The sequence below is a fragment of the Fulmarus glacialis genome, unplaced genomic scaffold (assembly GCF_000690835.1).
Source record: "Fulmarus glacialis isolate BGI_N327 unplaced genomic scaffold, ASM69083v1 scaffold6193, whole genome shotgun sequence".
Taxonomy (NCBI): Eukaryota; Metazoa; Chordata; class Aves; order Procellariiformes; family Procellariidae; genus Fulmarus; species Fulmarus glacialis.
Window position 1 is genome coordinate 1 of NW_009200923.1, and position 56640 is coordinate 56640.

Sequence of the window (56640 nt, forward strand, 5' to 3'; positions counted from 1 at the left end):
CGGGCGCGGGCTGGGGAGCCTGCTCAGGGGAGTGCCGCCGTTCAGAAGGAGAGCGTTAAAGCCTCGCTCGCGAGCCTGGAGCAAGTAGGACTGCAGAGCGAGCGGGGCTCGGGTCGGACCGGGGGAACTCAAGTTGCGTTGCTTCTAAAGGTAACTGGCAAGCGCGGTGGTTGAGTTGATTTTGACCCGTTTGAAATACGGAGTAGACCAGGGAGGACTGAGCATAGCTCATGGCCTAGGAGAGAGTCTGTGAAAACCCACTAAATTGTCCGAGGCCGTATTTCACAGCTTCAGCTGGGCGTGGGGGTTCAGAAGCGTCTGACGTGGCTCCCAGACAGCATCAGTTGCTGCTGGAAAGGGTCAATGAAAATCAGCCACGGCCTGGTGCTGGTCTGGAATGGCAGTAGGGCTTGTATTCTAACTTCTTATCTGTTCTCAACAGCAGAAGTCAAGTGTGTCATAACTGGATCCTGTAAAGTATGCTGTCCTTAAAAAAGTGTGAAGAGCCGAAGAGCACTGTATATATTCCCTGAACAGTACAGGATGCCTTTGCATAGCTAGAAGGAGGGAAAAACCCCCTTGCTGGCTTGGAAAGCAGTGCTGTTGTGCTCTTCCCTAATCCTGTTGAGGGTTGCAGAGAAACACGAAAACCATTTCTCAGGGAAAAAATTTGATGCCAGCCTAGAAGCAAATAAGCAGCCCGTGCGTAGGAGTTTAAGTTCTTGTGTGTTCCCTCACTAAAGCAACTTGTCAGGGCAGATTTGGGCTTTGGTTTCTGCAGCTGGTAGTTTGGCCAAGCAGAATTCATCGTCCCGCTGTACTCCTGCAGACATGGCCCTGCTCCCTTGCGTACTGGCTTTTCGCTCGGCCTCACGGTGTAGGCCTCAGTAGCCCACTTTCCTTAGCTGGGGTTATCAAGTCTTGCAAAGTTTTCTGTTCCTTCTTCAATCTGCCAGAGAAGCTTACATTAGTTTCTGTTGATTATTGGCAGGAATCATAATTGCCTACACCGAGTTGCACTGCAAAACATGTAACGGGTCAATCGCAGGCGCTAAGCTTCAGAGTTTAAGCTTGCTGTACTCTCTGTTAATTTTTAAGAGATTAATGCATCCTTGTTTGAACATTTGTACAGGTCTGTATGCTTTGCTCAGTAGGATATCATCTTTTCTGTTGTCACCGCTCAGAGAAGACCAGCCGACGATGGATGGCATTAGATTATGCGGGAATTTCCATTGGTATCCTGGGCTGCTATGTGTCAGGCGTGTTTTATGCATTTTATTGTAATAACGTAAGTTTGAAGCGCTTGTTCATGTAACGTTTAGTTCCTGGGGTCTCATTGTTGTAGTTTCCAGGCCGTAGGAAGGGGGTTCATTGCAGGTGTCCAAATAGAACATCAGCCAGGAGACAGAGGTGGAAACTGAAACGAGTTCCTTCTGGCACCAGCAGAACTTAGCTTGCTGAAGTGATAGGCAAATTGAGGCTTTCCTTTCAAGTTGTCAACCACACAAACCTCAAGAAAATACTTGAATTTATACGAAGGCAGGGTAAACTTTACAGGTCCTACCTTTATCAAATGCATGAGGCTGATGATGGGATGTGTCCCCGTCACGAGTAACTCAAACATCATTTCCCACTAGGTAACTTACACGGGGCAGAAACAAGCTTATTTTCTCTTCATCTAATAGAGAACAAGTAAAAATAGTTCCCTTCAAAGGCCTAGATTCCATCCATGGCTGCAGCAGATGCAGTGATCGGGTAGTTGAACAAGTCTGCTTAGGCGGAGGTATATTTAAAACGTTTTGGTGAAGGCACTGCTTGGAATAAGTGATGTTCTACCGGGTGTGCCCAAGCAATAGAGACCCTTCTGCTTACTGTCCGTTGATAAATACAAGTCTATTCATTCAAGCCCCGTCATTTGCGCTCGCAGCAGTGATATCTCATTACATTTAGTAATGTAAACTTTCTACCCAGAGTTTACTTTTACACATGATGAGAACACCCACAAACTTGCGTTTGTTTCTTTTTTTCTCAGTACTGGCGTCAGGTATATTTGATCACTGTGCTGGCAATGATCTTGGCAGTATTTTTTGCTCAGATTCATCCCAGTTACCTCACGCAACAGTGGCACAGGCTGCGCTCCATCATCTTTTGCTCAGTGTCTGGATATGGAATTATTCCCACCGTCCACTGGGTTTGGCTCAACGGCGGTATCGGTGCATCTATTGTACAGGTAAAAAAAAAGAAAGAAATAAGATTCCCTTTTGCTTTTCACTTGCCCTCTTCCTTCAGTCCTCGTACACTTCAGGAAATGAGGGGGAAGCAGCCTTAATGAAAATTTCTTGAAGCACAGAATTCTTTCGGACGATACGATCCAAGTGCAAACACTTAGAAATTTATTGAGAAGCAGTAAACAGGTTGAGTAGATTAAATCTGCCTTACTGATTTAAAACTGCACCACGAGAAGGAAGACTGGATGCAAATGTGACCGAGCGTATCTGCCCGAGGGACAGAGCCGGCTGTGTAAGTGGGCCGCGCCCTCGCTCACCCCAGGGCGAGGGACAGGAGCGAAGAGGTGAGTCGGCTGTGGAGTGGGAAGCAGCCTGTCAGGCTGCACGAGCGCTCGGGGCTGTCCGCCTCCACAGCCCGAGAGCAGAGAGGGGAACCAGAAGACACTGATGGGATGATTATTTGCTTCCTCTTCGGTTCCCTGGGTTGGCACCAAAAATCAGTTTTTGCCTACTCAGCCCTCTGTCTCTTACGCAACCCTCATTTAACATCACTGTGAAGTTACTGAACCATTTTCCTGTTCCTGTTTTACCACTTAGAGTTATGCTCTGAAAAACAAGCAGCACAGTACAGCTAAAGAGAGTAAAGGATGCCCCAATATGAAAACCCCAGAAATCATTGCAGTTACCCAGCGACCTAATCGTGCTGAAGAAAACGTTGCCTTTTCATAGTAAACAGTAACTGTGCTCATTCTTAGACTGGCCCTGCTGGGGGCCTGTCACCCGGGGTGATAGCTTAGCCCAGTCCAGAGCTGCTGTTGAATGTGGAAGAGCAACATTTATGAACATATGTAGTCTTTAGACAGGAGACTTAATACTGGCCTTCTAAAAATCAGATAAAGAGTAGTTGTCCCCCTACTTCTTCCCTCATTTAGTTTCTCCTGGTGTAGCAGAATGGTAGGTACGGTACGCATTTTGTTTCCATGCTTCAGAAAAATGTTCCACTTCTGGTAACAAAACTTTCTGTTAAGGAAAACAAAAAGCAACTCGTGAATGGGTTGCGTGATTATTTAGCATCCCGTATGTAGTAGTCCTGTGGCCTTTGGTTCTAGCGACTGCAGTCCCAATCAGTAAATGAAATTTTGCACCGAAGTCATCCTTCTCACTTATCCTGGCCCTTCTGCATAAGATCAGTGTATTGGAAGACGTCCGCTTACCGACAAATTTCATGTCTGCTGCAGGCTGCATGGAAACACTAAGTAGCTTCTGTATTGAAGCAGAGAGGTCATGATAAAACAAGTTTCTTCCCATTCAGATTTTCCCAAACTTTGGCGTTTGCTTCCCTGTTGGACTTTGTCCATAGATAACATAGGCAGTGAAGTAAGATTCAGTTTCGTCATGTCCTTTATTTATCTTGAGGGACTTTTTTTTTTTTTTTTCTATTTTTACCTTCTCACAGAATAGGAGAGCTTCCTTTTCTTTTGCAGGAGTTTGCTCCGCGTGTAGTTGTCATGTACTTCATCGCTGCTGTAGCTTTTCTCTTCTATATTTCCAAAGTTCCAGAAAGATACTTCCCAGGTAGGAAATTCTCTTCTGGGTGTTTTTTCTGCAGTTCAGCTTCCTGCAGTGTCACAGTCCTTGCTGTGAGTCCTGAACTTCCTGTGAGAGAACAGGTTGACCATGTTCTACGTGAAGTGTTCTCACGTAGTGAGAAGTAGTGAGAAGTAAAATGTTGTGTGTATTTGCATGAAAAGAAGGCAGACAACTTCTGATCACGTTCGTTAAAGAACTTTCACTGCCTCCCAGCAAGTGGAGTATACGGTTGAGCTTTGGAGGAGACTGATTGCTAATTGCATTGCATGAGTTACTGCTGAATTCAACAACTTAACCGCTTGCCCTTTTTCTTCCCCACAGGACAGTTGAACTACCTCGGCTCGAGTCACCAAGTATGGCATATCCTTGCAGTGGTGATGCTGTATTGGTGGCATCAGTCCACAGTGTACATCATGCAATATCGACACAGCAAGCCCTGTCCTGAGTATAGCACGGACTTGTGAGTGAAGGTATAGCCGTTTTCATACTCGTGGGAATAGGATCTTCTAACGACTGCTAGGGTTAACTAATCCCGGTTTTAACTTGTCACAAGTTTCAGTCAAAATCCGTAAAGAAAATGCTGATTGGTGTAATGCTTGCTCGTAAATAAAAAAAGTAGTGATCTTGATGCCAGGCGCTCTGCCCATCTGTACTGCTGGATGGCACGTGGCTCCACGAGACTGCAGTGCCCTTGTGCAGTTTTAGAACAGGCTGGACAAAGGTTCTGTTCCCTTTCAGCTCCATTTGACAAATTTAATAGCCTCAAGCAGTCAGTAGTATTTGTTTCTAAGTCGCCTTTTCTTCAGGCTTTTGTCAGGTTGTCAGCCTACTAAGCATTGGTCTGGATTTTTTGGAAATCAGGTAAGAGTTGATAATTTCATATGCACAGTAAATGACTAAACTTGATTCCTCACTGTATTTCAGAGGTACTGCGATGAAATTTCTGACTTTGAGGGTCTGCACCTTACCTAACGAGCTAAGCTATGAAGTTAAGCACTGAGGCTGTTCGTTTTCTGACTTCTGGACCGTTAGCCGCTTGCTGGGACAGTATATTATTAGGAGTTTTGAGAAAAACCAACAGCATTTCCTAGGATCTGACATTCATTTCCTGTTCTGCAATCAAATACATAACAGGTCGTCCTGGAGTGGGACAACGGAAAGGTGGGCTGTAGAACTCAGCATTCGGATCACAGCAGGATTTTTTTGCTTGGTAAACACAAACAACAGAAGAAATTGCCCTTGCTGAGCTAACAGGTCCATATACCAGGTTTTCAGGTTTTGTTCAAGTGCATAATTAAGAAACCGCCCCTGACAGCGTGGTAACTGTGGGACCTGGCCTTGGATCTAAATCACAGTGGTATGCTGCGTTGCATCCTTCGGAGTCTTTGAATGACGTGCTTACGCTTCAGCATCGCAACAGTAACGTATAAAATTCAATTCAGGGGACTCTTGTACTTTTCTGGACAAGCTCTTTTCCTTTTTCTGGAAGAGAAGATCACATGTCATCCACCATAGGTGTATCTTCATTTCAGATCTTAAAAATTGCCTCCCCCCATATGGGTAGTGCCATTACTTCAAAAAATTTCTCTAGATCCCTTCGGTAATTTGGAATTAATATTCTAAAATATGTCAGGAGTAGCACTAAGCCTGTGTGTTCATGTTTGGTACTATCTTGCAATCAGTAGAGTTGCTAAGATTTTTTTTCAGTTACCTTTGTTTAGCAGGGTGAAGTAACACGCCCTGAGTAGTGCACCTGCTGTGGATTCAAATCACTGAACTTTGGCCTTTTAATTGTGATGTATTATACTGTACTTGCAGACTTTGTTACCGAAAATGACTGATCACCATAAACTTTCCACAGTTAAGAGGTTGCCTTGGGTTTTAGAATCTGTCTTGATACCGTCTCTTACAAACTCTAACACTGGGGAGACACGAAATACGCAGGTTATGAGCTAGCTGTAGCTCAGCATGATTCAGCTCAATGGGTGCCGGTTTTTCAAACAGGAGTGGAATGATTTGGATTTTTGGGTGAGAACATTTTTAAGTGGCTTCTGTATAGCAGCTGTGCTTGTGTTTACAATTCAGTTGAGCAGTGGTAGTAAATGCTGCTGCTTCACACGATGGAGCGTTAGTCAGCGTCAGCCACGTGGAGATAAGTCTGTGCGCCTCAGAGGCTGTTATGACTTAATCCCCAGTGGTTACCGTTTGAGACCAGAGGTGTTGAAGGACGCGATTGCACCGGCACGGCTAGAAAGCGCGAGATACCCTCACTGTTTCTGCTTTGACTACAGGCAGAGAAGTTCTGCTCTGCGATTATAAACTGTCTTAGCTGAACTCGCTACAACTCCCCTTGTGACCTGCAGCGTGGCCTTCGATACTGTCCCAGCATCTTCTCTCATATCTTATGATCGTCTGACAGCAGCCAGCTTAATACACACTGATAGAGGCCTTGTAAGGTTTCAAACCAGTGGTCTTACACCCGAGGCCGAGGAAAGAACAGCACTGCCACGCAGCGGGCTGGGAAAGCCTTAGGCAACCACCTTAAGAGCTGCCTGGCACACGCCAAGCCCTTAATGAACTATCGGCCTTGTCAATGCTGTGCTACTGCCTCTTTCTTTGCGGGGAGGGTTTTCCCTTGATGGGATTTAGCTCCCTCAGAGCGGGGAGAGGCTGGCTTCTTGCAGCGCCCTCCTCGGGGCGGGCGGGCTGCTGTCAGGTCCCTCCAAAGCTGCCTCCTCCCCGGGCTAAACACGCCCAGCTCCCTCAGCCTTTCTCGTCAGCGGTGTGCCAAGGAGATAGGGAATAGCGATGGAAACGTACTGTCAGGCATCTGAACACATCGGGGATGGAGCAGGCAGGATACTACCTTCTTTACAGCGATGCTGGAGAGTAATGCTAACTGTCCGTTAAGTCCAAGGGGGTGGTTTTTGGGTTTTTTCCCAACTCCAGAAACAAGTAGTGGCAAGAACTGACTTAGCAATTAAGATTCAACTCCCAGACCTTTAAGCCTTGCAGTGTAAGCACTGATTTTTTTAATTTTTCTTTTTTTAAATTTGACAGCCAAGCAAGTTTCAAGTGCACTGATTACTACTACTGAAGCCTGACAAGGAACCTGCAAGTATAAAAGCTTGTTGCCAGTGTTACGTGAATGATAATATTTAAAGAATGTGTGTTTGTGTTCTGAAAGCATACTGACTTTATAGTTTGCTAATGGTATTTTTTTTATGTAAACTCTAACTACTGTAGCAGTTTTCACTGGAGAAGGAAACTGACTGCAAAGCTGTACATTTTTATTACCCTGACAAAATTTATCAAGCTGCATGATGGTCTTTCATGTACATACCGACCCTGTAAATAAATTTCAGTTCATTGGCTGTTTACTTGGAGTAACACCATTCTTGCATCTGCCATAGGGAACCGACAGATGTGAATTGCTCAGCCACGCAACTTCTGTCACCTCCCCCGGGGTTTTAAACGTACAGGGAGACGGTCTGTTGCATTATCAAGGCACAGCACCGACGGGCAGGGCAGGTGTTCGAAGTGCGCGATTCCAGTATTGCGTGCACTATATGCTACTAGCGTTTTTGGAGGAGCATCTCCAGATGCATCCGCTGATGAAGTCAGCTTTGCAACCTACTGCCTTTAGATCTAGATAGTTTCCAAGCAGGGCCTCCTTCGTATCTTAAGAGCTCCGGCGATTGCTGTGGCTGTGTCCTCATCAAAAGAGGGAGAGGTTCACCCTGACTCTGCTTCAGCTGAAACCACAGTACTCCTTCCCACCTCCACTTCGTAAACGAGCTTTTGCCCTAACGGAAGTAGTTCAACTGCATGCAAAAACCAGCGATGAGTAATCAAGTGCTGGCAGTTACGCTGCAAAAACAGAACAGAAAACTCCAGCCAGAACTTTTTCTAACTGCAGGGGCTGAAAACAAACCAACCCTCTATCAGAAATGACACGGGCAGAACAGCTCCCACCATAGGAGGCTATCTGCCTACGCACACAGCCTGCAGCAGGCAGCTGCGCCAGCCAGGGGGGACGACTCTGCGCCCGCCGTTGCCAGCGCCCGTTCTCACCCTGTCCTGCAGCACAGGGCTAGCGCTCCCACAACAGTTATTACCAGTAACCCTCAGGATTTCCCCAAGCCCTCTGCCTCTCGCCCTCTGCCAAGCCTTTAAACCATGGGCAGCGTGCAGACTGGAAAGACCTCATTCTCCCTGAAAAACTAACTTTAAAGCAAGAATTTAACAGCCACGGTTGTTCATTTTCGTTTAAGCTGAAGCCTCCAGTTAAACTGTATTTGCTTGTAGCAAAATGAGACTGAAATGGGCAACGGGCATAAGACAGAAGAGCCAGGACATGAGCTACTACTCTTTAGTAGCTGAGACCCGCTGCCGCACCATCTTTTCTTGACCGTTTTCATTCTTACTTCAGCTTACCTAAGCGTAACACCAGTACAAGCAGCATCCAAAAAAACTGCTGTGGTAAACCATTGGTAGGAGAGGGTCAAGTCACATTAAAATTACGTCTAAACGATTAGGTGCAGAACTAAGTCCACGGAGACAGCATCGGGAACTGTACTTAACGTTTTGGGTATAGAAAAGGGACCAAGCTTTGGTTACCGCCTAGGAATCGGCACGCATCCTTTCAGTACTGTTCTGCAGGAAGGCTTTAGAGAGTAACACTGAACCTAAGGAATTAAAAATAGTATATGATCAACACGTTTTTAATAAGCTGGACAAAGAAAGATGATTGGGCAGCAAATACAAGTATTTTGAAACATCTTTGAAAGAGTGACAGCAGCCTACAGCCACAAAAAGCCATCAGCAGAAGCACCATCGCTTACAGTGAATAAATTAAAGCCTAAATGTGAATACTTAATAATGCAAGGTTTAAGGAGATCTGCAAAGTCACTGTAATCACGTTTGTTTGTTTATTTAACAACTGCAAGTATTTTATGACGTACATCAGTTTCACAAAAAAGTTAAAGTTCTCTGTTTAGTGGTACACAAAAAAGCTTTAGAAACTTGAAATCTAACAAGAAATGGAAGTGTAGTTCAGGAAAGTGCACTTAAAAGCTGAATGCCAGCAATTTTAAAATCGTTTTTATGCTCTTTAATATTAGGTGATGCCTTAGTCACGAATTTCGCTATACACACAATTTCCTCGCTTTTCCTTTCGAATTAAGCACTACACCAAAGTAACACAGCAGCCACCCTTTGCACTTGTTTTTCCTTTGCAGCTTTCACTCATATTCACTCCCTCAAGTCACACAAAAGTGATTGTGGCTGCCGTGTTACGAAAAACACAGCAACTCCAAGAGATACGTGATGTGTGCGAGCATGTGTATATTTTATATATACTTTTCATATATAAAAATACACCATATAGTATAAAAAACTCCAGATAAACTCTTATTCTCACAGTAGCAAATATATTCACAGTACTTGGTTTTACTCACTGGGACACCCAGAATGATTAAAAGTTATTTCCTCCAAAGCTGGTTTTCACGGTTCCCACATTACGCAGGTCAGCCAAAGCAACTGCGCACATCTCAAGGCCGTTTGGGAGTCTGCAGGTAAACACGACTACCTTATTCTTCTTTCAGTGACCGCAACCAGTAAGGGCTTCTTAGTACCTTTGGACAGAATCTCTCTCTCAAGCAGCTGATGCTAAAAGGCCTGTGGGTCAGTCATTCAACATGCCGAAAGAAAAGCTGTAAGAATCAATCGGTATTTTCTGTTGGAAGGGAAGTGTCAGTTCCTTACCTTGCCATTATTGTCTTCACAGACAGAACGGTACACGTCTAGTGCAGCAAGGTCTCTCCCGTATGTCAGGTAAGGTCACGATACGCTCCATGGCAAGCACACACACGAGCACGCACACACACCGAATAAAGGCAAAAGGATGTCACGTTCCCCGACAGTACCTCATTTTGTCTCTGTGGAATAGTGGATCTTAGCTGAAATTAAACCCAAACTTGGGTTTAGTTGTGTATAAACAATATATACCACGCAAAGTCAACTTAGCGAGGCCTACTAATCTCTCTTCAGTCACAAGGATAAAATAATTTTAACTCTAGCAACAAAAAAGTTACATTTATGCAAAAACCTGTTTCATAACTAGAATACAAAGAACAAGGTTTATTAAGGCCATTAGAAAGCAAGTATCATCGGCCATAACTCATAAGCAGCCGGAGGCATTATGCTAGTTTTAGAGTAACTTGGGTTTACAGTTAGCTTTCATCTCGTCTCTTGGTTTCTGTGTACAATCTCACTTCAGCTTCCCTGTACTGCAATATAACCACTTACAGACCCTCTGCCAAAAAACAAACCAACCCGCCACACAAGGAAAACGTGCGGCGCTCCTCAGCCTGAAGTCTCAGGATAAACAGACAAAACCCACACACGCTTCCTTCTATTCTTCATTTACCTGAATATTTAGGCCCGCACTAAGTCTGCCGATGCACAGCCTTCTCCCTCTGCGTCCAACAGCGAACCACCTCTCCTTTCAGGCAGCGGAGCTAAGGCCCAGTCCCATGCGCGTTGTTATCCCTCTCCTCTGGCACCAAAGGGCCGAGGAAGCCCTGAAGTTGCTTTTCCACCAGGGAAAGCAGCGGCTGCGTGGCTTCGGCGAGGACTAGCCGCATTTAAGACCGTGGGTCAGTTGCCTGTTGTTTTATTCTCCTTTTGTTTCCACCCACCTGCCCCATTTGTAATAACATTCTGTTCCAACAGGTCTTTAGGCAGGTCAGTAACAGCTCGGAAGGAAAGCGCAGGAAGGCAGCTCATAAGCACGCGCAGAGAGAAAGGAAAAAAAAAAAAAAACCCACACAAAACACAAAACAGTTAACCTGAGTATCAGAAAATGCTACAAACCTTGGCATGCGCTTCTTACAGCCTTTGGCACAAAAAACCCAGGTGAGAACAGTAGTAATAAAGCCTAAGAAACTCCTGTGCAAATAGAGTTGAAATATTTCTACTCATAACCTCTTAAGAGCTTAATTTCTAAGCCTGAAAAAGGCATACTTAACCAAGCACTGCTGTAATATTTCACTTTCACCCTGTGAGAAAAATGAGAACGAGGAAGATAAATGTAATGAAAAGGTACAGATATGTATGAGCTACTTTCAAATTCCAGGACAAGGGGAAGCAATCTCACATATATCCGAGGGAGCGTTTTATCACACCAACCCCAAAAGGAGTCAAGTGACTTGTTTTTAATGTTTTCAACAAATATTTTAAGGGATCCACCCCTCACCCTCACAGATCTCAGGACGACTGTATAACCAGCAGGAGACTTTGAACAAAAATGCACAACCCTAAATATTTCACTTGACCTCCTGTGAAAGGGGGGGACACAGGCACACACAACCATGAATGCTTATGTCCTCCATACATAAACGTCCAATTATCTACTCATCAGCATTCAGCAGAGCAGGATATAAAGTTGAGACACGCAGAGGAACTACCTCCTTCGACTTCCTCTTTAGGACTGCCATGGAAAAAAGGCAGACAAATTGGACCGTCCCGAGTCGTACTCGCTCTGCAGAGGGTCTACTTGGCTTGGCACAAGTTGCGAGGCAGCAGAGAAGCCGTCCCGCCTACACGCAGCACGTACTTCTACAACACGGTAACGCAATCTTGTCCTCGACGAGTCTGTTCGCATCGCCTTCCCATCACCTACTGGCACCGCACGCTCCCAAGCTCTAGCCACGTCTCGTGCACCTAGTGTCTCAGAGGTACTGTGCAGCAGGACGGGAGTCCTGCCGGTAAGGCTTCGTGGTGTGAAATGCAGCTTACTGGTACAGTTGCGATCAGCTTCTGCAAGCTACCTGCTGCTTACTGCTTCTATTCTGAAACAAATCCAGGTTCAGAAAAGTTTCTTCAAAGCTCAGTGCATTTAGCAAAACTTTCTTATAAAATACACTTAAGTACAATAATAGATTCACGACAACTTAAACGAACATTAGGTTACAGTCATTTCATAAAAGTATTACTGTTTAAAAAAACAACAGGTTTGAAAGAATACACGTTTTCTTTGCAATAAAAATCCAAGAGGAAAAGAAAAGGTATTTTCAGACACAAATCCCAATTTGTCATCTAATAAATCTGAAGGTTGCATCTCACGGTCAACTGTACAAGTCATCTGAAATACTCCATATGTGCCAAATGATTTCCTCGTGTAAACCAGCCCGTCCTCCCAGCGTACTGAGTAGTCTTCAAAGTGCTGCAAACACTGGCTGCATCCCTGCTGGTTTACTCCCCTACATTCAGGCTTTTCATCTCGCAAACCATTATGTTCTCTGTATCTTTAGTTTTAACTCTAAACTTCCAGTTTGCTATTTTACATTAATGGCACTTACTGTAAAAACAAAACAAAAAAAAATTTGAACGCTTAGGCACACAAAAAAATAATCCGCCTTTCAACTCTGCAGCTGCATAGATGTCTACCAGGTCCCAAGCCATAGCCGTGCTCTGGAATTCTGGGCCGCAGCCCCTCGAGGACTTGGCTTCTTTATGATTGATAAAGGTAGTTTTCACCCAGGAAGCAAAGACTCAACTATTTTCAGCAGATCAACCTGGATATTAGTATATTTTCGTTCTTAGGTCTATTGCAACTGAGACGCGACGGACCACCACAGTTCCATTGGCCTACCTGTATGTATGGAAAATGTTTTTCATGTGATCTCTGCCCGTGCCCCTCCCTCCATCTCAGCACATCGCAGACGACTGAAGAGGCAACGCAAAAGTGCAGAATGACAATACGTCCCAAGGCCCAAAGTCAGTGACAGACAACGATTCATATTTGATTTCTCTTTTCATTCTGGCAGCCATCAACAAAATGATGCTCCTGGTCTGTTTTTTCTATTTTTCTCCCCCCCTCCCCCCCCTCCAATAATTTGCCATCATTCTAAATTTCATCGTGCAAGTTGGCCACGCCTTCTTGAACTTGAACAAACTGTACAACCCATGTCCCTGTCAATTCAACCAGATAAATTACTCCACTAATTAAAACCTCTATGAAGTAACTTGTAGAGGTGGAGGGGGGAAACCCATTGGAAGCGTTTACTGTTTGGAAGGAAACGGAGCTGCTCCAAAGGGATCTAACTCCAGCGCCTGTTGCTGCTGGCTCTGCGCACTCTGCACAACCAGTTCCGTAAAGGGTACTGCACCAAAGTCATCTGTTTTCAGGCCGTCATTGCCGTGAATGGCTCCGTGCAAGGAGCTCTGCCTAGGTCTACCCGCCACTACTACCGTGCCGTGATCCCCGCGGTTGTCACCAAACCCTTGATGCTGGGGATGCCGCATCAAGTCCGGTGGGTGGAAGGGTTTAGCTCCGAAAGGATCCAGCAGACTCTCGTCTGTCTGCAGAGGATTGGTTCGATCTTTGCTGTCAGTCAGCGCAACGCTTATGTTCTCTTTGGAGTCCGAGATAGTCAGGAACTCGTTGCTGCTCTGCGAGTCCCTGCGGCCTGCTTTCTTGTGCCTGCGGGCTCTCTCAGGGGTGCGGTAGCTCGGTTTCAACGCCTTCTTCGTGGTGGTTGGGGTGCCGTGGTGGCGCTTCCCGTTGTTCTTCGAGACCTCCTGTTTCATGCGCCTTTGGCGGGAGGAAAGCTTCTGCAGGTTACGCTGCTGCTTCACCTTCTGCTGCTGCTGTTGACTCCCCGTGATCTCTTCAAAAGGCACCAGCCCAAACAGGTCCTCTTTACTCCCACCAGTCTTGGGGAGAAGGGAAGGCTGAAATGGGGTGCAGCCAAAAATATCGACGCTCCGTGGAGAGGTGGGGGAGAGCAGAGGCTCAGTTCCTGCCACCTGGCCATCTTGCTGAGACACCTTTTTGCTGAAGGGGGCTTTTGTGAAAACATCAAAGTCATCCTGCTCTTGGTTCAGGCCGGAAAAAGCCATCTGAGAAGAGGCATCTTTGTTCATCTTCTCTCTTGCTTGAGGCTGCAGAGTGAAGAAGGGCACTGCCCCGAACACGTCAAATTCTTGGCCAGGATTCACCTTGATTACAGTACTTGGCACCTCAGACAAGGACGTATGCATTGAACTGGGTTCTTTGATTTCACCGCTGCCCACACCATCCCTGAACCTACTGCTCAGAAGCCCTTCCACAGATTTTTGCTTGGTACGATCAGAATCGGAGTCAGAACTTTGCTTCTCTTCCTCCTCTTCCTCCACCTCTTCCTCAGAGTCCATGAGGAGAGGTCGGTGGCCTAAATTCTCTGGTTCTGTATCATTGTCGTCATTGAAGTCTCCATTCTCTCCTTGCAGGACTTCTTCATCCTCCTGTTCTTCTTCTTCTTCACTGCTCTTGGGAGAAGGAGGATCAGATTCAAAATCACTCTCTGACTCATCACCACCTTTTGTCACTTGTCCCTCTGCAGTTTTCCTTCCTGGCCGGGGATCTCTAAAAGCATGGCTCAGTTTTCCAGCCTTGGTTGGGGTCCCTAAGTTATTTCCTTGGTTGTTGGCTGAGTTATCTGCTTGTTTTCCAGGAGAACCTGCAGGTCCGAAGAAAAATGCAAAAAAAAAAAAAAAACCTTGAAATACACTCTTAAAGTCAACACTTATTCCACACATGCCATAGCCACACATACCAAGAATCGATGCAAACCTATGTTCTGTACCTACTGAGGAAAAAGAGGTAAAATCAGATCTAGTATTTCAAACCACACTCAAAATCGATCAATAGTCCGACCTTGTAGCCTTACTCCTCAAGCACAAGATGTCTAGAAATACAATACTAGTATTTTCTGGGCAAGGAGGAGTGACCAACCGACACAGGTGATCTCTAGAACCAGCTTTGTAAACACAGTCGTTAGGCAGCCGCTCCTCTCCAGGGAAACAGAAGCTAGTGTGCTTGAAAGATTTTAAGTTGGTTTCCCCCCGCCCAAAACAGACTACCTATTTCTTGAAGTGCTTCTGCTTTGATAGTCTGTTCTGACAAACTAACTGCTCTAGGCATGAAAACAGTCAGCATAGGCAAAAGAAAAATATTTAGCGATTTCAGATAATTAACTTCAGATCTTGGGTACCATTTTACAGCAACGACAGACCTCAGGCGGCTCTGCTCTGCTGGCCTAGCAACCAGTCCGCTGTGCAGTTTCTGTATACCAGAAAGCAGATGCACCTTGTTGACAAACAGATCCCTTAAGGTTGCCTTCTGAAAAGGTTCTCCAAGACCGACCCACCACACTAAAGTTTTTACCACGCAGTCAGATATGTGTGACAACACTGACACATTCAGCGTAGTTTCTAAGGGAAACGAGGGCATGACACCCTGTCAGTCCCCAGTCTTTCCCCTCCCAAGCTTTCATAGCATGAGACAATCCTACACAACATCTCCAAGACAATTAGGTTCCTCTAAGGTCTATGAAAATTAGGGACTGGGCAAGAGAGAAATCGTTTGTTCGTGTCCAAGCTGCAGGAAAGATTACACGAGGTCACGATCTCTCTGTCCCGACCTCGAGGGCACCAACTCCTCACACGAGCTGAACAAGTGGGACTTGCAGCCTACCAGCAGCCTCAGCAAAGATGGGGGGGGGGGGTTTGCCTCACTAGTGCGTTTTGAGGCATACAAAGGGAAAAAGGGACAAGACAACCATCCCTATGGGGAGATCGCAACGTAATCGGCTAATATAACTATATGGAAATGGAGTTGCAGGGACAAGGGTATTTTGCAACATGTGTCTTGAAATACTCCCTCCCTCCCTCCCCCCAGTCAAGACCAAAACTGTAATTTGGACTCAGAAATCCCACCAAGAGTTAAGCTTGATGGTCACTGCCATTTGGGCATTTGAAAAGGTCTCTCCAAGTGCTCCCCCGTAGTTACAGCACGAACAGCCTCTCTCCATCAGGGCCTTCCCCACGAATAATGCCAAGAAAGCACACGCTGCGATGGCGACACGGGAGAGCTTTTACTTTCTTTTTTTTTTGCTTTGAAAGCAAGCCTATGCTTACAAAATGTCTTTTTCTCTAGTGACACTGAAGCTCCACATTCAGCCCCTTGTAACTTCTCGTGTAGGAATTCAGGCAAAAAAAAGCTATTGCTTTAATTTAAGTTTGAGAGAAGTGTTTTCTTGTTTGTTTCTAAATAGGATCTGTCAGCTCAGTTTCTCTATGGGAAGACAATTATCTATTCACTTTACTCCAACACCTTCATCCCCGCTATTTACTATCTGACAACTAGAGCTAAGAGAACAATTCACCGATGACTCTTTCGTGGGGTGGTTGCCTTAGAAATACCGGGAGCAGTCAAAACTTTGCATCAGTAAACAAAACAGATGGCAAGAGCACGCAGACCAGATCAGCCTGCATAGTGCCATTGGTACGGCACTCATCTGACTCATGCAAAACAAGTTAGTCCCTATGTCGGGGCCCCGCTGCTGCGCAGAGATGTTTTCAGAAGCATAACTGACTGTTGAATTTCTATTTGAAGAGAACGAGTAGGACAAAAAATGAAACACTCCATCTCAGCTGGGGAAAGCCTGTTTGCTCTTGAGATGTCCTTTTCTCTAGGACACAGAACACGCGGCAGCCACGCTGCTTTAAGAATGTATAATTGAACACGTAATGCTAACAACAGCAATGATAATTCACCTCTTTGCAGACACAGAGCAACAATGTGTGCAATACTCAGAAGTGAGGCTATATTACAGTCACTCCAGGCTGAATATTATGTGGGTACCCATCTTTAGATGGGGACCAGAAAAACGGTTTCTGCTTGTGCCAGCGAGGACTTGGACTGACAATCAGTTTATCCTTACCTAATAGCCACGCCGAGTTCACTTTTACCCGTCCAGGAACATCCACGTAGCCCGCTTCACAGCCTTCACTAGCGACACACTGTGCAAACAACACAGTACAGCCTGGCTGCTGGGTACAAATTTCTTCTGCCTCTAGTATTTGACCTGCGGACAGGGGCTGGTCCTCACTGAGCGGTTACTAACAAGCTCTATTCACAGCACTGCGCTAGATTGCTGACCCTCTCACCTAACCAAAATTAACGCCTTCCATTTATGGCTTTGTTAGACAATTACTGAAATTTAATCAACTTAATGCGTTCACGCGATTAAAAAAGCTGGTGATGGATGTGCACACCAGTTATTTCTCTGAAAAAAATCTTCAGCCAGAATCCAGTTCGTGACTTTCTTGTTCTTGTAATATACAAAACCATTTCTCCGGTAATTTCTTCTTTCACAAGGAAACTAGCATGGAGCTTCCAGGCCAAGTCAGATTTTTTCTTTCTACGCTCCAGTTTAGACCAGAAAATTAAGTTTTACAACAACAACTTCTTCCTTTTTTAAAAGGAATTAATAGCAGATTTGTTCATCCGGTAGCCTTTTTGCTCTTCTGCAATTACACTTTAAGTAACAATAAAAATGCTGCAGCAATCTATTTTATGTATGGGTTTAAAAACAAAATGACCAGAATGACTAAAACCATCAGGTGATTAGGGCTTTGAGCTGTTTCTTCTTTGCTTCTGGTGTTAGATTGCTTCTTATCTACTGTAATTTTAAATACTACATATTTGCTTTACGCACTAAATTAGAATCTGGATTATTTGGCTGCTTACTTTAGATTTCCCAAAGGTACAGCCTTCACATTGCACTATATAACCCCCCATCTTCCAAATCCTGTTGTTTCCAATATTTACTGAAGCACTAATGTGAACATAAATGCAATTAGATTTAAAAGGAGAAGAAAAAGGAAATATTTCTAGGTTAAATGTTAACGCCACTTACGCAACAAAAAACCCAAACCTTTCATGTATGTCAATATCCACTTACACTCCCAAGAAATGATTATGCCTTTGTACGTAATTTCTGTTGTAGGAAACAATTTATAACGTAATTTTCTTGTAAGACAAGAACTGAACCACAGTATATCTAATATACCTGACTTCCCAAAAAGCCTCAATATTATTTGTTAATTGCTGCCACAGCCACACTCACTGGAAAACAAACAGCGAAGGACACGGACAAGACAAAAAACCCCAACCTCTACCAACAGCTGCTGACTTGCCGAACAAGTAATTTAAGCCACGCGATGTTTAGCTCTCAGTAGCAGAGCTCTCTGGACATAACATACATCAAACAGGACTCGACAACACACGGCAAAACACTAAAAGCAGTTTCCCAAGCCATACTCAATGTATTAGTACTGGCACAGAAGCCATTCCAACATCTCTTAATAGACCCACCTATAACTGTTATCCTTGCTGACAATACGCAGCAAATGATTTTGGGAATCGGTCATCCAGACAACCTAGTTTTTAAGGAATCTATATTAGCGTCCTAAATTTCCTTTCTCGAGTCTAACGTCAGGAACAATTCACTGAGCAATCCCATTTGCTGGAGATTCGTGTTCTATTCTAAATACACAGACTGCGTGCTCGCTATGCATGAAGCTACGTGTTTTGTTCACATACTTGGAGCTCTGAACCACTCTTCAAGGAAATGCTGAGCACATTACTCAGTGACAGAGGCAGAGATATGGAAGGTGCTTTAATAGCTAGCAAGAGTATTGAAAATTTGAAGTACTTGCTCATTTTTACAATACTTTTCACACAGTAGTCTGTCTTGGCACTAGTCAGTTTTGTGGCCTCTTGTTCTGCTAAGGGCAACGGGGCTAAGCCATCGCACACTGAACATAGCATACAACACCCTTTTTCATAGCAAGAATGAAGCAGCACACAGGGAACGTAAGCTTAAGCCTGTGTATTTGTAGGTGTCTGTCGCTGCATGCAAGAAAACATTTTCTGAAAGATCTCCATTCTGAGGCCAGGCAAAGATACCGCAAGCATATTTATTTTTCCAGCCGTAACATCATCACAGCACCAGGCAATTAACTGCCTATTAGCTCATCAGCCTCAAACCCCTCATTTCACTACAAATGATTTCTGAACAGGGCTTCTGAATTTCTAGCTCTTTAGCACTGACATCTACCATTGCCAGAGTTATGAATATTACTTCTTTATCACAGCAGGAAATTTATGCCACTGTATTGGGTACAGACTCAGAATTATCTAAGATAACGAATTTTGCAATAAGGAGAAACTCACAATCTACACTAACAGGTCAGTATTATTAACATTTGAGAACTAGCATGTATGACCCTACATGCACAACTTGAACAGGAAAGCAAGCGGCACACGTCAGGTGACGGTGGGAGCAGCAACTGCTCCTGCTACATAGTTTTGAGGAAAGCACTTTTATTTCTGAAGTGTTTCGAGAGAGATGACCTGACTGCTCCCACCTTTGTATCTTCCAGGAAAGAGCAAGTATCTTGCTTTATTCTTCAGTTTGTGTTGTGGTGTTGTAAACAAACAGAGCCATCTCCTCCAACCAGACGTTAGTCTAAGATACTAGTCTTAAACACTTTATAGTCTAACATAGCCAAACCTCATGGAAGAGTCCGAGTCCGCATGCACCTTCTCACCTGCAGTATCTTTGGTTTAGTCCCAATAACAGGGAGAAAATTGCAGCAGACTGGTGTCAAAACGAAACCAAAGGAATAAAAAGATCCTCCATAAAGCCATCAGTTTTAAACCCATGACAGGAATATTTTGTTTTGGTTTTCTACACTACAGTTGCCCCTCTTTCACTCTTGAAAAAGTCAGCAAACTAAATAAATACAAAGAGCACTACAAATAGAAACGTCGTCCCAAAAGGGAAAATTCCCCCGTTAATGACAACATAATGCTCTGGCCAAATAGATTTCAAAAATTAAGCGTTCTGTCATGTTGATTTCATGCAATCTTCTCAACCTTAACTGCTGCAGAGACTGTTCAGATACATATTTATGAAAAAATGCTGCAAAATGTGGAGTAACATCTGTTTGTAATGTACTGTTCAGATTACTACACTTCTAATCAGGTTTGCATCTTCTAGGAGACAATTGTTCTTCGCTCAAATGCAAGCCAGGCGGAACATCTTTAATCATATAAGATGATCCAAATCTTCAAGGAAATTTTCTGTTTTGATGTTCTTTTTCGAGACATCCGATTATAAGAGGATGAATTCCCTCTAACAACCGCAGTAATTACATGCCTTCTGCTGGTTCATCATTTTAGGGTATTGCGGGGGTGGCGAAAGAGTGGGGCATAAGGGCCTTAAGCTTTCTTTGAATTGGTAACATACTGCCACCATCATTTCAGAACAATTTGCCACATGTCAGGCCCAAGGATTACCGGCATGCTGCAACTAAAGCTGCACTATTTCTTTGACAAAAGCCAGGGCAGCAGCTGCTGAATATTGTAATGGATTTACACTGCTTACCACCTTTATTTTCAAGAACACAAGTGGGAGAACAAAACACTTCTGTCTGGCATCGATTGCTTGATATCGAGACCCACCTATAACTGTTATCCTTGCTGACAATACGCAGCAAATGATTTTGGGAATCGGTCATCCAGACAACCTAGTTTTTAAGGAATCTATATTAGCTCTAAGATTTGGGGGAAAAAAAAAAAAAAATCACTGAATCATTTTGGAGAGAAAAAGCACAGCACTGGCACAGCCCACACTTACCATGTATTGTTGTGATGTGTGAGTAAGTTCAGGTTACTTTGGAAGTGTTATCTAGAAAAGCTAAAGTCTAAAGATTATCTTGACACAGGGAAAGATCCTGGACCTGGTTTAAGCAAGTAGTATAAATACCTGAAACCACCGCCAAGGAGAGGTTATTACGAAACATAAGCAGTATTTTCAGTGAGTACAAATGTTGATATGAACTTATTTTAATTGTCAAGTTACCTAAGTCTGGAACATCGCGCAACAGGCGTATCAAGTTGCGGGTCTGGGCATCTTTCAACAAACAATTCAAAAACATCAATTGCCGAAGAAACGTGAACGGATGACATGAGCTGTTTTAATGTTGTAAAGGAAGTCGGCTCAAGTCTTTTTGTTTCTCCTGTTCTCATGTTTGTAATTTCTTGCTAAATTATAGTGAGTTGTGTTTCATTTCAAACTCCAGACTGCACAGTAGGCCGAGGGCTCCAAAGCGGTGATACAGAAACTTGCAGTCATTGGAAAACTTCTTAGAAGCAGTATACCAAAAAGTAACCAAACGAATAGTCGTCACCCACATGTCTTCAGGCGTGAAGAACACACTTTTCTGCTCTAACACAGTGAATGCTAATCAGCTATTGCAGCAGAGTCCTTTGAGGGACGTAGTGCGTCCAAGTCTCCAGATGATTTCCTTTGCACTGCTATCTGGCACGCAGCTGGCTGGTTTTCTGCCAGATCCACACAGCTGTTACTAGCAAGTTACATACAACACCACAAAATTGCTCTTATTCCAAGGCAGACACCCGTAATGATCATTTAAAGGCACCAGCAAGCCTTCGAGTGCAGGAAGTCTGGAAGTCAAAAGGAAGTCACTACAGAACTAAACTCGCTTTTATCCGCAGTCTCCGCCCAGTGAACATGCATGCGCTGACTGGGAAGGGGTTACCTATGTACGTTAGAATAAACAGCAGTGACTTGATAGAGAAGCACCGTATCTACAGTACAGAAGACGAGTTTTACAAACCTTGAGTTGAACAGTTAAATAGATGACCTGAACTAGAGCCTTATCCCAATAAGACAAGCCAGAGATTCTCCACAGGAGCAAAACACCTAACCGACAGCTTCAGGTCAGCACTCGCGAAGAAATTCCAGTCAAGGTTTCCCAGTGTCTCCGCTTCTCACACAATCCATCTGCATCATTTTGACAGTTACCCCAAATCTTTTATTACTTCCCGGAATTCCAGTATTAAGCTGAGGGAAGCAAAAGGCAATCTAGCTCAGTATAATCCCAGAAAGAGTTAGTGTAAACAAACTTAAGATAGCAAAAGGCCACTGTCTACAACTCAACAGCAAACTGTACTATATTGATGACATTTCCTTCTTGTATTTTGAAGAGAACAGAAAACGTATCTCTTCTCAGTTTCTGAAACACTCAACAATGTTAACAAAGGATGTTACAACACAAGCTGCTTAACACGCACTTGAATCAAAAGCTTCCATTCCAAAATGCTGACTGCAGGAGCCAATTTTTTCCACTGTCACCATCCAGTATTCCAGGCATTCAAGAAGCAGAATCTGTTTTCCACATGTTAGGTGCCTGTCCCAAATGCCCCATTACTGGCTATTCAACTGTGTTTTCTTCTCTCTTTTTCATGAACAGTTTGCAATGTTAGTTTTATTTCAGATTGAGCCTTGGAATTCTTTCTCAAGCCAATTTCCTATTCCGGTCGTCTCAAGTTGTAAGCCATTACTATTTTCCACAAACATTTACGATAAAATAGCGTGTATAGCAATTTTCCATGTAGTACTTGTGGAAACCCTTTTAATAGGAGATACACCAAGTGTGAGTAACACAAAGTGCTTCTAAACTGTTTTCCGATCAACTATAATAAGAGGAACCCGATAATACGTTAGTTCATTTCACAGAGCTATTTGCCCTCTGCATAGCATGTCCAGTGACATACATGTTGTTGCTGGCTCTCCATGCCCACCCGAAAAGAATAAGCACGGAAGCTCTGTCGGATAAGCAGCCTTAGCCGATCCAGTTCCAGGCTCTCCTTCCCGGTGATCCTTGCAGCAGCAGCGGCCTGAAATGCACTCAGCTCCACAGGGAAATTCCAAGGGGTCACAACTGTCAGCAACCCATGGTCCTTTCAAGCGGTGATACAAGGTTTCCAATTTCAACCTCTGCATCTCCCTTGCCCTTGCATCACGTTCCCGGAGAAATGTAAACGTACCTGATAGCACTTATTTTGCTGGACTACCAGCACCTTACATTAAGGTTGTTAAGTCAAGAGATGATACATGATCTTCAGCTTCTTGCCGCTATCTCACATCAGATGATAGAAATTAGTTAAGTATTTAGTCTAGTGCTACTTTCAGCACAGAACCCTTAAGCCTCCGAAACAAAAGAAATACTCTGCGTGACTCTACTCAGCTATAGTCCATATACAACAACATTTACAAAATGGAGACCTATGTCACACATCAAAAAAAAACAAAGCAGAAAAGGACCACGGTTCGAACTCAGAGGTTGTTAATACAGTAGAAAACATCTTCAATAGGAACTATCACTTCATAATAAAGTTAAATTTTCTGTATTTATTTTAAATAGTCTGTATTGGTAACATCAACATGTCATCTCATCATAGTTCAAGAAGTCAAAATTCAGTAGTCAGAAACCTGGGTGAAGAGTGATAACACACTCCATACTTGCACTGCAGACATGTTATAATAAGGAAGTGAAACTTCTGCTATAACTAGTTAAAGACAGTCTTTCACCCAAACGCTGGAATTGCACTCAAGGTATTAAACCTTTGTTCCACTTGCTATTGAGTCATCTTCCCTTTGATGCCCTGAGTAAGGTACGCACGTGGTTCACTTCTCAGTTATATCTTTTACAATCACAAGGAACAAACCAGAAAGAACATATTATACAGAAATGTTAAGTACAAGAGGAAATCCAAATATTGGGGACATTTATCCAGTTTGTCCTAGAAAGCCCTCAGCTAGGAATAAAATAAAGTAAGTCACCACGATTCTCCCTTGCTTAGTTGTCTTACAACACCTCACTTCAAGACATTTCAAGAACAATTCTGGGGGGAAAACAAACCAGCTTTTAAAAGACTTATCTTCAGATTTAAAGATTTATCCTATCAGATTTCTTTGCTAAGTGTAATTCCCTGTTAACACAGAATTAAAAATACCTTCCTTGAAATCAAACCAGTATTTACACTTATTAAAATTCCAGTTATGAGTCAGTAGAAGAAAGACTATTTCAAGACATACGATTTTTTTTCCAATGAAACAGGTAACAGTTCACAACCAACTAAACGTTTCTCAAGCAACCTGTTTTTTCGGCATGACTGAACTTGATGTTTTTTTTTTTTCCTTAAGAGATAGCATCTCCCCTTGTTTTTTTACTATGTCAAGAATTAAAGCTTGGATTCAAAGTAATAAAAATAAAACCTATGACATAACGCAGCGAGGCCATTCGCTTCAATCTAAGCTATATTACAACGATCTGAAAAACAGCAGCGAGCTGTTTTTAAGACCTAAGGTGAGCAAAGAAAAAACCAAAATCCCTAGACACACAGGTATGAATACTCAAGACAGGAGACTAAGCACCTGTAGTCAGATCAAGTATTAACTATTCTGTTCATGTTGCATGTGAATTAAGGCTCACCTATAAAACAAAGCAACCTCTTTAATGAAGACTAGGCTAAATCCTTCCAAATTGCCACCTATAGACTGCACCTTTAGAGCAAACATTTCTCCACTTCAGAATTGCTTTCACATTCTATTGAACTACTGAATATTAACAGCATGACAGAAGGTAAACTCGTCCTTTCTGAAGGAGCAGAACAAAAAGAGAAACTAAGAACAGAGTAATAGAACAAGCAGAATTAATTCAAGTCTTACTAACAACAGGAGAGGATACGGATGCAGAGGTATTTTTACAAATTGCCTTGCAGAATACAGCATTACCCTGTTCACTACGTATAGCAGAAGAGCACTTGTGAGCATTAAGCAGCCCAAGGAGACGATCTGCAGAAATGCAAGATGAAAGCGAAAGGAAACACGGATGCTAACTTAGGTTGATGCCAAGTGATTTATTTTAAGGCATGTTATCTGAGCTTTTGAACTTCTGCAAGAATAGTTTTTAAAAAGTTATATTAAGGCACCTTTATCACACAAGCACTCTCAACAAAACTTAGGTAGGCGCCTAAGTGGCTCCGTAAGTAATGGAAGCTCTTTTTACCACTTAACTGTCATGTAGGCTTTACTTTGCCACAGGCACCGAAAAAATTATTAAAGTGCTGATCAAGCAAAAGTTAAAACTGGCGATTAAGTTGCAAGATGATGCAGTTTCACAATCACAGTCAATGTTCACATACAACGTTATTTTTACTTCCATCCAAGGTAAAAATAGCCAAACCTGAAGTGAAACACAATAACGAATCCCCTCCTCCCCTCCAAATGTGCGGACAACATAAGGTATTTTGTTTGGTTTGACTCAAGTTGCACCAAAACTATGCATTAAATGCAGCAGAAGCTGACGTCTTAACTTGGCTGGAGAACTGAACTAAAGAAACAGCATGACTTGCAAGCAGACTACAGGTAAATAGCAAAATTTGGTCTTCGCAAGTAATTTGCCTTTAGCAAAAGCACTTCTGGCTCTACTCAAGTCATTCACACTGCACTGGTCCAATGTAATTGCACTGCGAAGACTACATAGTCTGTACGCCATACAAGTACCCCAAATTGGATGCAGAAGTTCTTTTTAATTGGAGGTAGCCAACACCTTAAAAATTTCTCTTCAACCCATTTACTGTCATGAGGCAGCCATTCATTCTTTGGTCATTTAACCGGATGTACGTACTTCAACAGAGACATACACATATATATATATATATATATATGTAGGTATGTATACATATATATATGAGGTAGTGATGTTACAGGTGTAACTTGCCTGGGTGAGAAATGAAAGGAACAGAACCAAAGGGATCTTCAGGAGGATTTTTCTGTGGAGCAGAATGTGGCTCCACATTCTTATCTGAAGATGCTCTCCTGTCCACCAGCCTGTCTGTAAAAAACAAAATGACACAGAACAAAAAATAAAATAAAATAAAAATGGCAGGTCTTATGCCTACGCAAAGCTTTCTACTGTACGGGGTGAGGGAGGAATATACTCTCTATTAGGGGTTTTTTTATGTTTTAATTATATCCTTCATCTTGAATTCACACTTCTTGATCATTCAAGAAAATTCACCTGCACAAACCTACTGTTAATCCCCCCGTTCCGCCGAGAGCAGCACGTATTTGGTGATGGAATGCTTTACGAGCAGCACATATTTGGTGATGGAATGCTTTAAATGAGGATATCTATTTCATGTTATATGCAGCCTATGCGCTCTGTAATAGAAACTACTAGTCCTCTGGTGCTCTTGAGGTTTTGAAGTCAGAATCGGTATGCTTATCTAAAATACAAAATCATTCATTTTGTCCAAGTTTTGGCCAGCGTTTGCCACAAAAAGAGAAAAGTTGACTATCACAGGAAAATAGCTGAGAATACTTTTTATTAAACATGTAACATATGTTAGTAATTAAAAACAATTTGAGTATCACATATAGAGAAATGTAGAGTCTGTTTTATATGGTCTTCAACCCTCAGGAGACGGGTTTGGTTTGGTTTTGTAATAATTTTTTTTTTTTCTTTTTAAGAGAGACATACAAAATATTTTTAACACAGTCAAAAATTCAAAGCACTAGGAATGGTAAACAGAAGTTTTTCTGTCTAATCTCTTATTCTAACATTTCTGCCTACTTAAGATCCAGGCCATCCAGGCCGACCTCCACATTGCAACTCAGGAGGGTCCAACAAGGCCCATCAGCCAGTTAACAATACCACTGTGACAAGGTGTTCCACCTTCAGCTAACACCCTACATCCTCTGTGCAGAAGACACAGTATTTTGCTTTCCCCCTTTTTCACAGCAAGCAGCTGCTCTTCCAAACAATGGGCAGCACGACCTCCTTGACAATTTGCCACTGCAGAGATGCAGCTGAACAGCGCCCTCATTACCTATCAAGCTACCTGCACATTTTCTATTCAGTCCTTCAATACCGCAACCAGGAGGCTTTACTAAGACAACCACCAGGGACTAGACTAGCTAATCTACTTCAGACAGATGTATTTAACCCTGTGTACAAAGCCCAAGAGTTTTGAAATCACACGCCAGTTTTCACACACAAGTGTTCTGTTCCTATTCAAGTGTCCATATTGAGCATTGTCTTACTCTTACCTACCGTTAGACTCTCCAAGGAAATACAAGTGGGAGTTGTTCCACTACAGGCAACCCCTACTTAAAATATAATCCCAGATGAGGACTCCTAGTGCCAAGTAGTTGCTCTCACCCCAACATACACATATTGAAATAGGCAGAGACTAACCGATCCGAACAAAACTATCCTACAGTGACACAGCCATGCAGAAGACAATACTAACAGAGGTGCACGAAAGAAAAAATTAACAGAGGTGCACGAAAGCCTAGCCGATGTATGTTCTATACCATTGGCTTTGAGCCTTGAAGACAGACAACTGCCAAGCATCACATCCAACAGCAGTACTTATTCTGGATCCTGAACAGTCATACTCACATTGCTTCCTCTGCTCAGGGAGGAAGGGTTTGGGTTTTTTGGTGGTTTGCGTTGTTTTTTTTTTGTTGTTGGTTTCGGGTTTGGGGGGGGGGGGCGGGTGGGGAAAGGGTAGCCTTTTGTTTTGTTGGGGTTTTTTTGTTTGGGGTTTTTTTGAGTTTTGTTTTAGAAGAAACACATGTGACCTTGAACTTGCATCTTTATAAATGCAGACTGACTGAGGGATACTTTCGTTCTTTTATCCCTAGTGTCTCGCCTCCAGAGAAAAACCAGTTGACCGCTGCACAGTTTACAAGCAACCAAACTCTAGAGTAACTTTCAAGGATGCAACAACGTGAACTACCCTTTGGAGTGTCCCTGCAAATGCTGGCATGCAAGACGATGCAAGTTCAAGCCCCCAGATGATGATCAGATCTCCCAACTTCAGCAGCAGGGCTAGGGGACTAGGGAAAGCAGAAAACAAAATGGATTGGTATGCTAAGCACGCAAGAAAAATTAGGTAAAGTGAGTAAATACAAGGTTTCAACTCCTCCGTGGCACCTAGGCACATACGTATAGATTCAGAGGGACTGTCAGTATTAGACTTTATTGTGCTTCAGACGCAGCTTCCTTAAAGATGCAAGTTTTCTTCCCCTCAGTGAATAATCAAACAAATGCAGCCCGGACTGCTGCCAGAGACACGATCATGTGCCACGTGGCAGGGCGGACTCTTCCATAGTCAAGTGCAGTTATTTAAAACCACAAACAAGGAATCCAGCTGTTTCCATTTAAGTGACAGGTCCAAGATTCCTCGGGAGACAGCGCTCTTGGGACTTTCTGAAGTACGAGAAGCACTCGTGCACAAGGAAAGCCTGGTAAGAACCACAGCTCTATCCTGCACAGATGGCCGAGGTAGTTCTTTGATATTGTACGTACTGCAAAGGAGATGGGCACAGAGCTTTGTAGGCTTTGCACCCACAGTTGTGTCTGTTAAAGCACCAAGACGATTCTGGGCCTAAGAAGAATCTTTGTGCAATTCAATGTGAAGGCTGCACCGGTATTTTTTCCCAGTGAGAAAGACGACTCATTTTCCCGGCTCCCAGTTCTGCACAGGTTATTAAGTGGTTACAGGAGCTCTTTGTAAGAAATCAATTTCTTCACAATGTTGTCAGAATCTTAGCATCACGTGTTGCTTCTGGACCATCATTAATACAGGTAACAACAGAGAAACAACAGTGTACGCAAGAACCAGAAACTCCACCCTGTAACGCCATACCAAAGTTCTCCACAAAGGTTCTCAGCTCAGAGATCTTCATTCAATTGCACATTACGTTTTACTGCAACTGTGATCTTTTCACTAAGAAAACTTTCACCAAGTTTAAGCAAGGTATTCTGTTGTATGAGTTAACTCCCGTTTTTAAGGAAATGTGATTAATCATATAGCAATATCCATCACTACATGCACTATGACATCAAGCTACTAAATGCATGAAATCGTACAGTAATGTTAGCCTGACAAATTATGGTGACATCTTGATCCTCTTACAAAGGCCGTGTATATTTAATTACTCGTGTATTACTGTCATGAACACAACAGCTTTAAAAATATTTCACAATTGTAAAAATATTTTTAATGTATGTATAAAACATCAGCTCAACAATACAAATCAGGCTTTTGGAAGTGGAAAGAAAGGATTTATATTTTGAATGCTACTCAGCACCAGGTAACATTGCAAAACGACAAACTTACGTAACACTGTACATGAGCTCTAAAGCACAGGACAGCAACTGGGTTTACCAACAGAAAATGTAACGATTCATCAAACCTATATCTTCCATTATCCTTCCTCTAGATGGCAAAATGATTCACGGTAAACTCAAATTGAGCAAAAAAATTGCTTAGTAGTAAACAGCAGGTTTCTCTCATAAAAGATAACCTACATCTAAAGAGAATTAAGCCTTGATCCTTAAGATGTATCTGATGAAATTCCAGGAATTATTATACAGTTGAAGACAACTTTATAGGTATAACCCTTAATTGTATAATAAATCTCCCAATTTCTCATTAATCCACTTAAGTTTGAGCAAGTAGCAGTAGACAAAATGAGGTATAAATCCTTCTGCTTTGACTGCAGTAAAGGCATTAACACTGCAAGGTTAAGTTTATACAATCTTTGGCACAACATTCTTAATATCAAAAAAACCAAGTTAAAAGGTCTTTGAAGTCCTTGATGTGTGTATCTACATGTACACACAAACACACATACGCCGAGATTAAAACTAGCAATGCTCCCCACTCCACTGGACCTCAAACAGAACTCAAGCCAAAAGGCCTAAGAAAAGCTGTAACTGCATCTCATGTTACATATAAACAAGCCTGCCATCCAGTGTACTACTGGTCAAGCGAGTATTTTTTTTTTTATTTTTATGTTTTCTGTATTCACGTGACTCAAAAACCCTAATGCTGGTTATTACTAAGCAAAATACACTGTTATGTTTACTTTTCTGATGCAGCATACGAAGTTTATTATCACATCCAGCTCTTCTGTGCATTGAATTATCTTTACTAAGAGGTGAGCCAAAAACATGCCTAAGTAGATTTAGTCGTTAAAAGCTTCAGACTATTTTCATGCATGTAGTACAAAAAATGGATAATGGAATTATAGTAGTAGTTAACTGTTTTTTCTGCCAGAGATTTAGAGACAGCAGTTAGCGGCATTTAGCTCCAAGTTATTCTAGCCTTTACTAAGTCTAACTGTTGGCACACAGTTCAGCATTTTCACCGTAAGGGTTGTCAAGCATTGGAACAGGCTGCCCAGGGCAGCGGTTGAGTCACCATCCCTGGCGGTATTTAAGACGTGTAGACGTGGCGCTTAGGGACATAGTTCAGCGGTGGACTTGGTAGTGATAGGTTAACGGTTGGACTTGATCATCTTAAGGGTCTTCTCCAACCTAAATGATTCCATTATTTTCTATTTCCCCAGCTTACTATAACCAGCCTATTAAACTACTCCAGGCAAGCGTATTTCTTGTATAGCATTTACCAGCTTTAGTGTAAAGCCACTGGAAATACGTCCTTGTTTAGTTATCTTCTTCTGCTCTACTTACATTTGTTCAAAACACGTGGCTTAATCAAGTCAAGCTCATAAAACTTACCGTAACTACAGTCAGCATTCCAACAGTCAGTTAAAGATTCTGGAAACGGGTAATGTTGTGCTGACCTTTTGGTTCAACCTAACCTTCTCCAGATTCAAGAGTGTCTTACTTCCAAAGGCTTCCAAGGCTTCATTTGGAAGCAGCACACCTGAAGATACTCAACTCTACTACTAAATAATTTCAAATACTAAACTTGGTTTCAGAAAGAATGCCTATTTTTCAGCTGGTACATTATCCATTTTCCGCAGCTAGCAGTAAGTCATTTTACTGTAAAATGTGTGCAGGCTACCCCACAACTCGGAAATAGGAGTCTTATTTGATCAACACAGGATACAAGTGAAAACAATCAACTAGAGTTTCACAAAAAAAACCCAAACCAGTCACTTTCTTTAAGGATTAACAGGTAATGCACACATCTTGTTCAGCTACATTTAAGGACACAGAAATCCAAGAAGAAAGAGTCAACTGAAGGCATAGGGGTTTTTTCACTTACTTGAAATTCAAATTTACTGCATTTTTAATTCCAAGGAACTTGCTGATACTCAGACAAGTATATACAATCTGTTTATTGACACTGTCACATCTTACAAGTCTCACTAATAGATCTGGTCTCCACAAAACCAGTTTTAGGAAGAGCACCTAATGAGCATGCGTTAAGCAATTAAGAAGAGGACATAATTGCAAGTAAAAACCATTGAGATAACTGACTTGAAGAGAAAAAAGTTTATTCAACTATTGCCATATCAGAACAATAAAGCAGCCCTTACATGTAGCCACTCATCAAAAAGGACATTACAAAACATTAACATAATGTAATAGATTCATTTTCTTTCAGGCATTTTCAAAGGACGTATCAGACCCACAGAATCTTCTGCTCTGGTGTGCAAGAAAAAAGCTGGAAAGGAATAAAGCAAGCAGCCCAACTTACTTCCTATCTGACAACATACCTCTGCTCTTCAGAGCTTCTTGACAATCAAGGTGACACAAACAGCATTTAAGAGCTAAGATACTACCATTTCTGCAGTATTTCAGCCAGTAACTACCAATTTTATACAGTGAGTTCCTATTGCACACATTTTCAAAACTGAAAGCAAAGAAAAGAAGACAGGCCCAACTCTGCCCTCAAATGCTCAGAAAGAATTTTCCATACACAGACTGCATGGCCCTTCTACAAGACAGGCGTTGGAACTGCTGAGCAGCTACAGAACCCTTAGTTACTGTGAAGCAAAATAAGCCTTCAAGCGTCCCTTACTTGATCTTAGCAGGTCAAATTCTCTGTCCAGGAGCTCCTCCTCTGTCAACTTGGAAAAATTGTCCTCTCCAAATGGGTTCCAGCCCGACATATCAGGTGGGTTATTGATGCTCTGCTTTGGGTAACTGGCAATTGCTTCAGCATCAGGAACACCTGACCTGTAAAGTCAGTTCAAGGAAGCAAATAAAGAGAAACATTATGGGATGGTTTATCAGGGTGAAAATCTATGACATGCTTCCTTATGCCAAAATACTACACAGAACTAACACACATGCATTAGCAGCTTATCCTAAAAGCATCTGAAAGGTAATTTAAGGGTAAACAAGTCACTTGAAATACGTGGTTTGATCGCATCATTTCTGTACGCAATCCTTGGACTTTTATTTTTAATTTATTAATTGTAGCCAAAGCACAGAATCCTTCATCAAGGTGACATGCAAGGGCATAAACTCCATTTCACCTGCGGTCATTTCTATATTGCCATAAGAGACTGCCTTGTTTTCCTCAAAAAAAGCCTACTACATATGTTTGAAGTTTGCATTGGTTCTCTTTATTTTCAAATTATTCTTTCTTAGGCAACACATTAAGTGTCTTTGAATCCTACATACATCCAACTGATAAAATTAACTCAACCAGTTGACATCACAGCTTCTGCTTGTCTTATTCTTATCTACACAGATAAGGAAATCTTTCACCAGATGTGTCTTTCCTTTCATGCACATTTTAGTTAATTATGCCTACTGCTTCCCTGTTTGAAGCGGACTAGAAAGGCAGCAATCAGCAAGTTACTGCATGCTATGTGGTTTTCTCTCTACGCCTAGCTGGGCTCCGCAGGCCACACCCGCAGCCCAGCTCCACGTGGAACCATCTCTTCAAGACAAGAGAAGTGGGAAGGGGCTCTTTCCCGTCAGCTTGGGTGCTGCCATCCCACAAGACTACTGGCTATCTCTACTCAGAGAAGGACAACATGCGATACGATGCAGTGCATTTAGCATGTCAAGGGAAAATAAACTCATCACCCCTTCCTTTTATACAAGAACTCTTTTTTTTTTTTTTTTAAAACCAAAATCAATCTTACACAGTGCAAACCACTGCTAACTCACAGTCATTGACCTGAAGCTAAACAGCAGGATCAAAATCTTCAGCCCAACACACACAGAAGAGTAACTGGAAATTTTTTATTTACTTCCAGACTGGAATGATTCCTTTCAGAAATTATTTGTAACAGAAATACTCTGGCAACAGACCCGACCGAAGTACAGCTGTTAAGTCTCAGATACGGGCACAAAAGTGCAGGACAACACTCTCTGCTAAGGATTAGAACACTTAACCAGCAAGATGAAGCCAAACTGGTCACAGTTATATATGGTATTATATCAATCCAGCCTGCGGCAGGAAATATTTTGCCTTTTACTCTTTCAACACACTGTAACCTAGTAGAGACTAAGAATGACTGCAGCACCTGAAACATGTAAGCCACACTATTAACTGAAAGCCTGCATCAAGACTGACTGCACCGAAGACTGCAGCGTTCCTGCAATTGCAAAGGACTTCCCTTTCTATATTGTATAGTAAAAACTTATATAAATATATAACCTAGTTCATAACATAAGTTAAACTGAACGAATCTGCGATTTTTTAATTTTTAAACCAGAAAAGGAAGGTTTTTTATTCCATACACTTTTTCGTAAGAAATCATGGGAAAGCCATTATTTATTATACTTTATTAAGCAAGGGCAAGTCCATAGGCCCCCGCAAAGGGGGTGTACTGATGAGGTGTAATCCATCATATACCATACTTAAGTCAGACCTCTGATCAATAGACACAAGACTTAAAAGCCCTACCAAGTAAATGCCAACTATAAAGCCCCTCTCAAAAGAGTGTTTGAGATGACTTCTACATGCCCATAACTTCAGTCAACATAGGCTACTGACCATCCTAAGCAAAGTGGTTAGGTTAGCAGTCAGTTCCTGGAATAACAACATGAAAAAAGTGTAAAGACAGCTTCTTTAAGAAGTTGTACCAGGCTCATCTGTTAAGAAGTTAAGCGTCATTCCACTTTTCTCCCAAAATATCCTTTACCACTAAACAGCAACTGTTCAACTGCTTAAAGTAATATCTTACTATTGAAGCAAGTAATTTCTGAGGAAAGGATTCAGCAGTGCTCTTCACAATTAGGAATATAAGCAAAAAGTAACCCTTGGGTACATCTATGTCAGAATACTTGCCTGCTTGCCGGGTAGGGAGAATCTGCCACTGTTCCAGCATGCGCTGGAAGTGACCCAGGGTAGGAGATTAAGGCTGGTGAGAAGTCTTGTGGCGAAGTGATATATTCAGGAGATTGCGCCTGTTGCGACCGCTGTTGCTGCTGAGCAAGCATCTGCTGCTGTAGGAGAGCCTGCTGATATTGCTGCACCTAAGTAAGATAATGATCACGTTACTAAAATTCACACAGGCCGGCGTGAATCTCTTCTGCTAAGTAACAATACTGGCCTTGCAGACAAATGCACTAACAACCACCACACTCCAGAAAAGCTTGGTAGCTTCAGCAGAACCAGGAAGCCAGACCTGTCCGTTATACGGATGAAAAAAACCTGCCCTAACAGGTCAGTGATACCCTTCTTCTCTTCCAACATATTACCACTTAGCTTTTTGTAATTACTGCAGCCTAAGTATACGCTACTGCAGCACAAAGAAGTTAGTTTTCATCATACCCTATTCTTAAACATTAATAATCAAAATTTCACGGCAATTCTCCTGACTTTTGAAAAACAGATTATGCCAGTTAGCTCGCTTGCTTTTGAAGTAGGAATTTGATGCCACCATGCCTTCTATCACTTAGTAGCATAACATACATTTGTTGCTGTGGTCACTACTGGACACCTTAAGCACCAAGTACGTTTCAAATTAGTATATACCTACTTAATGAAGTTTAGGATATATTGCATCCGATTAATAGAGCAGTGCAACTCCAGATAAGCTTTCGCAACCAAGTTTGGGTTAACTCTTTTTTTTTTTCCCCAACTGATTATCATTTTAGATGCTGAACTTCACGCTATTTACCACGTCCACAGCTCATTACAACTACTCAGAAACTTCTCTTACTGCATCTTCACAATAGACTTACAAACACAGCATGTATTTTAAGATTTTACCATCTACGTTCCATTCTTGACATACCATAGCAGGATACTGAGATTGGGAAGGTTGCTGCTGGTACACAGACTGCATCAACAGCTGCTGTTGGACCATCTGCTGGTGCATTGCTTGTTGATACTATAGTTGAAAAGAAGAAAATGGCTTTAAGAAGTCATGATCCCCCCCTTTAGAAATATCCAGGTATCTAGAAGCAGCATCAATTTAAATAGCACTTCTGTGACTCAACAGCATTTTTCAGTTAAGACATCACATGACCAGGAATCAGCTTGAAATTCAGTCACTGCATTTTAATGCTCTGTGTTTGGAAGCTTTTCCATTTTTTTTCCCCCAATTAATACCAGCCTGTTTAACAAAAAATTAGACTACATATTCAGCACTGCCTTTTATAATGCAGGCCAATTGACATCTTAACCTTTGCAATTTTCATCAGCACTGAGCACCTCTGGAAAATACATCAGCTGTGTTTTTAAGAATAACATGTCTCAACAGGGGGAAAAGAAGATGAATAACAGTAGGTGTCTTGGACAGGACCTGAGAGTTCTTGTCTGACCTCGCTGCTCTTCTGTTACGTTTACCATTCTTTATGCTACGCAACTTAAGCAATTATAGTTGACGGTATGCAAGCTGAACAGTGATAGAATACGTGGTGTCCATGAAAAATCTGGGCAGACAGAACAACTACAAAAATAAAGCTCTTCACTGACCAAGACAAATTTAAGAAAGCAAAAACCGCAAAAATCCTCCTCAGATGGTGTACGTACAACCATCTACTGCAAGCATAGCATCATCACCTAGATAATTCCCAACATTCATCTCAAGCACATTTAGACATACACAAAACCTTTATTTGGGCCACACGGTGGTGGTAAGAAGCTAGCTGGGTTTCAGGGTCAAACTACAAAAACGAGACACCACAACGAAAGCAACTTTCCACGACAAGCATTAGAGCGCCTATGAAGAGACAAATCAAAGGTAAAAACAAGCGGCAGGAGCCATGATCCCTTTCTCTCCCTCCTAGCAGGAAAAAAACCAGGCAGCAACAGCAGAAGTGTTTAAGTAGCACATGATTTCACGTGTTACTAAGAAGCATAACATGTGTCTCTTAGAAACTTGTCTAACAGATTTGACTTGTACCTGCTGAATATAAGCATCCTGCATCGTAGGCTGCTGCTGCTGGTGATGTAAATGGTGTAGCTGCTGTAGTCTCCAGTCCCCCTGCTGCAGCTGCTGAAGAACCCTGTTCTGCTGCGGGGGGTGCTGGTTGGTCCCTTGGGACTGTAAGATTTCTTGTCCATTCCCTGGTCTCGTGGTTCCTGTGATATTCAGACAACACTATTGACATACTGATCTCTAAAGTTTAGCTGGAGAGCTCCCTGGCAGTTAACCTCTTCACCTAACACTTCAAGGTGAAACAGTTTATAAACTTCCCTTCCCAGTTGGACAACTAGTGCAGCTGACAGATAGTAAGTTCGCTTCTCCCAAAATACGATGTCTACTTAGAAAATGCAAGAAGCTTCCTTTGGTCTCAGGACAGAGCAAGCTGGGTTGAAGAATTCTGCTTTCCTAACACTTAAGTTGCACCCTCTAGTATTCTCAAACCCTAACCCTCAAAGCATACAATTTTGTATGCATACACCGCATAAAACTTGCTTGTTTTTTTTTTTTAAAGGGAACTACAGGCTCACTTGTCAAATTCTGTTGAACAGAACACCTGAATAATTTCGCCATTCCATTGTTTTTGCAGCCTTTTAAGCAAGCAGTTACTAACGTAAGTCAATCTCTCCTGCGTGCTGTATTTATATTCTGAAGTGCCCACGAATGATCCGTTTCTTGTCATAACAGGAAATGCTTTCCAAGTTGGATGTTACTGGGATCCTGTCTAGTAAAAGTTGTTTACACCTGGAACACAAACATTCTAGCTGGCCTTTTGATTGAAGGCTTTCCCAATACCGTCCCTGAAGCTACTCTTCCCCTAGTGTAACAGACACACATCATCACAAATTACTCCTCTGTTACCCCTCAATTACTCCTCTGTTGCCCTGCTATTGCGCCCACAGTGCAATGTGAAATGCATCAGTCAATCATTAGAGGAATGACATTTTTTACATGGTTCCAGCCTACAAATAACACCAACATACCATTGATATCTCATGACTTATTGAGGCACGAGGAAAAACATTTTTCCTACTACAGTGAATGCAGTTTGTTATGTAAGAGCTCAGTACTTTTAGCGAATTACTTGTAAGTCAAAACTGAACATGAACTTCTCCCACAGTCCACAGTAGTCTAGTCCAAAATCAGTGTTAAGCACAATGAAAAAAATGCCTTCACTTCTCAACAATTTGCATTTAGTTTTTGTGGCACCTGGACAAACTTCTTACTTGCACATTTAGAGTCTTTCAGAAAGGACGAAGATTTGGTTTTTGGCATATAAAAAAATCACAGATGAATATGAGTTTTAAATGATATCGCTACCAGAGCAAGAAGGAAAAGAAATACAAAATTCATTCTTCATTTATTTTGGCCCATCCTTAGAGTTTGTTAAGTTACCTTTTTGCCCACGATTACCTAATTCACCAGGAACTTGTACTTTGACTGGAGTTGCTGAGCTCTGGATCGTCAGCACACTAGAAGTGGCAGTGCTTGAATTGGCCTTTGGTCTCTGTCGCGGTGCAATTGAGGTTTCTGTTGGTCCAACAGTATCTGTTATTCTGAAAAGGCAAGTTTTCCATAGAAGAGACTTGATAAAAAAAGACTGTCTCTTGTTCAAATTAGACACAATATATCTCTTAATACCTCAATTATGTCTTAACCATGTGCTGCTCTACTTCTGAATTGGATTTTAGTACCTTAAAATTCGCTTCCTAAAATTCCACTCACCACCCACTGCAGCCATAGGATATGTGACTGCTGCAGAACACCATTAAGAAAGAGCAATACAACAGCCTTATTCCCAAGGAGACCATGGCACTAGATGAAATTTCTCTGTATAAGCTTTCCTCAGTTCACAGTTGTGAGTGAAACTCACGTGCAGCGCTTGAGTCAGCAACCCTATGGCTAGAGATAATATTACCGTTCATACATACAGGAAATAAGATTAAAAAAAAGATCTTATCTGTTAGGTCAACTCATTTCTATTTTTCATACAGATTTAGCCTCCAGCGGTTACAACACCCATAAACCATGCAAAATGTTTGGATCTTCCGTCAAGTACTTCACAGCTGCGTAATAGTCCGCCAGGGTAATGAAGATGTTCAAACCAAAATACTTTTGAGCTTCAATCCCACTATCACGTTCTAGTATACGCATTTCTTTACAACTGTCCAACTGCTCAAAAACACTAACTCGCCATCTGAGCTCCAGTACTTAAGACCTCATATTAGTTCCTACCATATTTTATCAATTCACCATCTCCCTTAACGTGTGTAACTTAGGGCCATCAGGAAAACATTCTTTAGGAAGAACTACCAATCTTCCTACTATTGTCTAGCAGATTTAGTTGGCGTTTAAAACATTATTCCACAGGTACTCTACGCCTGCCCTCCGCTACACGCAACCAACTGACAGCAGAGCCAGCAAAACCAACCACATCCAGACCATGACATTACCTTAAAATGGCACAGACACATCCACATCGCTCAAACACAGCTTAGATGAGCCCATTCATTTGCTTCTCATTCACAATAGGGTAATGAAGTCAGAGTTGAAATAGAGCTTATAATTATAGCTGAATCAGTATAACAGTACCCAAGTCACTCATGGTAGACTCAAAACCCAAACAACTTCCTTTAACAAGCAATAAGAGCGTAAAGGATTCTTCCAGCATTAGCATTGAGCATACACCATGTATCACAGCAGAAGTAAAAAGCATGAATAAGAGTTCCTGAGGTTTTGGTTTTATTAACAAGTACATAAAAAAAGGAGTATTTTGGTATAAAAATGAGAATTTTTCACAGAACAAAATTCACTTACCTTTATCAATCAGATTTGATGGGCACATTTAAATACAACTCCTAAGAACAGTTTACCTGTACCATATTAACCTCACCTGCCACTGAAATCTTTTGTTTCAAAACTCAGTCATCACACTAGGAGAAAATAAAGCAGATAAGAAACAGACTGCTAGCACTTACTTATTCCACCACGAAACAGGCTCTCTGTTTCTCTCCGTGGATTCTCAATGCAATGAAAAAAGCAATGGTGTGGAATCCAAAGAGAGACTTGAAGCTCTTAGAATTGCAGTTTATCTATTCTAATGACCTCTGCTACTAAGAACTTATCATTTATTAGCAAGCATATGAAAACAGGTTTCAGACAAACATGTAGCTTAACGATATCGGCAAAAAAATTTAACTCACATCCGCCGCTCACCTTGCTTTTATTTGGCTTTTTCTAGCAGCTGCCTCACTAGCTGTCATGGGTTCAGGAAGAGTTGAAGGGACAGGAGAATTCTTGGGAAAAATAAATTTGAATAAATTAAAAAAACAAAATCCTGAAAGAAAAAAATCATTACATATTGAAGAGAAACACTTGGATTTAAGTTTTTCATGTTAAAAGGCTTCGTGCAGAAAACACTCACACAGCTGTAGACAAGTGTGTTTTACACAAACTGTATCTCTATGTTCTCTTATCCGTTGCAAAAGTAAAACAAAAACATTGCTGGTCTGACTGTTTTATCAACTACTTAACTTTATTGTTGATAGCTGATAGGCACGTAAATGAAGTAAAATATTTTCTCCGTGTGTTTTCTTGTAACTGCACAGAACAGAACTTATTTTAGCCTCAGGTTTAAAAACTAAAACGAAGCCTAACCTTTGGATGAAACAACATCCAAACAACATCCAGTAGTTTTTTAGCGCACTCAGCTCTCCCACAGCAACACAAATTCCAGAAAACCATGCATCTAAGCTTCTATGGTCCTTTAACTTAACCCCATCTCAATCAAATTCCTGAATGAATTACAGGCCACTTAAACCACATTTAACCAAGGAAAAAGGCAATTCTGGGGAAGGGAGGAGGAAGATTAGCTCTAATTAGGCATGCACCACCTCCTTACGTAAAGAACGCAAATCTAAACCTGGTCACAAATAGTAGAGACAGCGTTAATTATCAAATACTGCTTCTGAAGACCATCAGTACCGCAATTAGCCAAGAGTCTAGGAAAGAGACAGACAGGCATACTTCTGACTTTCCCTTGAAAAAATAAGCTGCTGTCAAAGACACTATACTGCACTCAGCCAGCCTCTCTTCTAACCTATAACGGTCATTCTCATATTCTCACGAAACTTCGAGGGGGAGGGCCAGGGGTGTCCACAAGCACATTTTTGTGCTGCTTCTCTTTTAAGGCAGCCGTGGGTGCTAGAGGGACAAGCACCACCAGAGGAAATCAACAGCAACAGAAACCAGTCCATAGGCTGCTGCTCTTTCTCCTGTTTTAACATTCCAGTGGAAGAAACACACACACACCAAACAGCTTCACTTTGTAAGAATACTCCGGGCACTTTTACTTTTCCATGTCTGTCACAAGGCAAAGGGCCAAGTACGCAGGCAATTCCTATCTGCAGGGGAAAAATAAAAAAATCCAAGGAACAGAACATCTCAAGTCACCTGAGCGAGGTGATACTACTCCTCCAATGAATAACACAGTAAATTATCCAATTATCTTATGTCAAGATATGCTCATATCTCAGGATAAAGTATTCAAGGGAAAGTATAGTTATTGCACCTCCTAACCACACGCTGTAGCAGCATAATGGAAAACCATTCAAATCACTTAAAATTTAGCCTTCGCTGACAAACAGTAAATACTTCCGAGGTTTTATAATTTTTTTTTTTAAGTTTCTGAAAAGCCACACTCATATTTACCGAGCACCTTCTTCTACAAGGATCAATGATAAAGGAATTCAAAGGGATCTCAGTAAGCTCACTCATCTGCCTCTGAAGGCAGAGTTTACGGTAATTAACATTTGTTTCAAAATGAATTTTGAGACGGATTTTTCCTGATGCCGACCTCGAGAATCACTTTATAATACTAAACATTATTGATGTGCCCTCAAATTCCATTGCGCAGTGATTAGATCTGTGAATGAGATGATTTTTGCGAGAAAGTTCAGACTTTCAAACACAGTTCAAACTCACATGGAAAGTAAGGGTAGGAATGCAGGCTAACCAAGGCACTATTCTGTTTGCCTTCTAGTTCACTGGAGTCCTTCGCGACATACAGTTACAACATTAAAACTTCTACTGTCAACAAGTTTAAGTTCTGGAGTGTATTTCATATTAATTGTATTAGACACAAGACATGAGTAATGGTTAAAGCCACAAGTCAGGTATTGGTGCAGTATAAACATAATTCATGAAGCTATGCCCTCAAAATTAAAAAATATTTTGTTTACAGAGCTAATATTGCATGTACGCAATAGCAACTTGAAGTGTACTCTACTTGATGTTTTAAATTTAGGAACAAGGTTTATCAAGAAATTGAAATCATCTTTCTCAGCTTGTTTGATAGACACTTCTCAATGCTACCGACAAAATACATTAAAAACACAGAAAAAAGACTACTTACATTAATATTAGACACTGGACAATCCTTTTTGGCAAGTTTAAAGGCAAAGAAAGATACTTGAAAGATATCAGGTCTCTGTTCTTGATCAGGTTCGAGCATATATCCTGCAAAAATTGATAAGACCAAGTTATCACTGTTGGATATCCAAAAGCCTGTTGAGCGAGCGTGCGACGAGCAAGAAGAAATTGGGCAGCTCTGCCAAATAAGCTTATGCCAGAAAGAGTAATTTTTATTGTTATGTTGTTTTTCTTGAGTTTTTTTAAAAATACTTTTTGTCAAGTCAAATAATTTCTAGGGTCAAAAATAAGTGGAGAAGATGTATGCTGTTTGATATTTTGACACTCGGTTGTGGAAAGGGTAGCTAAACTGAATTAATAACTTCACAGAGATATAACATAAAACCAACTCGTAGTACTAAAATTTTCTGGGGTTAATACAAAATTCAATGTAGCTAACAGAAGATTCACATATATATTAACTGCATCAGGCTAAGGTTCTGCATCATCTTTTGTCTTGCATGTTTAGTTGGCTATGCACACTTTTTATATATTAAAAAAATATAGTTCCATGGATAAAAGGACTTTTCCTGACAAGACACTGTATTTCTGATGTGCCTCTCAAACATCAGCTTCCCAAATTAGAAGGTTTGGTATTTTTCAAGCAAATAAAAGTTACTTTATATTGTTTAGAATATGATACAGAGTACATAATCAGAAAATCCTGCCTATATGACCGAAGAACCTAAAAAAACAGTGAAAGATATTTTCTAAACGAGTTAAGCCTCTAAAAATATGTTCAGCTACAAAGAAAATAAACAACCTAAGAAAATTTAATTTTCAGTTTTGATGAGAAAGTTGACCTACACTTCCATAACTGTTCAGTAGTACAGCCATTAAACAATACTTTGTAAAAAATCTTGAAGTAATTTTTTTCTTAAATTAATCTAATTTTAGACAGATCTTACAATTTTACTCAAAGCCATTATTTCATGGCCAGTATAGTTCACAGCAAGTTTTATTTTTAATAGGTTTTACAAAATAAAACAGATTTAAACTAACAGTGACAGCACCATTAAATGGAAACAGAACACTTATCATGAAGCGACTCCTGCCACTTGATTCCAAAATTTTAGATTTATGAGATTGAGAATGTTCAGCTTGTCATGTCCCCCTCTGCTTTGTAAAAGAGCTGACAGGAAGCCGCAAGTCCCTGAAATACCTTTTATTACCAACTGCAGCTCTTTTTGGCTTCCATTCCAAATGGAAAGAAGGGAAGTTTACAATATGAGATTCTTCCCCACCCACATATATTCCATGCCAGTAATGCTCATCTTGGCATAGCAGTTCATCGAATCTTAATAAATCAGCATTCATACTTTTAAGGAGACAGGATTAAAATCTGTACTCTTCTAAAAGTAGCACTGAGACACAGAGAAAAGTATTTTATCACTTGAAAATTAATCTCATTTTGGCAGTAATTAAGTATTACCAGAAGGTGAACACTTACCGTGGCAACTGCTATTTCTCAATTATGAATGTGTGCTCAAAAAAGTGGTTTGGATGTGGTATTTCCTATTATACAGAAGCATAAACTACGTGGTCAACACATTCATAAGTTAGAAAAAAATGGTAAGAGCTCCTATTCAAACTTTCTGAATTTTTCATATTCTGTCAGTCACACTCTTCCAAGTTAACCTGCTCAAAGTTGAACACAAAGACAACTGAAAATACTCATTATTACTATAAGTATTAGATCCTGCATCTCTGTACTTGGATAATAGACTAATCGCTAGCCTCAGAGCTTGTTGTTGTCTGATGTTTCCTTTATACTCTTTGTGCTTTCAAAATTTTGCCAGAGTTCACGTCCGACACTGCGGGTGGCACAAACTTGATCAGATTTTTGTTTTGTTACAAACCACGAAACTACTATAAAATTCCCCCCAGTGCAATTCACCTCAGTACATTCACGTTTCTAAACTGAACTTGCACTTCAAACTCATCTAAGCACAACTGTACAACTAGGACAGAGAACACTATTAGCCGTCTGACATTCCATAGAAATCACACGCTTCAGAGCAAAAAGCAACTATGAATAAATTAAGAGCTACTGTTTTCATTCCCCTCATCCCTTTGTGGTTTATGGCCACCTAAAGCGGGGGGGGGGGGTCATCCATGCCTCCCAAAGAAACGAAAAGAAGCCCAGAATACAGTAGCTGATTTTAACATGTCAGCTGGTCAGGAGAAAGACTTGTTTGTACTTCATTCACCTGGCTCGCTTTTGGAGCCATTTCAAAGAAGGTCCCTCTAGGTTTCTGAAATTCCTCTTTAGGCCGGCACCTCAGTCCTGTACCCTGCGGCACAGTCCTCAGTTGAGCAAAGGGATAAGGAAGCTTCCTTTAAGAGCAACTGCAGGAGTTGCAAGACAGATGGTAGCCAGGAGCAACTGCCACCGTTCACTCAAAAACCCAGCCAGTCTGCACCACCCATCCAAGTCACTCGCCTACATTAGCGGGATGTTCTGTGTTTTATTTGATTTACGAGGCCAAAGAATGGCCGTGCTGCCCAGATACTTACTTATCAAACAGTGTATACTATGAGAGTATCGGGAATTGTCCGGAATGGTAAAGCTTCCATCGCAAATAGCAACTTGACTTTCGCCAAAGGGAAGCGAAAAGAAACAAAGTTTATACAGCAAGCAGCCAAGTGCCTGTAAAAAACAAATACAGGCATTGTAAAGGGATGAGAGTAAGCCTTTTATACAATAAGCAGCACCAACAAATAACAAATTGCATCCTAGCTACAGCTGATGATTACACTGTTATGTAGAAGCTGCATTATGGAACACTCTGTTGATGTGACAAGCCGATATATAAAGCAGCTCTAAAAAGGCTTTTTTTCCCACTGACTGCTGTGTTAGACAGCAAACTACCAAAATTAGAGCATTCCCCAAGCGCTGCATTCACACCGCCGTATCACCCAGAGATACCACTAGCGCTTCTGCTGAATTTAGTCTTTATTTACTTCATTGCACGTAACCTAATAAAAACACCTTTCCTTATCACGCTGCCAACATCTTTTCACAAGAATTTACTGGTGACTGCCAAGCAGCAGCCTGAGCTGACAAAAAGGAAACAAGTTCTAAATCATGTCCCCCTTAACTCAAAATGATCATCACACATGGCATTCATTTTGTTTACAGAAGACATAACTACGAAAGATACCCCTACTATATTCTGCATTGTATAGCTGCATGATATATTTCACTTTCAAAGAATTAGTTTTTCAGTTAGTCAATGCTACTTTTAATTTCCCCCTCCCACCTCTTAATTAGTGCCATATTTCACAGTACCCGATTTTTTGCTTACCCAGATATCTGCCTTGGTAGTAATTGGTTTTCCTGCATAAAGATTGATCATTTCGGGAGCTCTGTACGATAGTGTTGTATACCTAGCAGTATATAATTCAAAGAGGACATAGATGAAAAGCGTGCCTCAGAACTGTAAGCTTTTTTTCTTGCATGTGCCATGCCCACACCGTTCACGCCCAAGTTTCAGATACGCGCCTAGAATCGTCTTACACAATGCAAGTCATGTATTGCGTTTGCAGCATCACAGAGAATATCTGGAGTAGCAAAATTATTATACACAAAAAAAAATATTAAGGCAGCCAAAATTTGCTTTTCACGTTATTTCCCGAGCAAATGCACTTTTTCAAGGGTCACTCTGCTTAAATACTGCAATACGCAGTCATTTGTAAAATGTGATGTAAGAGTCCTACAGGAGCATTCCCTATCACATATTGAAACATACGGAACACAGACTTCAAAAACTAACATCTCAAAAGAATTACTTAAGTGGTAGTCCAAGTATTTTTCAGAGCTGGGAAAAAACAACCTGTATTACTCTTTAACTTAAAAAGAAGTAGCCTGTATTTATTCCTCTGCAGCAGTTAGCCTGAAGGGGCAAAACCAAACTAATACATGTTTTCAAGAGTGCGCCTGTAATAAAAGTTAAAGTATTTTTCTAATCAGTCTTAAGAGGATGAACACGGACCTTACTCTACAAACCGGACTGTATGTAAATCCATTCCAATGCTTATGTACATCAGTTCTTTTTCTCTCATACCATTAGCTGTATTAAAATAGCACAAATTTAAAATATCAAACTCCTAAAATGGCCAGTAGCCAGACATACATCTTCGAAAAATTAAATTTCAAAACAGCATGCTTTTTTCCCCAACAGTTTTATTCTTAAGAGTCTCAGTTTTGCAAAAACAATCTGCAACTAAATGGAAGAAACCTACGTTATCAAATAGTTCCACTGTTTTACTGTATTTATGTCAACATTATTTCAAATGCAACCATTAAGTTCAATTTATATTAATAAGATAGGTGCACACTGCACAATAATACATGGAGCTTACTAGCAGCACAATTATTGCTTATGATAGGCCACTTAAAAGTGAACTTACTTTTTAATTTCTTCTTCAACCACATTAACACCATCTTTTTGAGGATTAAGATATTTGTTAGTGGCACTGCCAAAATCACAGAGAACATAGTTCCCGCTATCGTTTAACAGTATGTTCTCCACCTTGAAAGGAAATCAACACACAGAAACACTGGATGAAAATAATTGCATTAATTTCCAAGTTAACTGTTACTACGTGTTCTCACACACAAACAGGAAAGTTTTCAGAAAAATCAATCGATAGACTACACATTAGCAACAAGTGATGTTTTATGGTTCAGTCTCTCTGTTTACAGCTCCACCAACAGCAAGTGCTTCCCTAACTAGAAGTTAGTCTTAGTGAAATACCTCTTATATTCCTCAATACTTTTTAAGTAGATCATTGATTTTAACCTAGATGTTCCTTTTTATTTATTTCATACCTTTAGATCCCGGTGAACTATAGGCGTTTTGCACTGATGCAACCGGGCAACAGCTTCACAGGTATCACAAAATATTCTCATTACTTCTGACTCAGTAAAGCCTGTCTGCAGACGCTGATTCATCTGATTCACAACTTGCCCAGCTAAAGAAACAACAAGGGGTTTTTTGGCTTTTTTAGTAATTACTATCACATACAGAAGTAAAGACTTACTCATATGCAAAAAGTCCACATGTAAGAAGAAAGAAAGATTTCCACAGTCACTGTATTTACGTAAAACAAACCTGGTTTTCCAAATGCACGCTCTTGCATCGCCCTAGACAGAAAAATTACTGTCTCAAGTGAAAAAAAAAGTCCCTATGACTGAAACCCGTTTGGGACGAATTGTCACCGATTTCAATTTAATTCATATTCTAGACACCCTCTCTCTTTGTCTTTCTGGGAGACAAACTTGAAAAAAAAAAAAAAGAGACAGAAGAAAAAAAAAAGAGCCCTGAATCCACCCTTCGAGAAAGACCTCACTTAACCTCTTCATAGGTTTCTTTCCAAGATCGTGAACCATTATTTCCTTAATTCTTGAAGTAAATTTACCAGATAATACTAGGCTCACTTAACACTAACAGATGAAGCAAGACTCACTATCTGCAGGGCCTTGGTGAGTGTTCTGCGGAAACAGATGCTTTGAAAAAGAAAAACCTAACTCTCCCAATAGGGAGTCAGAAGTGAGCTCCCTCAAGGGTACAGAAATTCACCCATAAAAGCAGGGTAGAGGGCCAAAAATGCGGCCATTAATTTTCACATTATCTCCTTATTCCCTTCCCCAAAACGTACATCAAGACTGTCTTTGGCTCCTTATGGTACAGATTGCACAAGCTGTAACGTTTGCTGCTTCTACTGCAAACAAAACCAATGTAAAACTCAACTGAAATTATTCTTTGAGCATTACGGACAATGGGGTGGCTTTTCTTTCTAGTCTAGAAATATTTACTTTGTTCTTGTAGCACTTTTTCTAGTATCATCACCTACTTGGGTTAACCACCACCTTGTATTATGAGGTCAGTGCCTCGTCACTCTAGATAAACTTCACAAGCTAAACTCAATGGCAAGCTTATTCCAAGGCATATGTGAGCTGCGGAAAAAAAAAATCATGTCGAAACTACCTGTTTTAACATATTGTTTGAAGCAAAGTTATATTATAAAGCGGGATCACAGGACTTTTTTTTTTTTTTGGCCAGCATTATTAACAGTAACTCTGCTATGCTCACTTATAACAAGTCACCTGTCAGGTAAGAGCAAAGGATCTTAAACGTTGTTATCTAAACCAAAAATAGCAGCGGGAGAACAGCAGTGAAAAGCTTGCCAATCTTTCCCATCGAATTATGTTCTAGCTAAATGTGGATGAGCACAAACAGCAGAACTGAACTATCTCACTTCATACTTATACAAATAATTTCCCTGTTTCTAATCATACTTAATTACAAAGCCGTGTGAAACTGACTTTTACATTTTCTCAGTGTTCAAAAGCTCAGTGCCTCAACAGCAACAATGCAAACAGAAAAGCAAAAAGAAATAATTGGATTCCAACTGTGAGATATATATGTTAACCTTTTATATTAAGGGAACAATTCCAAGTAAAAATCCCAGGTGGTCAATTCAAACATTTTCCCTGCATTTACTCTGAAAACTTAAGAGTTGTCTCTTACCTCGACAGTACTCCATAAGAATGAGTACCTCCCAAACGTTATCACTTATAGAGTTAACAGCGCAATCCAAATAGCTCACAACGTTCTTGTGCCCAGATAACTCTTTCTGAAAAGGAAAACGCACATTACACTTCAGCAGAGAAAAATTTGAACAAATAAAGATGGTACAAGTTTTCAGAAAACGATTTATGATTTCAAGTTTAGTTACCCCTGTCCCACATCCACTACTCTTGTTAAAGTACGACAAACACTGAACATAAGCTCATCGCTGCCAGCAATGTCAGAGCGACCGCTACATATCAAACACAATGCAATTACTACTCAGAGAAGAACATTTACATGCTACTTGTTGGACAGTGCAAACATATCCTAACTGTTGCATTCTAAAACAATGTTGTGAAGTACTAACGGTTAAAGCCTTTATATGTACAGAAATATGGAATAATCAAGGTACTCGTGCCCCTTGTCAGCTGTGCTGGTTTTAGCTGGGGTAGAAATAATTTCTACTTCATAGTAGCTAGTATGGGGCTGTGTTTTGGATTTGTGCTTGGAACAGTGTTGATTACAAAGGGATGTTTTCGTTACTGCTGAGCAGTGCTTACACAGAGTCAAGGCCCTTTCTGCTCCTCACCCAACCCCACCAGCGAGCAGGCTGGGGGGGCACAAGAAGTTGGGAGGGGACACAACCGGGACAGCAGACCCCAACTGACCAAAGGGATATTCCGCACCATATGACGTCATGCTCAGCACATAAAGCTGGGGGAAGAAGGAGGAAGGGGGGGACGCTGGGAGTGATGGCGTTTGTCTTCCCAAGTCACCATTATGCATGATGGAGCCCTGCTTTCCCGGAGATGGCTGAACACCGGCCTGCCGATACGAAGGAGTGAACGGATTCCTTCTTTTGCTTTGCTTGCGTGCGCAGCTTTCACTTTGCCTATTAAACTGTCTTTATCTCAACCCACGAGTTTTCTCACTTTTACTCTTCCAATTCTCTGCCCCATCCCACCGGAGGATTGAGCAAGCGGCTGTGTGCGGCTTGGTTGCTGGCTGGGGTTAAACCACGACATAAGCTAAATTGAAAAACAGCCTCTCACAGTTACTAAAAAAGGTAGCTGGAAATAAGCCATAACTGTTGTGGTCTGAACTATTAGAAAGTTTTACAAAGTTATTACACAAAAACAACTACAGGTGACCCCAAGGAAAAAAGCGCAACTTTTAAGAGCCATTTTACATGCGGAATTAAGCAATTTCACATCTGACTAAACAAGTAGTGTTATATGTACTACAGAGTTGCTGCCTATAAGGTAACTTAAGGTTAACATAAAAGTACCTCTCATATCAGATAATTAAATAGGTGCTTCTATGATTATAACACGTGTAAGCTAGAAGTGTATGCAGATGGAGATAAATAGCGTTCATAGTATCTGCTGGAAGGCAGTACAACAGATTTTCTCTTGCCTAGTCCGCAACTGATTTTTCTTCTTAAATTTCTTTTTTTACCTATCAAGTTGTCATAAACTCAAGTGTGCCTGACTAAACCTTACAGTTTTTCGTTATTTGCTAGTCATCTGCTGAAAAACAATAGAAACCCTGACGACGTAGGGGAGCTCAGTTACACTCCTATCAGTTACCTCAACATTGGACTGCAACTTCAAGAACGTGCTTATGCGTACTCTAGATGACAATAGTTGGGGAAGCCACTAGCAGCATCATTCAGCTAACAGAGCGGTGGCACACAGAGACCTTAGGAATTTAAGTTACCACTGCAAAACTGCAAGAAATGACTTTCGATTGGAAACCAGACATACTGACCAAATTAACTGTGATATCAAATACCTTTTTTACCATTGCTTTACAAGTTAATCACGCACCAACCCTAAACTCAGTATTACTTTCTGAAACTAACAGTGCAAAATCAGGACCGCAAAGTCAAAAGAAAACGTGGTCTAGACGTGATTGACATTTGGCATACCTACATTACAAATTAATACATTCTCCAGTTACAAATAATGGGCTTCTTACCATAATTGTAATTTCTCTCTTGCATATGTTGAGATCCGGCACATTATTAACATACATCCGTTTCAGTGCACAACGTATCCCACCGTGGGTACGTACCAGAAATACAGTTGAGAAGCCACCTGAAAAAAACAATTACAAGCAATTGAAGCTAGTCGAGTTTTTGTTATTCCTCTAGCCAACATCACTACACGCTAAGAAATGAATGAGAAAGTCTATGTCAGTCACTGAGTGAGGAGTAACGAATACTTAAAAAGCTATAAAGATCTGCTACCTCAATCCATTTCACACAGGTGAAGTATTCTCGACCAAAACATAAGGATCTGTCTATTTTGTTACAACGTTAAACAAATATTTGAAGAGCATTTTCACATTCAAAGGAATTCATAAAGCCTAGTGCAAACTCTATGTATTCAGGTATCAACCCTCAAGTACTTTCAGAGTCATCCAGAAATGATGAACAAAGGGAAGGTATCCTCCAGATCTTCACCATTTCTAAATCCCCCAATACTTGATAAAGATTGATATTAATTCCCTAAGCCTATATTATAAAACATAAAAATTAAAATACTAAGCAAAGAGAAAGTCTTGAGAGATACTGAAGAAGTCATGCAACCTTTCAGCATAGCCTCAGGACAGGTAGAACGTCCCTGCAATCACAGACGGTGCGAGCAATCAACTCTTAAATAGCATTTTTATTTAAACCCGTACTAAATGCACAGTTAAGAATCAAACATTTTCCCACAACCAGTCCCATCAGGAGCATTCTTAGTCCAACGGCGGCATGAACTGCGAGCCACATACTTGAGCCCACCTCCCAGCTTCTCAGTATGAGGTTTTTCTTTTTCTCTTCACTGGTATAGAAGAATCATGCAGACAGGAATTATACACAGAAAGTACGTCCAAACACCCAGGCAAACCAAAGGGTGTTTTATCTGTCTTCTGTTAGTCTTAACTACTGCTCAAGGCCTCAAACAAATTACATTAGCATCACCTCAAGGTTCACACGCACAGCTTTCCCACAGTTTTAGGAAATCTGCCTCATAGAAGAGCTCATGTCAATCCATGCTTTCCCTAATGGCCTGCTGTCTGATGGCAAGCCAACAATTACCATGGGAACTTTCAACTAGTGCAAAAACACAGGTATACAATCAGGACAGAAATATGTAAATTGAAACGATTAACTACTCTGATAATCAGGCAGCCAATTGAAACGCATGCGTTTAATGTCTCCTGATATAATCTGCAAGTAGCATTTATTAAATATAATGCACCTCATTTGATACAAGTCGCATGTGCTTGAACGAACGTGCACATAATAATTTACAATTGAAGAAGTTAAGCTTTATTAGGAAATTTTCTTGAAGATTATGTATCCATTATTTTTTAATTTAATTGCTTACTTAGCCAAATGAGACCCTACGCTGTCAAAACAGAATTACTGCCAATTTTAATACAACAGCCTAAGTTCTGCAAAATTCTTCTACTTCACCGAGTTTACATAGGGCCTTCCCAAAACAGTAAGAGGACACCTTCTCTTACTCAAGTTTTAATGCCAAACTCCAGCTGGGGCTGAAACCATCCTATAGGGCTCCCCTCATACCAGCCTGCGGAATTACGTTAAGAGTGACGTGCAGACCTTCGTTAGTGGAATATTTTTTGTGCTACCCTCTCAGTGAGAAGAGGCTTCTTTTTTGAGCACCAATACTTGACCAGAAACATGAAGCAATACTCAGGTCAAGCACAAAGGTCTAACGATTAGAAGACAAAAATCACTACTTGTCTTTTTAGCCAGTTTTACAGCCTTGAAATTCTCTATGACTAGCAGGAGGACAAGAACAAAATGCCAGATTTCAAGTTTCCCTGACAATTGTTTTTATGCAACCAGAGCAGATATGACTGGGTAAAAAAACAATCAGTACAAAGCAGTGAAAAATATCTAAATACTCAGGCAACTGCTCTTCTTGCCATTAGATGGCAATATTAACTAATACTTGAACCCTGATACAGCCATGGAAGCAGACCTATTCCCCATTTTGCCAAGGAGCATATATGTGACCTTGAATGGTATTCCATTACTAAGCATCACCACTATAAAAGTCCTTACATCAAAGAACCAAGCGGCATAACTGAACAAAACTTGAATAGGTATATTAATATTTACAGGAAAATTAATAGCCACCACTGTTATGTGAATCTTTATCCAGCAAAACCCTGAACCACTAAATTTTACACCTTTTAAGTCACTTCTGATGTTAAACTTCTCGCTGAATGCACCGAAGCAAGCAATAATCAGTGCTGTAAACATTAACGGAAACTCTTCGTTAACCATTGCTATTGGGGGGGCAGGAGGCAGGGAAGGAGGAGGGTACATACATGGCCTTATCCTATACAGGAACACAACCAGAAATAATGAGCAGTTCCTTCGCCCGGAGACTCAAGATCGCAGACTGAACAGAACTACACTTCCGATGTCCATCAGCATAGGAGCTGGCATTTCACCAACATTTTCAGAAGCTGAAAAAATTTTCTATTATCTCATATCAGTGAAGACAGAAAATATAGTCAGTTTTCCATAACACAATGCACCCTAAAAAGCTTAAAATAAAACTGTCATAAGCTATGGCACATAAAAAGATGACAAGGAAGTTCCACATGTTAAGCCACTATCTTCTCCTACACGCTTCCATTCTTTACCACCCATCGCGACAAATTCTGGTTACCTTCTTAAATTCCTGACATAGTCAAGTCACAACTCCACCACAGCATCCCACAAGTACCTCCCCATCTTCCCACAGACAAGAAATACCACAACATGCTGCAGCTGGGCCCAAGGCAGGTATGCAGGCACTAATTGACTAGCACCTCTTCTTCACCTACTGGGCAACGAGCAACAGCTTTGCCAGCTTTGAGGCCTTTCCATCTAAAAGCAACATAACTTTGGGAGGTCTTATTTATGAGCGCACCAAAATTTACAGTACCTTTGCTTAAAAATTGACAGAAAGGGCACAATGACCAAATTTAATAACCTAGCAAATTGCATAGGTGCTCAGGCTGTCAACAGGTTTGGCAATACAATTTCATGAACCTCACCACCCTTAGCCATTTCAGTATTTCAGCATAGCAAGCCCTTTAGCTTAATTGCCAGTAAATACATTTAGGTACCATCTAAAAATAGCCACTAACGTATTCAAGACAACGGTACATAAGGCTACCAGGCATATGCAGAGAGCATAATGCCACAATGCCTTTTTTTCTCCTTTGTTCCACATCCTCAAGAACCAACTCAAATATAAATTGAGAGGCCACAGAAAAATCAACTAAGGAAACCACAGAGCCAGTAACACAGTCAGCACTCGAGACGTGTATAAGGGACCGACTGCAGTTCTGAAGAGACTCGTATGCAAAGCAAAGGCAAAAAAGTATCATTTTGCAAGATGACAGCAGCACTGCATTTAGCCAACCTGTACTGGCCTACATTAACTTTGCAAGAACACCCCACAGCCTTGCTGCTAAGTGTGAATCAATGAGGCCCACATCTGTGGGCCTCACAGCCAAAACTCATCTGTTACTCTCAGACCATGCCACAAAAGCTTACAAGATGCTATTTTCCCCAAAAAATACACGTTCTTTTCATTGTGTTCATTATGTTTGACTCATATTATCTCTATTGCTTTTCCCAGATTTGAGACTTTGTCCAGGTTTTGGCTGGGATAGAGTTAATCTTCTTCATAGTAGCTAGTATGGGGCTATGTTTGGGATTTGTGCTGGGAACAGTGTTGGTAACACAGGGATGTTTTCATTTCTGCTGAGCAGGGCTTACACAGAGTCAAGGCCTTTTCTGCTCCTCACCCCACCCCACCAGCGAGCAGGCTGGGGGGGCACAAGGGGTTGGGAGGGGACACAGCCGGGACAGCTGACCCCAACTGACCAAAGGGATATTCCGCACCATATGACGTCATGCTCAGCACATAAAGCTGGGGGAAGAAGGAGGAACGGGGGGACGTTGGGAGTGATGGCGTTTGTCTTCCCAAGTCACCGGATGGAGTCATGCGTGATGGAGCCCTGCTTTCCCGGAGCTGGCTGAACACCTGCCTGCCAATGGGAAGGAGTGAAAGAATTCATTGGTTTGCTTTGCTGGCGTGCATGGCTTTTGCTTTACCTATTAAACTGTCTTTATGTCAACCCACAAGTTTTCCCACTTTTACCCTTCCGATTCTCTCCCCCATCCCACCGGGGGGGAGTGAGCGAGCGGCTGGGTGGGGCTGAGCTGCCAGCTGGGGTTAAACCACAACACAGACAAACAGAACAGAACTTCACCAGCAGAAGGATTTTACCTGTATAGTAACATGCAATAACCACTACCCACACCTGTAAATGCTGAACCAGGAACAGTAGCCACTACAATCACTCTCACAAAACCAGCAAGGTATAAAAGCTTCCCTTTTATGCATTAAAACAAACGCATTAAAACCTGGCTGTTACGGAGAGGTGGCTGAGTTTTAATGTCCATTTCCATTTAGACACAAATAGATACTCAAAAATAAGTTTTTATAAAGCTAATCATTACATAAAAGTGTATTTTCAGATACGGTTTTTACATCCAGTTTTCCCGTACACTTCAGAAACCTGCAAAGAACGAAGAAATAGATGTGTGAAGCAACAGATCCTAGTTGTTCTTATGTCCCTACACAATCTGGACAGTTCAATATTTATTTACTTCCTCAACAACTTAATATAATCTTGCATTAAAAAAAGGACTGTTTCTGAAATAACTAACCCTTAGAGCTATGAGCCCTAAGACAGACTGTAAGGCCAACATGACTTCCTCCATTACTGCACAGTTCCAGAACTAGCTTTAAACAGTCATTATGTAAAGTTGTTCTTAATAAAAGCTGAATCACCTGAAGGACAGTTTATTTCTAATGTGAAACGAGTTTGCAAGTTCAGCTCTCAGCTTTGTATGACCTTGGCCAGCGAGATGGCCTTGTGTCCCTCTCTTCGCAAAGCTGGATAAACAGGTTTAAGTGCAAATTATTTCACAGTTACCCATCTACCCACATATATGCCGCCGCTAACTCTTTTTTTTCCCCTTCGCAACAGGAGGGCTATCCGTCCACACGCTAATATTCTGTAAAATACCAGATCTGGCTTTTTTGCTTTTCAGATAACCCAACATACAACCAAAATTTAGGTGTATTCATCTGCGTTCCGAATGAACTTCTGCCTTTAGTAATGCTTTCACTGCTATCTTACTCTGCATCACTTGATGCCTGGATCACTTCGTACATGTCTGCTCTCTGTTAATTCTAGAGCCAAAAGTCATCCAGCTGTCTCAAGTCACTTCCAAAACCAGGCTGATGTGCAGCCAGCGGCACCCTCCTTCACAAGTTACACACCTCCTGAAATTGCAGAGCCTTCTGAGCAGTATAGTTTGCAAACCCAGTACACAAGCGTGCACCATTTTAAGGACTACGAATCCACTCAAAATACAGAATATGACAAGTCCCTCTCAAAGTAGTAGCATGAAGGCCCTGCAGATAGGCTCCAAGCAATAGGAAGAAATAAAAACCTTCTTGCAAGTCCATAATGAAGGACAGCGCTAAATCCTCATTCTATGTTTCAAGTGCATGCTCTTTGCCGGAAAAAACCCAACTCTGACCTCTATAGTTTTATGAGGTGCCAAGACACCAAAGCAGCCAGCGTCCAAAAGAACAGGACACTTACAAAGATAATCAGGAAGGAAGTAGTCCTTCTCCACAAGAAAAGCACGACCTCATGAGAAAACAGCTAGTACCCATGTGCGCTTCCACATAGAGCACTGGGAAAGGCCCTTTTTCAATGTGTTAAGCACCACATCAGCGTGCTGTTTTACCAAGAATTTTGAGTAAACTCCTTTCTGCCACAGTTGCAGATGAACCCATGTCAAGAACTATTTCTCGCAGCTCACTTTTAATCACATCTTCACATAGTGTATAATAAACACAACGCATTCTTGGAGCTCGCAGAGTGCTTTTGTGATCCTGATACACCGCTATCATGCCACACAGCCCCCTCTTCTAGCCTGCTGCTCAATTTCTTCTCTCGTGGTGTACTGCTACAATGCCCCTAAGTCCATACATTCATTGGCACTCTATTAGGATAATTACAGGGTACTTCTTCAGATTATCAGAAACTCCCTCTTTTCTGCAACGAAGGAAGTTCCTTCCTCCACAGAAACACTGCCTTCTGTTAGTCAGTACAGATGTTGTATTTCAGGCACATTTATGGGAGCGATAGACTAAAAGAATACACAAGAAATACTTCAGTTTTGCGTAGAGAAAGCTATTTAGAGTTCTTCAAGCTAACAAAATTTGTATCTGTTTCTGACAGCGAAACCTTTAAAAATGCACAGAACTCAAACATTTGAAAATTTTTAATCGGACTCCAAACACCGCGTGACTGAAGAAGCTACATATTAACAGATACTTATAATGCAGTTTTCCAGCCTTATGAAGAATTTTTGCTCAAGGACCCAGTTTTTGTCAAAACCTCCACAGGGCAAGGGAGCCACTAACCACGATTCTGCCTTTCCTTTCCCAAAGCACCTCCGCATGAAAAGATGATGGGACATCCCATTAATAAAGGTATCAGCTTCCCAGCAATACAACAAGAATTCCTGCAACAGCTGGTATATACCTCATGTTATACGCTAGGCTTCCAGAGCATGGGTTGAAGGTCATCCGGTTTTCATCATCCCAGTATGCTGCCACCACTTTATCCGCTCCTACACTGCTGCCTCGCTGCACCAGTCACTGCTAGACCCAAGCTCAGCAAAAGCAGTCCGGCTACCGGGACGGTGCCGTACATCAACGGTGCCCATCACCCTGGCTGTATGGCTGCCAGCCGAAGCCGTAAGACCCGCACGTGCTCATTGGCCAGAAA

At 41.4% G+C, this 56640-nt stretch overlaps 2 protein-coding genes across 2 annotated transcripts; one reads left to right on the top strand and one right to left on the bottom strand.

Moving 5' to 3' along the window:
- Positions 1-1132: 1132 nt before the first annotated feature.
- Positions 1133-4818, top strand: LOC104073829 (progestin and adipoQ receptor family member 3-like; the record flags this gene model as incomplete). Its single annotated transcript, XM_009573754.1, has 5 exons — positions 1133-1288; positions 2033-2230; positions 3713-3803; positions 4140-4278; positions 4743-4818. Coding segments are annotated over 5 exons (660 nt in total), but the record flags the coding sequence as incomplete, so codon positions are not given.
- An 8066-nt stretch (positions 4819-12884) lies between these two features.
- BMP2K (BMP2 inducible kinase) lies at positions 12885-49776 on the bottom strand. The gene is made up of 15 exons (XM_009573752.1): positions 49720-49776; positions 47698-47803; positions 45996-46138; positions 45575-45696; positions 44470-44551; positions 43679-43811; positions 41106-41209; positions 38909-38988; positions 37088-37248; positions 35672-35850; positions 34559-34654; positions 33607-33794; positions 31378-31535; positions 25308-25421; positions 12885-14323 (listed from the first exon to the last, which is right to left on the bottom strand). Exons 1-15 carry the CDS (start codon positions 49774-49776, stop codon positions 12885-12887), a joined length of 3162 nt encoding a protein of 1053 aa, XP_009572047.1.
- Between the last annotated feature and the right edge of the window lie 6864 nt (positions 49777-56640).

What these genes read in the sequence shown, in the direction of transcription:
- BMP2K (XM_009573752.1), bottom strand. Translation starts at nt 49,776, where the DNA reads ATGTATGTTAATAATGTGCCGGATCTCAACATATGCAAGAGAGAAATT. An exon ending in AGGATGCTTATATTCAGCAG is followed by an intron (nt 34,655 to 35,671) that starts GTACAAGTCAAA and finishes TTTCAACTATAG; the next exon opens with TATCAACAAGCAATGCACCA. An exon ending in AATCTCAGTATCCTGCTATG is followed by an intron (nt 33,795 to 34,558) that starts GTATGTCAAGAA and finishes TATCTTACTTAG; the next exon opens with GTGCAGCAATATCAGCAGGC.